Source organism: Hyaena hyaena, unplaced genomic scaffold (assembly GCF_003009895.1).
Source record: "Hyaena hyaena isolate Hyena2069 unplaced genomic scaffold, ASM300989v1 scaffold_450, whole genome shotgun sequence".
Lineage (NCBI taxonomy): Eukaryota > Metazoa > Chordata > Mammalia > Carnivora > Hyaenidae > Hyaena > Hyaena hyaena.
The window spans coordinates 1,503,622-1,575,710 of record NW_024081084.1 but is presented as its reverse complement, the minus strand read 5'-3'; positions in this window follow the sequence as shown (position 1 = coordinate 1,575,710).

The following is a 72,089-nucleotide window of genomic DNA, read 5'->3' as shown; positions in this document are numbered from 1 at the left end:
GGTTTCCTTGGCAATTTGAAGTTTGGGACTATTTATAATGCATTTACTAAGGTAGACCTTTATGGCATTTTAAATCCTCTGTGCTTTGGAATAGGAGTAGTCAGATGCATTGGTTAATTTTTTAATAACCTGACAAATGGTTATATTTCTAAAGATGATTTCTTTTCTATTTCTTTATTGATTGCTCTACCTCCCTAATAACTTCTGGACTGTCAACATTGGGGGGATAAAATAAGCCCAAGAATTATGTGGAATTCAAAATAGAAAAAGAGTTCTCCTTGTGTCTGTAATATCTTGAAACAAATCACTTTCACAAGAACTTAAATGAATGTGAGGTTTATTATATAATTTTATGGCAGAGGATCATCCTTTTTTTTTAAAAAAGTGTTCATTTATTTTTGAGAGAGAGAAACAGAGTGCAAGTGGGGACAGGGGGCAGAGAAAGAAGGAGACACAGAGTCCAAAGCAGGCTCCAGGCTCTGAGCTGTCAGCTCCGAGCAAGATGCAGGGCTCAAACTCATGAACCGCGAGATCATGACTTGCGTGGAAGTTGGACACTTAACTGACTGAACCACCCAGGTGCCCCAAGGATCATCCTTTTTGCACACTAGAGCAATATGTGAAGTAATGTTATAAACTATGTATAAACTATGTTATTCCCCTTTAGATGATATGTGTATTAATTGTTGTTCTGTGATTACCATTTGTATGAATGACCCAAGGTCTGGCATTCTAGAATAGCATAGTGTAGATTCCAAAAACTTCAGTCTCTCTTATTTTTATTTTTGTTGTCATTATTATCAATTTACTCGAGACTACTGAAATTTTGGCCCCTAGCAATGCCTATTGGCAGCAGAGTATTGCATACTTTTAATTTAATACTAGAGAGTCTAGTATTCAAGTCATTGAGCTTGAATACTGATTCCTGTTCTTAACCAAGTTTTACTTATGTTAGTAAGTTATTGTTGTATCATTTTCTTACTTTTTTTTTTCTAACATATTCCATTATGTGGTATTATTTTGATTTGGAAATTAGTCTCCAGTCTGTTTTCCTTTTTAAATCTTCAATATATTGATTTTTTATTCATCTTTTTCTTTTTTATTCCCTCCTTTTTTCTCTGAGAATGTTATGATTAAGAATGGCTCTCTATGGAGCTTCTTTTACATGATTAATTTACTAGTTCTTAAAAATAAATACACAATATATAAAATTCAAAATATTAAGACCAGTATTCATAAAGGCTCTCATCGCTGGCTGGTCCCTGGCCATCCAGTTTCACTTCCCAGAAGCTATCACCTGTAAACAGTTAACAGAGAGAGATGCAGAAGATAGACTCTCTCATATAAAGCAATGTAGTAACTAACAGAGAGAGAGAGAGAGAGACATAAATCATGTTGACAAGAGCAATCAATGAAACAGGAAGATGTAGGGACTAATGTGAGGATCACAGAAGGAAAACTTGGACCCCAAATAGGCAACCAACTAGACTTTCTGCTGGGCCATCAGAGCCTGTCATGGATCACCGTTAAGTGAAGAGTAACATTCCAGTTTTTATGAGGAACACAACAGAGATTATGAGAGTTGAGATTTTCATACTTGAAACTTAAGAGCTGAAATCAATTTTGACCATTAAGTAACATGGAATTACAATTATTTATGAGCATGTTGGTAAAACAGGGGTTATAGATCGATAAAATACATAATATATAACATCTAATATATAACAGAGCTTATGTTACATAATATTACATAATTATAATATTACATCTAATAATATAAAATGTATATAACAACCCTATTTAATATATAATAATTTAAAATATATAAGAACTTATTATCAAAATGTGTTTGCTTTTTAAATTTTTAAAATTTAACCTAAAAATGATTTATGCTCATATATATAAAGCTAGCATACCAGTATGCTGTTGTCTAATGCCAAATACCCCTCCTTTGAAACACTGCTTGGATTTTCCCTTGAGAAGGCAAAGTTAACTTGTGTTTAGATACACATAACTTATCAGTCAATCATCAAATATTTCTGAAGTCTATATTATGTGCAAAATTTTGAACTAAGATTCAGAGAGAATTCCAAAGAAATAATAACAAAAAATCACATGCCCTTAAGATAGTCACAACCCAGCATGTATGGCAAACTAACAATCCTAGATAGTCCAGAAAAGTGCTTTAAAGATACACACGGACCATAATAACTATGGCATTTGTGATAAGTAGGCAGTGTTGGGAAGCTAACAGAACAAAGAAAGGAAATTGCAGATGAGGGTCCAGAGTAAAGTCATGGAGGCAGAAACAGCAGAAATTCTGACCGGCTGTAATAGATGTCATAATGCAGAACTGAAATGTCTCTGCTAAAAATATGGCCAGGAATTAAAAAGGCTAGAATCCTGGGATCTGCCATACAATTGACACACTGGTGATACCAGTTTAAAGATCCAAATATGATCCCTAGTTAGGCCTCATTGAACAAGTCATTGAACAGTGGTGTGACTGTAATAATATTTCCTGTATCCTGTGCCTTTCTCTTTAATTTGGATATGCCTTTGAATTTTACCTGCAAACCCAAATTCACTTCCCTCTGGTCTGGGAGAAAGGTCAACATTTCATTTCTTTCCATCTGGTGTTGATTGGAGTCTAGCTATGCTACCAACCTTGTCAAGTGCTATATATGCTTGGAAGAAATCCTGGGATCTTTTGACCTTTCAATCACAATAGTTTCTAAATCTTGTTTGTCTGCTCTGTTAGCTGCCCCAGACCTCATGTTTACTTAAGACTAGGACATTGCTCCAGACCCATTTTCTAGTAAGTCTTTGCCTCTTCTGAGTATTTGGCTCCATCTTTCTTCTTATTTCTCTCCCTCAACTCACATACATTTGCTGTCCAGCTCCTGGCTGGGGTTGGGACACAAATGGATAGATCTCTCTAAGCAATGATGATTTAACATTACCATTTGCCATTGAATCATCATTGCTTTTGTGTACCATCCCCTGAACTGGAATCACCCACCATTTACCCCAGGTACTGACATGCTAAAACTTGGTGAGCTGCTCCTGAGATAGTGGCCCCTTGGGATATTGGGCCATCAACTGCTTGGCTCCCCTTCTCTAGACTAGTGTTTTGTTTTGTTGTTTTTTTTTCTGTCAAGTTAACCCTCTTTATGTGTAGTGCTTTAATGATTAGGTTCTTCTGGGACTCAACTCAATCCCAGCCTTCTTCACCCATGAACTACCACCCTCATATGTCAAACCTCATAGCTGTGTCTTTTCTCATTATGTCTGAGTGATCACATCTTTAGGTGTGACGACTGATCTTACACTACTTGTGGTAAAATGGTCAGGAAGGAATAGACTGGGGTCTGGCATCTTCACTCCTTGAAGCCAAACCAAACAGTATGGAAAATAGTCCAGGAGATGCTGTCAATGACCAGGCTTCACACAGGACCATGGTTAGATCTGGAGTGCCCTCAGTGCCATTCCCAGCTTCCAGTGGGAGAGTTAGAAAAGCTTTAGGGATGCTCACGTGATGACAGGGCCTCAAGAAGAGGACTCTGTCTCCTGAAATAGCCCAGGATCGTCTCTGCTGGTAAAGTGGCATAACCAGTTGGGAGAAATTTAAATTATCCGCTAGAAAAACAACATGGTGCCTCAGGAAGTAAGGGAATCTTATTTCCTGTGAAGTAACAGATGTAGAGAACATCAGGTGCATGTGGGTGGCAATCAGGAAGTTCAGAACAAAATAAAATTGTGTCAGAACATGGTGATGAGACATCTAAAGATCTATGGTGACCACACTCAGAAACTGTGGGAGACAGGTAGCATGGGGATGAATCAGCTATGAAGTGGACCTTAGCCATTTAACAGGAATTTGAAGCATGGGTCATAGCTTTTTAGACAGGAAGTCAGGGTGAGTGCAGTTGAGAAGAAAGGAGAGGCAAGAGCAGGGCAGGTGTGCATAGGGTTTTGAGGAGAGGACTTGAAATTAGGCATCTTAGAAGTGTGCTTAGAAGAACTGGAACCACAGGGGCTAAGGGTGTCGGAAGCTCCCAAAGAAGGCAGGCATCTGTATTTCAGAAGGTCCTGAATACCAGAAGGCATGGGTAGCGTGGAGAGACTTGAGGTCAAGTGCTAGTGTAGGTTCGTGTCCGGAAGCAGAGGCAAAGCTATATCTCTCATAATGGCATCTAATGGGAAGGGATTATGGACTAGGAATTAGGCTGAACCTGATGTAGACCCAATGGAAGTGGTGTTCTTCTTTACCAAATTTATGTTGTGATGAAGTTCAGAATCATCAGGGTGAAGGCAGACCGCTTGGTTGTCTAAGTCTCAACAAGAGGGGGATGACAATTAAGATGCATTAAATGCTACTTTATATTTACTATTTTTTAAATCCTCCTAGGAGGCCACGTGGGGAAGATGTTACCTTGATTTTATGGATTAGTCTCAGTAAGGATAAAAAAAATTGCTTAACAGCCAGACAAATATCAGAAAACAGGGCACACAGGGCTCTGAGCTTTGTTTTTGAATATTTGTGCAATGTGCTCTGTTGGCATTGACTCAGTTCTAGTGCTTCCTTTAGGAGTCTTGTTCACGGGGAAGAACTGGGTCAGATTAGGCAGCATTCAGCAGGAAGCTGTGGAGTTCAGAGACCTCCTGACTGACTCAGAAAGCCTTTGTCAGCAAGTTCCGCAGAACCCTGATTAAATGAAACCAGCAAGGCGAACTCATCCTTTGAAAAATTTCAAATTAGGGCACTGATCATTTTAATGTATAAGGGTTGTGCTTCTCTGTGCTGAAGAATACTGAGAGGGCAGACCACTTGATCATCAACAAGGAGGGTCATCACTCACCCTCTCTCTACTAGTAGTTATAAACAAGAAGGAGTAGAGTCTTTGGAAATAAGGACTAACAGCAAATATCTGTATATATGTTTATATAGATGAACATACATAGAAATAGACCCACTTCACCAGAACTGATCAATGGCTTGGCTACTAGAATTTAAGGTTAGAATTTTTTAAAAGGAACTTATCATAGAAATAGTCTGTCTCAGTGTAGCAAGAACAAAATAGTGCTGTTCTCTTTTTGCAACTATTTTCAAAAGCCAAGCAATATTATCTAGTGTTCGACCCTCTTGCCCTTATAGGAAGAGAATGAAGTTAGTGACAAAGGGAGCAAAATATTTTAGATTCAGTCAGTAAAATTCCAAAGTGTGTTTGTGATTAATTTTGAGTATTATTATTATCTTTGATGTTGTAGTTTCTAGCAGTCATTAATATTTTTTCAATGTAGAATGTGATTATTTTCAAATAAAACTTTTTTTAGCCCATGCATGTTTTTCCCAGAAGAGTTCTTATATAATTTAATATGTGTAGCCCAAATGTCTGTATTTTATCTCTCACTTGAAAGACGGTAGAACCTTGATACCTTTCTTAAATATTTCTGAGAATCCTTAGAATACTCACATTTTCACAATGTCCTTGGGTCTATGTCTCATTTTCTCCTTTTTTTCTCGGTGATCTCACCTTGCCTTGTGCTAGTCACAAGGCTGCATTCCCACTGTTCTGATCCATGAGCGTGAACAGGGTCCTTTCCAAATCTATTAGCAGTTCTTCCTCTTGGGAATCACAAGCCCTCACCTACTGCTTTGGGTCCTCCTGTCACTTAGGCAGAGGATCCAACTCTTACTGTAGATAATCTCTAATCAAACAAAATTTAGGACTGATTACCCTTTCCATCCCAGATGCCTTTGATGGACTCGCAGAAGACATAGGGTCCAGTCTGAAGTATTTGCCCTTGGCTCACTTCACCAAACACCACATGCTCACAAATAATGTGGGGATATTAGTTGCTTAACTTATGGTGGTCCCAAACAAAAACGATGTTCTCCGAAACGCTATATTTTGCCTGGTAGAAAATGTAAAGACAATTTTCTTTCAAAAGAGTTCAAAGTTTCATCTCCCTGGGTATTCCATAAATCTGCAGGAATGCAGAAATGTACTTCATCCTTCACTGGGAAGTTGTACACATGATCATGTTACTGTTAGGCAGAAAATCAAATCTAGGTCCACAGCTTGTTTTCTGTGAGGCTTTCTGCCAAGCTACAGAGTTTGCCACACCTTCTTTCCAGAACTATAGTACTGTTTTGTTTTGTTTTGATTTTAATGTCTAGATCTGTGAAAATAATTGGGTTGTGAAAAGGCTATATCTCCATAGGAAAGATGCTTTAGTTGCTGAAATCTAGAATAAAAGCATGAGTCTTTTTTTTTAAGTGTGTAATTGCCAATCACTGTGAGGAAATACAATAAAAATAATTAAGACACAAGGAAATAATAGAATTCCTACAAAGTCTTCTAGCAGTGGGCTTTATTCTGGCCCTTTTTTCTAGGAAGGCCCAGTGCCTCTTTCTGTCATCTTTGGATTCTGAGGGTACTTCTTGATGGTTCCTACCTTTCTTTGATTAATGACCACTGTCCAATATATCCATTTCTTCTTCTGTGTCTTTGATTACCTTAGAAATGACAGGAGCTTCTGTCTATTGGAGAACAGCACATCATCTGTGATGGGTGATCTGTTTCAGTGTCCCTTAGCTATAAATGGATCATTTACCTTCTGAGTAACTTAGGCAGTTCCCTTCTCAATCTATAGCCTCACCATTACTTTATAAGGACAAATCACCTTGGCAGAACCTTAATAGAACCTTGATAGAAAACGATTCTTTTAAAGCTTCTATTTTGATGTAAATCATGACTGGTAGAGATCACAAAGACACAGGCATTACAGGTCATAAATCCCAAATTTGAGGTGTTTATGCAAAATGGGTAAAATTTTTAGATTTCTTAAAATGATATACACAAAAGTTAACTTTATTTTTCTTTAATTGAAATTAATTTTGATGATAGGCCTCCATTCTTCTCAATTAGCAACTCACTGTATTCAAACTTTTCTTGGTCCAATCAGGATCTTTACTCAGTGTGAGACTCCTCTTCTCCTGGGGCTATGCCAGTGGATTCAGTGGAGGAAACCTGGTCCTGAGTCCTCATCCCCTGCGCAAGCTGGAGTCCATTAACAGATAGCGTTTATACTGTTTTTGTTTTTATCAGCACCAACTACAGCATATATATGCTCAAAACATCCATTCCTTCTATGGTTAAGTCATTGGTCCACACAAGTCATTCAGCATCCTCCTTATCCGGACCATGAGGCCCTTCAAATTTACTGGTTTCCTCTCAACTAAGTCCATGCCCTTCTCAAGGAAGGTTCTGTAGGCAATGAAATGATTGGTGGGGTGCTCTACCAAGTCTTGCTTCTCTAGGCATGACTTCATCATTTCTTAATGCTTCATACCCTGTGAGATTGATCATAAAACTTGCCATCTCCCAGAAATAGACGTACAAGTTCTGTTAACCTTAAGATCCCCAAAATAGTTTGTTGGCTTTTAAATCCTCAAATACAAGGGTTGGAGACAAGGCAGTAAATATAAGGGGTTAAAGCTTCTTTTTAACGACTTTCCTCAGCATTTAAATTTGTTGTTTCTATTGGGACTCCTTTCCTCCAACACTACTCTCTTCTGTCCCTTTTTTTGTTATTTTTTTCTTTTTTTACTTTTTACATTTCTTTATTTTTGAGAGACAGAGTGAGACAGAGAACAGATGGAAGAGGGACAGAGAGAGAAGGAGACACTGAATCTGAGGCAGGCTCCAGGCTCTGAGCAAATGTTCAGCGCAGAGCCCTATGCAGGGCTCAAACCCACGAACTGTAAGATCATGACCCAAGCCACAGTAGGAAGCTTAACTGACAAAGCCACCCAGGCAGCCCTTTTTTTTAAGTTTATTTATTTTGAGAGAGAGAGCGAGCAGGGGAAGAACAGAGTGAGAGTAAGAGAGCTAGCAGGCTCCACAGTGTTAGCATAGAGCCCAACATGGGGCTCAGTCTCATGAACTGTGAGATCATGACCTGAGCTGAAATCAAGAGTCAGATGCTTAATCAACTGAGCCACCCAGGTGCCCTATCTCCTGTCCCTATTTTTACTTGTTGATTTAAGAAAGATTAGTATGAATAATTGATCTCAATCAATCATAGGTTTTTCTATAGCCATGCCTTATGAATATGATAAAAGCCTTATGTCTTGAGTTCTGCTGAGCTCAAAAGCAAGCCATGATTTTGAAAATTTCTCTTAAACTGTCTATGACAATTTTGTGATGCCTGGGTGGCTCAGTTGGTTAAGTGTCCGACTTCGGCCAAGGTCATGATCTCACAGTTCATGTTGTTCAAGCCCTATGTAGGGCTCTGTGCTGACAGCTCAGAGCCTGGAGCCTATTTCAGATTCTGTATCTCCCTCACTGTCTCTGTCCCTCCCCCACTCATGCTCTGTGTGTCTCTCTCTCAAAAATAAATAAACATTAAACATTTTTTAGAATGCTGTCAATTTTGAGGCTCTTGGGTGGCTCAGTAGGTTAGGTGTCCGAAACTTGATTAGGCTTAAGTCACGATCTCCAGGCTTGTGTGATAGAGTGCTGCATTGGGCTCTGTACTGATAGCACAGGGCCTACTTGAGATTCTGTCTCTCCCTTTCTCTCTGCTCTTCACCTGCTCTCAGTCTCTCTCTCTCTAAATGGATAAAGATATTTAAAATTAACCAAAGTAAATAAATAAATAAATAAATAAATAAATAAATAAATAAATAGATGCTGCCATATTTCTGAATAGAGCTTTTTGAATAAGACTTCCTAGAAACTACGCTTTGAAGAAGGGAGTAGGCTTAGAAAAGAAGACATAACTTTAGGACTAAAAACTACATATTCAAATACAGACACAATCTAAATTTCTGAGCTGCAATTTACTTGTTTAAGAACTGGGAGGAACAGTGACTATACATTTAAGCAATGTTGATCACTTAAAATGAGGTAAAGTATGCAAAACACCCAGCACATGGTGGGGTTTTTAGTTAATTTATATCCATTCCATCCTAAGCTGTAAAACTAAAAAGGAAACATGTATACCATTTTGTACAAAACTAGACACTTCTATCATGCTCTATACATTCTCCTTTCTCAAAAAAAAAAAATAGATTTAGTTCACTGGATCAAATGCCTCTTCTTTTTAAGCAGGCATGATATTGTTGCTGATGTTTGGCAGAATAAAATGGCTGGTGGAGCTTGAAAGATGCATGGGCTAGCTTAGGCTAAGATCTACTGTGATAGAAAATGACACTGAAATCTCAGAGGCTCATGAAAATAATCACTTATTTTTGCTCATGCCCCATGTGCCTCATGAGCCTGCTTCAGCTCTGCTCTTTATCATCTTAATTCTGGGATTAGACTAGAGGAGCAGCTCTCATCTGGGGAAATCCTGATGTCTTGGCTGAGGGAAAATTGCAGAAGGCAGAGCCACATGAGGTCTCTTAAAGCTTCTGCTTGGAACTGGCATATGTCCCAAATTTATCGGCCAGAGTAAGATATTTGGCCAAGCTTGATGTTACTGGGTTAAGGAAAGAGTGATCTAGTCATAGAAAAAAATAACAAATATTTTTAACAATAATACAATTTAACAACACAGGTAAAAGTAAGAGTATAAAGAAGATAAAACATAAACAATAGAGAATAGTGGATACTATTGGCAGTTAACTACTTAGCTCTAGTCAGTTTGCTGCCATGTAGGATTGTGGCCCCAGTGTTGATAGATCTGTATTTTCAAGAGATGAGGAGGATTGGTGACTCTGTCCATGTATAGCTCATAACTGGCTCTGAGCCAGGTCCAGCCCCTGGACAGATCCTGGCTCCCTAAAGCTCTAATACCAGGTATAGCATAAGATTATACCAGGGCTGGAAGGAATGGACACCCCTATGGCTACACATGCTAGATTTTCAAGAAAAGATGGGACTCTGGAATTTTATGTAAAATATTTATATTTCCTAATGTCATCAATGAATTCAGGTATTTTAATATCACAATGACGTACTAGCAAAACATGATTTGAGGACAGTATGGCTCACTGACCAGTTTCTGAATGACAAAAATGGTGTGGCTGGAAATTCTTCCACGTTTCCAATTTGGCAGCTTCTAAGAGGGAATCATCAAACAAGTTGTCAGATTTCTACATAGTAAATAAGTGGAAGATTTTTTTCTTCCATTTCTGGGGAATGGCCAGCTTCGAGGGACTTCATTTTTGTGTGGCTAACATATCTAGAATATTTAGTTGGAAAGTGAAGGATTTGCTCTATCACACAAAACATTTACAGTGATAGAATTAGATATTCTATAATAAAAGTGAACGATGACCAAATGGTATTTTAAGTCCTTTCTAAATTTGTAAATCCTCATAAAACTATAATGCAATGGAAGTCTTTAAATTTTTGAAATTAAAAAGACAGCTGGGATCAGGGCTTCTAGGTGGCTCAGTCAGTTAAGCCTCCAACTCTTGATTTCGGCTCAGGTCACCATCTCATGGTTCCTGAGATCAAGCTTCATGTCGGGCTCTAAGCATGGAGCCTGTTCGGGATTCTCTCTCTCCGTCACTCTCTGCCCCTGCCCTGCATGTGCTCTCTCTCTCTCTCTCTCTGTCTGTCTCTCAACTTACTGTTTAACTTACTTTTGGTTTCCTTTTTTCTATATAGAACCTATTAGTTTTACATGCTTTGGATCATTGATGGTATTCCCTGCTACAGTTTGCATCAGAAGGCTGTCAGATAATCAATCACATGTCGCTTTAACTTCCAATATCAACTCAAGAGCAGAGCTTGCTACAGAAACAGAAAAGCAAAATCTTCATTCCCCTCACACACAGTCCCGTTCAATGGCCTTAGAATCTTCCCACCCCAAGGCATCTTATCTGCAACATCGCCCTGGTGGCGGTGATGTTCCTACAGGTGCAGAGGAGAGCTGGGATGTCTGGTCACACTCCTCGCAGTTACCATTATCTGCAGTTTGCTCTGTGATTTAGCAGGAATGCAACCACCTTAATTCTGCCAACTTTATCTGCCAGCTGTCAGCAGTTCATGTTTTTTTTTATTATTATTATTCATTTCTGAGGGGGGGGGGCAGTGTGAGCAGGGGAGGGTCAGAGAGAGAGGGAGATACAGAATCCAAAGCAGGCCCTAGGCTCTTAGCTAGCTGTCAGCACAGAGCTCAATGTAGGGCTCAAACCCACAAACCATGAGATCATGACATGAGCCGAAGTTGGATGCTCAACCCACTGAGCCACCCAGTCGCCCCAGCAGTTCAAGTTTCTAATCCAACAGGCTTCTTTTTATATTTGTGTTTTTTTAAATTATGAAATATTTCAAATATAATCAAATAAAAATAATATACCTGACATCCCTATTCCCACAACCCAGCTTTACAAATTTAACTTTTGCCACAATTATTTCTGTAAAAAAAAAGAGGAAACCCCTAAATTTTATTTTCCTTCTCTTCAGAATTTTCCCCAAAGTAATCTGCTATCCTAAGTTTGGTATTGATCATTTCCATATATATTTGTGTATTTTTATTCATAACAGATATTCATAAAAATAGGAAGACATTGTTTTGAATGTTTTCTAAATTATTATAAAATGTTTTTACCTTCTGCATTCTGCACTTTTTGTTAAATATTATGTTTGTTTATCCATATTGGTATATATAGCACAAGTTCATTTATTTTAATCACTGAGATTTAATAGACTGAATATATAAGAATGTTTTGGTCAGTGCTCTGTTTATGAACATTTGGATGTTCCCTTTCCTCCCCTCCCCTCTCCTCTTTTCCCTTTCCTTTCCTTCTCCTTTCCCTCTCCTTTCCTTTCCTTTCTTTTCTCCTTTTCTTTTCTTTTTTGTTTTCTTTCTTTCAGATTATTATTCCAAAAGAAGTTACAGGAGCAGCTTTTTATAAAAAAGTGTAAATATTTTATAATGTATATAAATTAGACATATAATTATATTAAAAATATACACTACAACTTTACTGAATATTGCCAAATACTTCTCTAGATAGGTACAACAAATTTACCTTTCTTTCAACAGTGTAGGAAATAACATGTTGCTTCACAGCCTCAGCAATATTTGATATTATGAATCTTTATTTTTTTCAAGATCTTGAATGTGCAATTATATCTCATTAGTGAATGTGACCATCACTTTGTGTTTCTTATTTAGGTTTTCTCTTTTGTGAATTGTTTATTCATATCTTTGCCCAGTTTGAGGGAAGATTATCTGTTTTATTGATTTCTTTCTTTAAAATTATTTAATGTTTATTTATTTTTGAGAGAGGGAGAAACAGAGATTGAGTGGGGAAAGGGAAGAGAAAGCGAGAGACACAGAATCTGAAGCAGGCTCCAGGCTCTGAACTGTCAGCACAGAGCCTGATGCAGAGCTGATACAACCAGGAACCTTCAGATCATGAACTAAGCTGAAATCAGACATTTAACCAAATGAGCCACCCAGGAGCCCCAGGAGCATGGCCTTTAAACAAATGGTGCTATAATGATTAGATCTCCATATGAAAACAAAAGAAAACAAAGTAAATCTTTGATCCCTACTTCAGAGCATATAAAACTAAATGTAAAATAGGTAATTGACCTAAATATATATGAGATGAAATTAGAAAATTTTGAAAGAAACCTTAGGAGAAAATTGTCATGATGTTGGATGAAACAAAAATTTTTAAAACTGAACCCCCCCAAAATCATAAACTATAAAAATGTGATAAATTGGGGTTCACCAAAATTGTAAACTTTTACTCTTTGAAAAACACTGTTAAGAAAATTTTCAAAAAGCAAACCAGTCACTGAGAGAAAATATTTAGGGAAATATTTTTCTAATAAAATATTTAAAAAAAAATTCTTTTTTCTTTTTTCTTTATTTCTGAGAGAGAGAGACAGTGTGAGCAGGGGAGGGTCAGAGAGAGAGGGAGACACAGACTCTGAAATAGGCTCCAGGCTCTGAGCTGGCAGTCAGCACAGAGCCCGACGCTGGGCTCGAACCCATGAACCGCGAGATCATGACCTAAGCGAAAGTCGGACGCTCAACCGACTAAGCCACCCAGGCGCCCCTCTAATAAAATATTTCAACCCTAAAAATATAAAGAACACTGTAATCCTTTTTTAAAAAAATATTTTTATTTATTTCTGAGAGAGAGAGAGAGAGACAGCGTGAGTAGAAGAGGGTCAAAGAGAGAGGGAGACACAGAATCCAAAGCAAGCTCCAGGCTCTGAGCTAGCTGTCAGCACAGAGCCCGACGTGGGGTTTGAATCCACCAACTGAGAGATCACGACCTGAGCCAAAGTCAGACTCTTAACCGACTGAGCCACCCAGGTGCCCCAAGAACACTGTAATTCAACAAATTCATTTGAAAATACTCAAAAACTCTATACAGACATTTCACTATATGTATACACACACACACAAATGGAAAAACAGTACATGGGGGCACCTTGGTGGCTCAGTAGATTAAATGCTTGACTCTTGATTTTGGCTCAGATCATGAACTCATGGTTCTTGAGTTCAAGCCTCATGTCCAGCTCTTCACTGACAGTGCAGAGCCTGCTTGGGATTCTCTTTCTCTTCCTTGCTCTCTGCCCCTCCCCATTCATGCTGTGTCTCTCCCTCTCTCAAAATAAATAAATTAACTTAATAATAATAAAAAAAAGAAAAACAGCACATGAAAAATTTATCAAGGTCATTAGTTGTTAAGGAAATGCAATGTAAAACCACAATGAGATACCCAAGAAATGTTCTAAAATATCTTTTAAAAAACCTGAAAAACAAAACTTCGTAAGTCTAAGTGTTGGAAAGTGTATCAACTAGACCTCTCATGTATTGCTGATGTGAATAAAAAACAACTTTAACAGTTTTTTAAATAAAATTAAACATTCATTTACCACATCATCCAGAAACAGCCCTCTAGGGTATTTTCCAAGAGATATGAAAGCACAGGAACACACAAAAATTTGTACATGAATGCTCATAGTAAATTTATTAATAATAACCAAAAAACCTGAAAATAGCCTAGGTCTCCATCACCAAGATGGTGGATAAACAAAAAGTGCTTATATCCATGTAACTGAATAATATATTCACTTACTAAAAGAAGTCAATAACAACATGGATGAATCTCAAAAACATTACACTGAGAACAAGAGTCCAGACAAAAAGAATACATGCAATATTATTTCATGGCTATGACATTCTTACAATGGTAAAATTGTAGGAGTGCCTGGGTGGCTCAGTCGGTTAAGCATTTGACTTTGGCTCAGGTCATGATTTCACAGTTTGTGAGTTCAAACCCCATGTCCAGCTGTGTGCTGGCAGCTCAGAGCCTGGAGCCTGCTTCAGATTCTGTGCCTCCCTCTCATTCTGCCGCTTCCTTACTCATGCTCTGTCTCTCTCTGTCTCTCAAAATGAATAAAGGTTAAAAAAATCAAAAAAACTTGTAGTAACAGAAACTGTATCAGTGGATATGTGAGGCCATAAATAGGCAAGGTGGAGACTGACAGTAAAGGGATAGATGAGAAATTTTGTGGTGTGGAATTATTCTTTATCTTAATTATAGTTGAGCCTTTACCAAAAATTTACACTTAAAATTGCAAGACAATTATACATCAGTAAAGAAGATTTTAAAAACACAAATAATTTGCTATTCTTCCCTACTAGACTGTTCCCTAAGACAAAAGAAAAACTTAAATAAGGAATATTAAACTTTCTAAAGCATTACATTTTTGTTGGTAATATGAATATTGTCATTCTAAGAATTTTACAGATGTGCTGTCAAGTATCCAGGTAATTATGTTGTTATCTTTGGAAACCAGGATTCTTGGTGCAGGTAAAGAAAAAAACAGACAAGACAGATAAATTTAAGTAAATTTGAAATGAAGATATCTGTATGAATTCGTGGTGTTTTTGTCTTAAAAAAATCTAGCCCTGCCTCTAAAAAGCAAATACTAAAAGTACAGACTGACCCAGTAGCAATGATAAGCTTCTTCCCCAATATTTACATTATAATTCCTACCATTTTCCACTAAAGTGAAATGAACAAGCATTCCTTGGGGAAATGGGTGATTTCACTCAGGTTTAAGGTAGGAAATGTACATATGAGCCCAGAATGTCATATCAAAAACTAAGGAAACTATTAAAGCCTTTATGAACATACCAAGAACCCACTGGTGTCAATTAAAGACATTTTTACTAACCATAGATGGGGCAATTAGAACTTGAAAAGTAATAATAACCTCTATAGACTGAAACATGTTTAAAAAAAGTTTAAAAAAAAAAACTTCGTTGGTCACTATTCAAGGTAACCAACTCATCATTTTGAAGATTAGAAAATACAAAACACTTGAGCACTTATTTTGTTTTGTATATACATTATTCTTGGTAACAAGTAATTGATGAGAGGATTTTTAAAAAGATACTCCAGTTAATACATAAAGAATGAATGATAGAAATAAAATCAAACTTTTTGCAACTTCCACTGAAACAACAATCAATAATTATCAAGTGTTATTTAGATTGTCACAAAAAGATAATGACCATATATTATTTATCTCCTGAAAAATATACACACCACCATCTATGTGGTAGCAGTACAAAAAACTGAACCTGAAACCAGTCCAACTTTGAACTTCAAGATCTACTCATCATGTGGCAAAAGAACGTAAAAAACAGCATCATGAGGATACAATCAATAAAACCCAAACTGTGCAAAACTACAGAACAAATGACCCAGTTTGTTTTAAGTTCTAAAACAAGATATAAATAGAGTGAGGCTAAGTATGTAGATTAAAATTTGTAGGTTAAAATCTATAAATCAAAAGAGATGAGATACATACTTATTAAATGCAATGAGTGGATTTTGTTGTATCCCAGTTCAAACAGATTTTTAAAGGTCAGGAAAGTATAGTGATTGGATACTTAATAATAGTAAGATATAGTACTACTTAAAAAATATCATAGCATTATGGTTGTGTATTTTTTAAAGGAAATATTCTTTTAGAACTAGTTGTTGAATTATGTGCAGGCGATATGATGTCTGATGTATAGGGGATATGATAGTGTTGGTATAAGTGAGTTGATAATTATGTAACCTGAGTATTGAGAGTATCAGATATTTCTACTCTGTTATCTTTAATCGTGAATGCATTAGGAGTTTTCCATAATAATAAAACATTTTTTGAAATGTCCACCTGAGCAAAAATAATTTATGCTCTATATACACAGTATAAAAGAAACCAGGCAAGAACAAAAAGTAAAACTTGCCTTCTTCCTTTTGGTGGTCTTCTTCCTGTATGATTTATCAGTGCTTTGATTATTCTAGTATGGTGACATGAGATGAAATAGGACAAGTTAATTAAGCTTCCAATAATATTGGGTTCCTTTTGTAAAACGACTGCATGAAAGTTGCATGAATATATTCTGAATATATCTTCTGCAGTTCTTGTGGTTCCCATATGATTAAAGATTTTTATTTATAATTATTTTTCTAAAGAGAGATCCTGCCATAGCAAATATTCATTTTAATAATGTAAGGAAAGATGGTAATAAATGTTTCTTCTCTAAATTTTAAACAAAATTTGGAAAAAAGTGCTAAGGATGACTTTTATATCAATATGACCTCACTTATACTATATTAAATTAAGCTATTGTATTGGGAAGCAATAATCAGTGTGAAAGTAATATATATAAGTGAATATTACCAATAACAAAATTGCATTTGCATTAGCATTGTAAGTAAATTGTACCATCATACCAAAAACATTTGAAATGATCTCATTTAAATACAGTTGAATTGAGAAACCACAGTATGGCTAAAATTAGATTTATGAGCTTTCTATTTCATATTGTAGAAATGCTCATCAGCAAGCTGTTGGCTGATGTGACCTTAGCTTTTCAGAAGACATTCCAAAAATAAAACACACTTTCAGTGAGTCATTAAAGTAAAAGTATTTTCCAGGGCTGTTGTATGGAATTTAATCTTTTCCTTTGATTCAGTCAATTGCCATTATATCTATTTGACTATATTCATTTTTAATACTATGTAGTACACACATACACACACACACACACGCACAAGTATAGTTAAGTATGTTAACAGGTCTAGCACTTTTTCAGCTGAATCTTTATCAAACACAGCACATTTCAAGTAAAACCTGGTAAGAACCTGTATTTAAAACTGTGTGATTTGGTTCCTAGTTATCATTGTAGCCCCAGAACTAAGGTATTAAAGTTCTTTATGAGCTCTATAGTTCTTTAAAGAAGTCTTTCTCCACCCCTGGATCACAAGTTACACTCTTATCTTTTCATAAGTATACTTTTAGGTTTTACATTTGAGTTTTTAAATCTACATGTCTGTAGCCTGTTCTGCATATGTAGTAAGCAGGGAATTTTGTTTTTTCCATAGTCAGCTGATTTTAAGGAGACCGGTAGATCATCTACCAAGCACTTTGATTTTCCCTCGTTGATTTGTGAAGACATTACAAATTAAGTTCTCCTTTATACATGTGTCCATCTCTAAAATCTCTGTTGTTTTCATTGGTCTATTTCTTTAGTTATATGTCATCACCACACCATTTTTCTTATTATGGTTTTGGAGTATTTACAATCTAGTAAAGCAAGTCTCCTTTTGAATGCTTTTTCAAGTTAATATAGCTATTCATGGACTTCTATTATTCCCCATACATTTTAAAATCTGTTTCTCACATTCTTTCAAAAATCCACTCAGAATTTTAGATTGGAATTTGGGGTTGTAGTGAGTGTAGAGGTAGTGATGATAGTACTTATCATCTTTTATTAGAGGTGCCCAATAAAAAGTATGGAATGTTTCTCCATCTTCATCTTTCAGAATTTCCTTTTCTAGTTTTAGCATTCTCTCTAAATGGGTCTTGAGTACTCTTTGTTAAACAAGTTCCTACACACGTTCTAGAATTTTTTAAACCAATTTTGAATGCCATCTTTTTTAGTACATACATTGGGTAAAATAAATTAGTTTTGTTCTATTTAACTTAATCTGGGAACTTTGCTAACCTTTCTTAAAAACTGGAGTTGTTAATAATGCGGATCTTTCTACATTAGCACACTATTTATAAATTCTAATTTTCAATCTTGGTACCTCCATTTTCTTTTTCTTTTCTTAAAACATTGGCGCTTACCGTACCTTACGGATTTGGGGTGTGTGTGTGTGTGTGTGTGTGTGTGTGTGTGTGTGTTTAAGTCAAACTAAGGAGGTTCACTTCTAGTTTAATGGTCTTCATGTCTATTTCAGTTTGCTTAGTCACTTTCTTTAATTCTTTGATTTGAATACTTAACTTTTAATTTTAAGTATACTTAAATACTGAATACTTTTTTCTCTGATATTTTTTTCCTGATAAGTATACTTAGAACTTTACTTAAATACCGTGCACTCTCTCTTCCCATCTCTGTTTTTTGATGAAGTGTTCTTTATTTATCTAGTAATACTAATTGTATTACTCAGGTTACTTACATTACAAATACATACTTACATTTTGTGTTTGTTATTAAAGAAATTATTAAAATTTTAAACTATGATATCAGTAGCTTATTTTTCTTGCAGTATTCTTATGGCATTATAAATTTTAATTTTACACACATGTGTAACAGTTATATATTCTGCTCTGTTGTTCTCTTTTTTGTTCATTTCTTTTTGTCCTTTATTATGTCATTTTCCTTTAGATTCTACTTTAAATTTGCTTTAAATTTGTCAGATACCCAAATTACTACTTCAGCTTCATTTTGACTCATTTTGGCCTGCTTTATCTTCTTCTATTATTTTAACTTTCTATGTCCCAGTATTTTAAGTGTGTCTCTTTTACCTGTCATACTATTAAATATTTCTTATCCAGTCTGAAAATATCTTTTAATTGGCGAGTTAAACCCATTTACATTTATTTTAATGACTCTCATTTCTGTCACTTCTTTTACATATGTTTCATTTACTTCACTTCTTTTTGTTACCTATTTCTCTGTTCTGTTTTCAACTGCTAGTCAGTTTTCTTTAACTTGTATAAAAAGTTCATCGTTTTGCTTTTGTTCATAAGGTAGGCACCTTAAGACCCACACTGGTATTTAGCCCTGTAGATCTTTAAAAATTTATCAGAATCCACATCCTCCTCTAATAAACACATACTTTTCATATGTCATCACATCTCTCTTGTCCCTCCTCTCAATGTCTGTATCACTTTGAATTAAAGTTTTGAGATTTTATTAATGTACTTTTATATGTCACTTCGTTGGTTTTCTGTTTTAGAAAATAATAAACTACAGGTCATGATCTCAGCTGGTGAGTTTGAGCCCCACTTCCGGCTCTGTGCTGACAGCTCAGAGCTTGGGGCCTGCTTCTGATTCAGTGTCTCTCTCTCTCTCTCTGCCCCTCTCCCTCTCACACTTTGTATCTCTCTGTTTCTTAAAAATACGTAAGCATTCCAAAAAAAAATAACGTTTATATAAAAAAGAAAATAATAAACTTTATTTACTCTATTATTAGTTATATATATTTATTTATTCTCATTAGATTCTTAATTCAAGAGAGTTTCAGAACTAATGTTCATGCGACAAGCTTTCTGAAATTCTTTAATATGAGAATCACTGTGTTATGCTTTCTCATTTAAATAGAAACTTGGGGCACCTGGATGACTCAGTTGGTTGAGCAACCGACTTCAGCTCAGGTCATGATCACAGGGTTCGTGGGTTCGAGCCCTGCGTCGGGCTTGTGCTGACAGGTAGCTCAGAGTCTGGAGCCTGTTTCATATTTAGTATCTTCCTCTCTCTCTGACTTTCCCCTGCTCATGCTGTCTCTCTCTCTCTCTCTCTCTCTCTCTCTCTCTCCCCCTGTCTCTCAGAAATAAATAAAACATTAAAAAAATTAAATGGAAACTTGACTGGATATATAACCAGGTTGACTTTTATTTTTCCACTTTGAATCCATAAAATTATTATCCCATTTTTTTCTTGTATGTGATATTGCTGTTAAAAAAGATCTGATCAGTCTGATTCCTGGCTTTTGTAGTTAATGTGTTCTTTTATTGTAAATATTTTTAAATTTTGAAATTTTTTCTTTCATATATGAAAAAGTATGATTGTTTCAGTTAGATGGCTACTCTGTAAATGTTTTCAATCAAAAACAATTTATCTGCTTTTAATTCTTAGAAATTTATTATTATTTTTAATATTCTTTGGGATTTTTATTATCTGGATACATTTCCCATCCTGTTATACCCAGATCGCAGTATCCTCACCAACCAGAGACCACCAGGAAGACCGAGTCATGCATGCAAAGGCAAAGGGCTTTATTACGGGCTTGAGCTTGGGCTCACAGACTTCACCAGCACATGGATCTGTGCTGAGAGCCCCGAACAAGGGCAGAGTAGGGTTTTTATGGGTTTGAGACAGGGGAGTTACAGAAGTTGTGACATGGGAACAGTGATCCAGTCATAATTATTCAACATCATTGACCGCGGGTTTGACCATACACATTGTCTAGAGTATTCATTACTTTTGACGGGATCCAATTACAACATTTAGAGTACCTTTAAATTCAACCAATCACAGAGTGAGCCTAGGGTCTTGTTCGGCGACTAACAGGTGAACTTTAACATTAGGTAACAGGGTCCTATCTATAATTTCTATCTCCAGGCCTCTCCCTTAACAGTGTGGAGGGTGGTCGCTGGCCTTTCTTGATTGGGTGTTGCAAGGGTGGTTACTCTTGCCTTGAGCGATGTGTAACTACCTGATAGTTTCGGGAAAGCTGAAACTCAGGCCTTCTAGTTTAGAGGGGAAACTCAAAGCCTGTCATGGAGTCAGTTTGGTTTAGACGTTTAGACTTGTGGCCTTACAATCCTATCCTTCATTTCTCTTAGCTTTTCTTTTAATCTATTTCCTTATTATCTCTTCTGTCTTCTGTTACAGCATCTCAAGTTGATCTTTCAGCTCACTAATTTATTCTTTGGCTTTATGTGTCCTGCACTTTTCTGGTCCACTTTAGTATGCTTTTAAACTATTATACATTTTTTATTCCTAAAATTAAACTTTAAAATGACTTTTGTTCTTGCTTCATCAGTTTATCTTCTTTAAAATATTTAAATTTATTTACTGTGATTATTTTAAATTCTTAGTTTCTCCTTTCTAATAATTCTCCTTCATCTAGTAAATAGAATTTATGTGCTTATTTTGGCCTATGTGTTCATGTTCCCCTGGGCATCAGCTATTACAACAACAATATGTACCAGTAAGAGGTTGAATGCTGACTTTCAGAGTCATCACAGAGAAGAAATGTCATGGGTAGGAATAGGTACATGGCAAAAATAAAACAGTGTTAAATATTGCTATTTATTTTTTTCTGAAAAGCTTTTAATGCCATCAGCTTCACTTTTTCTTAGATTTTAATTATGTAGAATTACTTGGTAGGATATAAAATCATCCAGCTATTAATTTCCTTTCATGGAAACATTAAACATTGGTTTCATTTTGTTTTCTAAATTAAAGTAATCAAATACTCAAAAATCCTTAATTATTGTTCTTTATAATACTTGAGTTTGAAAAAAATGATGCTCTAGGCCTTCAGATTCAGTGTGAAAATTTTTACTTCTTTGAGCATGTGAAGTGCAAAAAATTAAAGCATTTTAGTTATATATTATGAAATTTAACCATGAGAAAGATTTGCGATAGCAACCACAAGGCTAATCCAGTCATAATTGGGCATGATTCCATTATATTTTTCTCACCTTCCCCTCTGGGTTGTGAGATCAAATAGAACAGATCATCTAGTAAAAGAGAGTGACATCAGAGAAAGGAAATACTGCAATGTGACTAAGGAAAAATTCTAGTGTTTGTGTCTCTTAATGTCTTTAGCTTATGTAGATATTGATGTAGACAGAAGAAGGTGGTGTCTTGGTTTTTGGATTTCAGATCTCTTTTCCTACATGTAGGGGTACACTGGCACCAGCTTTACCCACTCACAAGAACTGATTTCTAAATTTTCAGGAATTCTGTGTACCAGTTATTAAAAGTCATTTTAAAAATGTACTCAAAGTAGGGATGCCTGGGTGGCTCAATCGGTTAAGCATCCAAATCTTTGGTTTCAGTAAATAATCTTATAGTTGGCAAGATCCAGCCCTGCGTTGGTGTCCATCCTGACAGCTCAGAGCCTGCTTGGGATTCTCTCACTCTCCCTCTTTCTCTGCCCCTTCTCCACATGTACATGCTCTCTCTCTCTGTCTCAAAATAAATGAAGAAACTTTCTAAAAAATTTATTAAAAGTAAAGTCATTTTTAAATTCCAGCAATTATTAAAAATTAACTCATGCAAACTTACAATTTAAAAATATATTGGGGCATCTGGGTAGCTCAGTCACTTAAGTGTCTGACTTTGTGGTTTGTGAGTTTGAGCCCCACGTCAGGCTCTGTGCTGACAGTTCAGACCCTGGAGCCTGCTTCAGATTCTGTGTCTCCCTCTCTCCCTGCTCCTCTCCTACTCTTGCTGTCTCTTTCTTTTCTCAAAAATAAATAAACATTAACAAAATTTTGCATAAAAATACATAAAAGTATATTAAAAGCAAAGATAATAAATCCTCAAAACTCATCATTTCCTAATTATTTATTTCATCTTACTATTATCTATGCCTTTGAGGTTATTTTACTGGGTTGTCTGAATGGTGGAAATACTACATGCTGGTGTGCCTCTGTGCGTTTCTTCCCCATTTCACACTTCCTGACATCACACTGGTAGCTTGAAATAGGTCATGGTGTCAGAATTTACACCTCTATTCAGCAAATGTTACAAATTTGCACCTACTGTTTTATTGATTGTTTGAATTTTACAAAAATGGTAGAGAAAATGCTAATAATGCAGATTATAGGTAAAATTGCTTGTGCCTTTAGCCATTATATTGTGATTAGTCCATAAAAACAAACAAATAAACAAAAATCAAGGAGTTTTTTGAAATTCTTCCAGCATTCACAAATTTACTCCAATGAGGTGGAGCCACATCAAGACCAACAAGTGAAGTTCCTACACGTATCATAGATGATTTGCTTTCATCTTACTCATTCACTTAAATGAAAATGTCAACCAACATTCAAGTCGGAACCAAACTCATTTATCAACTGCATGCATATTTTGGCTATGGATACCAGGATTCAGCAAAATTCAGCTAAGGTATTATGTGAGAATAAATGGGCTATATGGAATTTATAATAGAGTATTGCTTATTTTGTTATTATGTTAAAATTATGTGTATCAGTAAACTTTGGTATCAGTAAAAACTATAGTCAACTTATGTATGTATACATAACCTTTGTATCAGTAAAAACTATAGTCAACTTATGTATGTATACCAATGCACACTTTTTATTTTTTATTCTTTTATTTATTTATTTATTTGGCATCTAGGAGAGGGAAATCTAGTAGTTAATTGCCTAGAACCCAAGTCTGCCCACATAGATTAAGGCTCAGATAACTCCATAAGACTTGATTTCTTCACAGCATGGTTCACTCTTTCTTTTTTTTTTTCTTCTTTTCTAATCAAACATCACCATTTTTTTAAGTAAAGTGAAAGAAGGAAGGAAGGCTTGTAGAGAATTTGTGATTTAGTTGATCCTCTGTACTTGATGGGAAAAAAAAAACAAAAAAACATTCTGTCTCACAAATCTTCCCTGGGGCTTTATGAAGGCTGACATTTCACCAAACAGTTCTCCTTATAGATGCAGGGGTTTTGCTTTTGTTTGTTTCTTTGTTTTTTGAGATGCAAATCTATCTCCGCAAATGTGCAAGGAAAATACTTGATTCCTGGGCTTCCTGATAAAACAGTCTAAAGGTAGCTGTGAAAGCCATACATTTGTGACCATTATCTTGTAGTTGCAAGTCAACTTGCTAATTTGGATTGACAGGATTTGGGTGTTTTTTGTTTTCTGCCTCTTGGTAATAGCTAACAACTTCTAGTATTTTAAACATATCCAGGGATAAAGGCTTTGTTATAAATAAACCTGCAGGGAACCATTTAAACAAAGATTGTTAAAAGGCTGGCTGGGGGGAGCTGTGGTGAAGTCCACGTGGTAAATTCAGGTAAACTTTATCTGTCCTGGGAGTTTTCTTGTTTGTTTGTTTTTTCTTGAACCTGAGGATGTTGATTGAAAATAGCAGGCAATTTGGGATAGTGAGTAGGTTGAAGTCATAGTTTTGTATTTAGTAACTAGCCCACATATTCCTATTTAAAAACGAGGTTGCAAAAATTAGGGTTTTCACTCCATCTGTTTAAATCTGTTATTTGCATAGTCAGGGTGTTCTTTTTGAATATAATAAAATCTTCTTGCTAAACCATGAGGACACCTTTATTCCTAACAAAATGGAAATATTTTGTGGATATTAGAAAAGAATGCAAGTCAGTTCACTTTAGAACAAATCTCACAGGTACAGTTTGTTACTTAGCAGTTTGACATTTCAACCTTTTAGAACACAAGTTTAGATTTACAATATGTCATTCATTAAGAACAAAGGGAAAAACCCTGCAGCTTACATATTTAACATGTCTGTACTAAAAATAAACTATGTTATTTTACTGTGTTTCATGCACTTAATGCATTTCCTAAAAAGGATTATAAGTAAAGATAAATATTAGTTTTACAAGATATTTCATAATAAAGTCCTTTGAAATAGCAAGCACCTACTAATGCACTGAATAAAAGAATAGGTAGGACTGGAAGAGATTGCAATGATTAGTCTCAAATTCACAACCACATCTTAGAAACTGGAGGCTAGAACAGTTACGTATCTTGCCTGAGGTCTATAGCTAAAATATTACCAATATAGGATAATAATTCATGTCTCCAAACATGCCTTCTTTCAAAGAGAGTGACATTATCACTCAATTGGAAGACAGGTGGGAGATCATGGACCAAATTCTTTTATTATTTTTTTTAATTTTTGAATTTATATTTATTCTAAATGTGTGGGTAAAATAACGTTCAAGTTAATTGAGTGTTTCTAGCCATTACAGATATATGTTACTAGCCATCAATCATCATAATATATATATTCATATTTATATATATTTTTATATATTTATATATATATACTGAACTAATTCAATCTTTAATGATTTAGAAAGCACTTAAGTAACTTGCGATTCTTCTAAAGCATCATTATAACTGTAATTTAAAGTTTTAAAATTTTCCTATGCAAATTTATAGGAAATTAGAGTGAACCTCACCAAATGTGTGGCATCCCATAGGAATCTTCTATAAGAGAAAAACATGAACATACAATGGGGATAATGAGGAAAAGAGTATAGTAAAATAATCACCATTCCCCACCATAATGGCACATTTGCTACAATTGTAGATCTTACAGTGACACATCATAATCCCTCAAAGTTCATGGTTTACATTAGGGCTCACTCTTGATGTTGGACATTCTGGGAGTTTGGACAAATGCCTAGTGCCATGTACTGACATGACCGTATGATAAAGAGTAGTCTCACTGCCCTAAAAACTCCTCTGCTGAAGCTGTTCATCCCACCCCCTCCCCCAATGCCTGGCAACTACAAATCATCCTTGACTAATGATAAGGTTATATCCTGATAAAACCAATGCATTTAAAACATCTATCCTTCCAAATGAACTTGATAGCTTAGCTGCAAATATTCCCAGAACACTTATATTAGCCTACAGTTGGGCAAAGTCATCTAACACAAAACTTACTTTATAAATAAACTGTTGAGTATTCCATGTAATTTATTGTTGGATGGGAACAGGATGTCTGTAAGCAATGTGTATTGGTCGTTTACCCTGGTGGTTGCTGACTGGGCGCTGTGGTTGTCTCTGCCCTGCACCATGAGAGAGTATCATACCATATATCCGGAGCCTTGAAAAGATCCAAATTCAAAAGTTGAAACATGGTTTCTATTGAATGCATATTGCTTTCACACCGTCATAAAGTCAAAAAAATGTTAGTCGAACCATCGTAAATCAGGAACCATTTGTACCGCTCTGTCTACTATCTCCATAGATTTGCCTTTTCCAGAACCAATTTCTTTTGTGCATTAAAAATTTTATACCTTTCTGCCTCTTAAAATTAGGTTGTTACACAGCATGTCAGAAATATATCCACTGGGCAAAATGAAATTTATCCACTTACCTAGTTAATATGATTTTATAAAGTGCAACTAAAAAGGTATCTATATGCAGGTTCAGAGTCATGCAAATTAAAGTAAACATGAAGACTGGAGAGAAAATGTTTTATTACAAGCTCTCTATATATTAATTATAAGATGGATTGGCATTTTAAAAACAGAAAAGTCAAGCATATCATAATTTAAACATCAAAACGAGTGTTGTTCCATCCAAAGTAGTGGTTTGATGGGTGTCAATACTAACATTCCTGTTATACAATGACATTCAAAATGAGTCTCACTATCCCAGTTTAAAAGTTTTTCCACAGCCACTTTACGAGCAAACAGTGAAAAGGAGAGTCTCATTATGTTCTAATCACATCACTTTTTTGATGAAAAATTCATGAGTTCTGCTTTGTTCATACCTTGTTCCCCACAGTGGGCTTTAAATGGCTTCTGGCTATTTCCAAGGCCAAGTCTACTCTTAATAGATAAAAATAGTCACTATTTAATATATTAAAGTTAAATTTTCACAAGCTCTGAAGGCACTGATAAAGAGTTGTTGAAAGAAACATATTTGAACAACTCTGGAGTCATTGCAGTCAGTTCACTGCCTGCCAAGTGGTTGATTTTGAGGTGAAAGCACTACTTATAATTTGACACCCTGGTATGGTTCATTTAACAAGTCACATTGCTTCTAGGCACATAGTTGATTTCCTTTAATGTGTCCTGGGATTTTAAAATCAAATATTGGTGTCCTGAGTTTCTAGAGTCTTTTCTAGATGTGATCTAATGAATTTCACTCTTTAGGAATAATTTTTGTAATTGTTGTCTTTTTCAGTACTACTCAATTTATAAAGAGCTAGTATGTTGATCATCTGTTCATTCAAGTTTCGGGAATACTTGTTGTGAAAAAAATAGGCACTTACCTTCTAGTGGAGGAAACTGAGAATAAACACCTGAATGAATAACACAAGATCAGGTGGTGACAATAGCTGGGGCTGGTGGGGCATGTGGTGGTGGTGCTGAAAGTCACCATTTTAGTCAGTGTGATCAAAAAGGTCTCTTCGACATGCTCGCTTCGGCATCACATACACAAAAAGGCCTCTTCGAGAGGTTGACAGATGATCACATCTGAATGCATATAGTTGGAATATTTTTCTACCAGAAGACATAGTGCAGACACTCTGGGACCTGTGAGGAACAATAAGGTGCCACTGAGGCAGGGGAGTAGACAGGGGCTGGTGGTAAGAAAAGTAGACACTTTCTCTGAAAGGTATATAGGAAAGCAGTTAAGGTCCTGGGCCTACATACTAGCTGCATCATTATCTCTTTTCTTAACCTCTTCCCGTTTTGTTTTGTTTTGTTTTTAATTTTTTACAATGTTTTTAATGTTTATTAATTTTTGAGAGAGAGAGCACATGTGTATGCTGGCCAGGGAGGGGCAGAGAGACAGGGAATCTCAAGCAGACTCTGGGCTGTTGGCATAGAGCCTGATATGGGGCTGGAACTCAACGAACCGTGAGATCATGACCTGAGCCAAAATTAAGACTCGGATGCTCTTGATGGACTAAGCCACCCAGGGACTCCAACCTCTCCCTGTTTTAGATCCTCACAGCCAAATGGGAATAACAGAAGCACCATCTCATACATGTGGCAATTAAACAAGATAGCACATTGGCATCTTGTGACAGAGTGCTATCAGCAGTCAAGAATTCGTTGAAGGAAAAGAGGATGGAGGCATGAAGTTGGTTCTTACAAAAAAAGAAAGTTAAATATCTGTTCACATATTAAAAGGGAAATCCTCAAAAAAAAAAGTTTAACTTTCTAGCTCCAGCTAAAAATTAAGGGTTTCCATGCAGTTGTTTATTTCTCCTGGTAACAGCCGCCATTTATTTACTTTAAGGATCAGCTCTTTCAAAGCAGCACCCACTCTGTTCAAGATCTTTATAAAAACACAACTGATATTATGTATTTATGCCCTTTTTCATAATCACAGATGTATTACATAGTTATTAAAGGAAAAAAATAAAGCACAGTAGTATAAATATAAGAAAATTATATGCATCATGGCTGTAATCAGAGGATATTTTTTCCATGTGATTACACGTTAGTACCTTGAACCAATTCTAGTGACTCGATATTGTAGCAAAGATTTAACCATATTTTATGACTTTATTTTTACCTTAGATTTTCTAATTTATCTCAATTTTGCTATATAGTTCAATGGAGACCTAACTTTAATATTTCTCCTAAAGATGAAACTCATCTCTTTACTAAATTGAACTCTCAAATGCTAAATGTATAAAAATTACTTGGGTCTGTTTTTGGACTTTCATTTTGTTTCCATCAACAGTCTTTTCTTGAGCTGATATAACATTATTTTAATAATTTTACAGTAAGATTATTATATTAAGTTTGTAATGATATTATAAACATTAAGTATCTTGTAGCAAATTTATTATACATCACTGATTTTAAATATAATTCTTGTCTATTCTTAGCCTATTTTACTTCAGATAAAGTTTATATTATTTTATTAAGGTATAATATTTTGAGGTTATTGCTGCAATTGTGTTAAATTTATAGATGTATTTGGAAGATCTGATGTCTTTACATGATAATTCTTCTCACCTGGGAATATGTCATGTCACTCTATAAGTGTGTGTGTGTCTGTCTGTGTATGTTCCTTCACCCAAAGATTTAAAGGACATTCTTTTTTTAAATTCTTTCACATTTATTTATTTTTGACAGACAGAGAGAGACAGATCATGAGCAGAGGAGGGGCAGAGAGAGAGAGACATACACAGAATCTGAAGCAGGCTCTAGGCTCTGAGCTGTCAGCATAGAGTCTGATGCGGGGATTGAACCCAGGAACCATGAGGTCATGACCTGACCAAAGTCAGATGCCTAACTGACTGAGCCACTCAGGCACCCCCTGAAGGAAATTCTTTATTCCTCACCTTTTCCCCCTCCACTTTAACATCATTTGCTGTTAGAGAAATGCAAATTAAAACCACAATGAGTTGTCAGGATACCCATACCAGAAAGGCTAATTGAAAGAAAGAAAGAAAGAAAGAAAGAAAGAAAGAAAGAAAGAAAGAAGAAAGAAATAGAGAGAGACAGAGGAAGGAAGGGAGGAAGGAAGGAAGGAAGGAAAGGAAGGAAGGAAGGAAGGAAGGAAGGAAGGAAGGAAGGAAGGAAGGAAGGAGGGAGGGAAGGAAGGAAAAGAAAGGAAAAGAAAGAAAGAAACACCTTGTAACGTTGGCAAGGATGCAGAGAACACTCATCCACTGTTGGTGTGAATGTAAAATAGTACAGGCACTCTGGAAAACAGTTTACTAGTTTCTTTAAAAAAACTAAACATGAAACCAACATATGACCTAGTAGCTGCATTCCTGGGCATTTATTCCAGAGAAGTGAAAATTCATGTTTACACAAAAACTTGTACAGGAATTTTACAGCAGCTTTATTCATAATAGCTAAAATCTGGAAATAGTTGTTTGTTAGCAGCTGAGTGGTTAAACAGATAGAGGTTTATCTAGAACATGGAATACTACTCAGGAGTAAAAAGGAATGAAGTATTTATTGATACATGTAACAGCTTGGATGAAGCTTCAGGGAATTATGTTAGGTAAAAAAAAGTCACTCCCAAAAGGCTACACACCACATCATTCAATTTATATAACATCCTTGACATGATAAAATTATAGGAATATATTCTGGGGATTCAGAACAGGGTATGAATGGGAGCAAGTAGACGTCACTAAAAAGGACAACATGACAAATTCTATGGTGTTGGAATTGTTCTGTGTCTTGACTGTATCATTATCAATACCTTGACTGTGATAGTGTACTATTGCTTTGCAAGTTGTGACCTTTGAGGGAAATTAGTTAATTAGGCCACACAAGATCTCTCCATATTATTTTATACAACTGCATTTGAAATTATAATCATTTCAAAAAGTTTAATTGAAGTTAAAAATGTATTCTTAATATTAATTTCTACTGGAACTCTGTTAAAGTTATAAATAAATTTGGAGTTATCTAACAGTTTTACAGTATATTTTGTCATGTAGGAACATCTCTGTCTCTTTCTGTCTCTTTCTACTGTCTCTGTCTCTCGCTCTCAACGTGTGTGTGTTCCTTTAACAAATATTGACAATTTTTAAAACATTTTAAACAATTTATTATTATTTAACTCTTTTTTCTCCACTTCTGTCTTTCTTATCCTAAAAGTTTCAAACTAGGATATTGACCTAGATAAAATTGGTCTAAAAAAGGCTGAAAATTCTCAAGCTCAGTCCTTTTTTCATGACATTATCCCCTCTAGTGTCAAAAATAAGTCGTCTCCTTAAAGTGCTGATTGACCACAGTCTTATAGAAACAAGTATTGGTAATCCACAACTGCTGGTCAGCACTTAAAGTAAATATCAGCCCCAAATTAAGGGCCTGTGTTAAGTCCAAGCAAGTGATTATTATCTACTTTTTATTAAACAGGGTATTTTCCTGGAAACATAGAAAAGGCACTGGATTGGGTTTCAGATTTTAAAATTTTGTTTGTGATCTAGGACTTTTTAACAGATGACATCTTCTCTTATTCCAGTTTTCTTGTGTGTAAAATGGAAGATAATTTCTATGTGTTCTTTTATCTCTGGGGTTCCTAGATTGTTGGATGTTTTACATTTTTATAGTCTTATAATAAAACTCTAACCATCTAATGTAGTACTATAACTATGTGTTACACTGAAATACCTTCAATAAGTAAGAAAATATTGGCTATTAAACCTCTTCAAAAGCTCTTTGACATTCTAATGTCCAAGCATTTTATGCTGTAACCTCATATAGAAGAAAGGGCACAAGTTTGGGAAGAGACCAGTATGATTGAAATTATAACTCCCCCATTCACTAGTAGGTACCACTCTTTAAAAGTCAGTGAACTTGTTTCAGCTCAGGTTCCTCATCTGAAAATAAGCATTCAGAGGTTGCAGATCTGTCTGTCTGTCTGACAAATGACAGGTCTTCACAAAATTTTAATTCTATTTGTTAATGATGACATTTATTCTGCATGGTAAATTAGTTATTGTCCCAAAAGAAAGAAAAGTCACTTCTTTGTAATCTAATAAAGTCTGTGCTCTTGCTGCTCTCTAAAATACCTATGTGATCTCAAGGGGAGTTGTAACAGTTTCTAACTTTGTATTCAAAATTAGTCCACATTAGGCTTTGATATTTATTATTTTCACATAGAAGTAATCTGATTTGTTTCAGATAACCTTTTATACCTTAGACTACTTGAAAAGCTATTATGAATCCTTTGGTGAGAGACAGTGTTTAATCTAAAAAGGTAGATGTACAGACTTTGTTCAATGCTATTTATAGGCTCTGATTCTTTACACAATGTGATTTGCAAAAAGTGTTTACTTAAAACAATATTTGAGGTAGCATTTTCTAATAAATCACTTTTGGGCATAGAGGATATAACAGAGCTGATTATAAAGTTGAGATTTTTGCAGTCTTAGCCTAATTTATTTGAAAAGCCAAAAGGCTTGAATAAATAAGATCTGATTCCACAATATTTAAGATCAAGACTCATTTCTGAGTCTCTTAATACATTTCCATTTACTCCTGAGAGGAATAATTGAATTAGATTTTTATCCTTAAAGTATGTAAAGCTAAAGCTAAATAAGTCTATATAGTTTTTTTGAAAAAATTTTATAAATCCATTAAATACAAACATAGATCTTTGTGAAATAATCTTAGATCTTTTAAAATGCCTCATTATACATTTTTTAAACAGCATGTTGGTTTCTTGCATCATATTAAGTTTTTATTTCTTTGAATTTAGATGTCATTGAAGAACAAGAGCATAAGCTCTAGTTCCAGCTGTGCCAATTACTAACGGCATGCCTCTGGGAAATTTAGAATTTTAGGTTCTGACACAATTCTCAAAGATTATTCCAAATTTCAGAGTTTTAGCATTTTTCATAAATCCTACTTAGAACCTAGCTAAATTTTATGCTTTGTAAAAAATTACCACCCCCTACATAAGTTATGTATTGTCACAGTAATGTCACTTGATACACTGCCACAAAATTTAAACTGCATACAAATATAAACATTTATTAGTTCCCAAATAAGCAAGGATCAGCTGATCTTAGCTGAGCTTACTCATGCATCTAAGATGAGTTATGCATTGGCAAAGTGATTCTGCTGACCTTGGCTGGGTGTCCTCACATATCTAGTGCTGCCTGGCTGTTGACCGATTTGGAGGGCCTTGGGTAGGGCTATGGGAGTGTTAACTCTGCTGTGTGTGTGTGTGTGTATGTGTGTGTGTGTGTGTGAGAAAGAGAGAGAGTGTATGTTTTAGAACTTTATATCTTTAGAACAGTTTTAGGTTCACAGCAAAGTTAAAAGGAAAGTACAGAGATTTCCCATATATCTTTTTATCCCCCACACATGCACAGCCTTCCCATTATCAACACCACTCACCAGAATAGTACATTTTGTACCTATATTGGCTCATCGTAGTGACCCATAGACCATAGTTTACTAAGAGTTCACCCTTGGTGTTATACATTCTATAAGCTTGGACACATGTATAATAACATATATCCATTATTATAATATCATATGAGTATTGCCATGCCCTAAACATCCTATGTGGTCTGCCAATTCATCTTTCCGACCATCCTTACCCCTCATATTTTTATTGTCCTTATAGTTTTGCCTTTATCAGAATGCCATATAGTTGGGATCATACAGTTGTAACTTTTTGGATTCACTTAGTAATATACATTTAAGTTTCCTCCATGTCTTTTCATGGCTTGAGAGGTTATTTCTTTTTGGTGCTGAATAATCTTTCATTGTTTAGGTATATCAACATTTATTTCTTCATTCATGTACTGAAAAAACACTTTGATTGCTTCCAAGCTTTGGCAATTAAGAATAAAATATCTGTAAACATCTATGTAGAGATAAGTTTAAGTTTCAACTCCTTTGGGTAAATGCCAAGAAGCACAGTTGTCAGATCATATGTAAGAGTATGTTTAGTTCTCTATGAAACCGCTGAGCTGCCTTCCCGAGTGGCTGTACGTTTTACATTCCCACCAACAATGCATGCGAGTTCCTGGTGCTCCACACCCTTCCCAGATCTGTCCGTAGTCCAGATTGTGGCCTTTCTGATAGATATGTGGTGGTATCTCGTTGTTGTTTTAATTTGTGTTTCCCTTATGACATCTGATGTGGGACATCTTTTCATATACTTATTTGCCATCCGTATACCTTCTTTGGCGAGGTATCTGTTAAGGTCTCTGGCCCACTTTTCTAATTTGATCATTTGTTTTCTTTTGTTGACTTTTCAGAATTCCAACTCTTGTTCTCAAGGTAGTGAGTTCAAGTCCTACATTGGGTGTAGAGATTACTTAAGTAAAGAAATGAATAAACTTTAAGAGTTCTTTGTATATTTTGGATAACAATCCTTTATCATATGTGTCTTTTGCAAGTATTTTCTTCCAATCTGTGGCTTCTCATTTCATTCTCTTAAGATTGCCTTGCACAGAGCAGAATTTTTTTGTTTAAATAAAGTCAGCTATTTCACAGATAGTCACTTAGGTTTTCTCTATATTATCTTCTAGGAGTGTTATAGTTTTGCATTTATATTAGGTCTGTGATCAATTTTGAGTTAATCTTTGTGAAGAATGTAAAGTCTGTGTCTAGATTTTTTCATTTATTTATTTATTTTTTTGCATGTGTATGTCCAGTTGTTCCAGCATCATTTGTTGAAAAGACTATCTTTGCTCTGTTGCATTGTCTTTACTCTTCTATCAAAGAGCATTTGACCATATTTATGGGGACCTATTTCTGGGCTCTCTATTCTGTTCCATTGATCTGTTCATTCTTTTTTTTTTTCTTTTTCCACCAATATACACTGGTTTGAATTACTGTAGCTTTATAGTAGATCTTGAGGTCAGATAGTGTCAGTCCTTCAGCTTTGTTCTTCTCCTATAATATTGTGTTGGCTATTCTGGGTCTTTATCAGTTACCTAAGTCTACAAAATTAATCTGCTGGTATTTTGATTAGGAATGCATTTAATTTATAGATCAGTTTTAACAGAACTGATGTCTTAACAGCATTGAGTCCTTCTATCCCTCAACATGGACTGTCTATTTATTTAGTCCTTTTTTGATTTATCAGCTTTATTTTTATTTTTTTTTCAACAAGCTACCTCCAGCATGTTCTCATGGTAACACTGAAGGATAAACACTAAGTATAAACATTCAAGTATTTTTCAAGTTTCTGCTTGTATCACAATTGCCAACATATCATTGGCCAAAGTAAATCAAATGGCTGAACTCAGAATAAGGGTCAGTGGGATGAACTTCAAATTCTTGTTGTAAAGAGTTTCAAAGTCATGGCAGTGGGCATGGGTACAGGGGGATCTGAAGAACTCTCATTAGGTGATCTGTATGGGGCCATATGTAATCAGTCTACCACACCAGCTTATTACATAGGACCTTTGTAAAGGTGAAGTGATGTAAATGAAAGAACTCTGTAAAAATTATAATGTATTTGTACATCCTGTTAGAGAGATTCTGATTATCATCATGGCATTCGTCATAAAGCTGCCTTGACTGACAAAACTTTAGAACGAGGGTCAGCAAACTTTGGCTCTTGGGCCACTTTTGTCATATGGTGTCTCTTTATATAACTCACAGACTAAATATATGTTTATATTTTTAAATGGCTGAAAAAAGATAGAATTTTAAAAATAATATTTTATGTAATGTTAAAATTATGTAACATTCAAATTTCAATGTCTCTAAAGAAAGTTTTATTGGAATACTGCATTTGCACTACAATGGCAGCGTTGAGCGGCTGAAACAGAAACCATGTGGACCCCAGTACCTAAAATATTTAGTATCCAGCTCCTTACAGAGATCCGTTCTCTGACCCCCTGTTGTAGAATACTCAAATGGATCTTAAGTTTTTCAACAGACATTTCTAAAGAAGTCTAGCCTGGCGATGTGGGTCACTCCTCTAAGATTCTTCAGTGAAAATTTGGAAGCATGAGGAGTGGTATTATATGACTTTGATTGGCAGTATTAATGTACCTTTCTTGTCATCTTATCTCTCTTTTTATTTTTCTTCCCTCACTGCTCTTTTGCTTGATTTAGTCTTTCAACTTCACACTAGCTGGCTCTCCCTCTGCAGTGTCCTTGCCGCTCAGGTTTGGGCAATTAACCGATGTGAGTCTCAGTGACCGGTTGTTCCCTGCAAAGTTCACCTCAAGGAGAAGTCCAGTTCTGGAAGCACCCTGCCACTACTCCCATCTGTCAGAAGTAGCAAGAACTAGAACTCCCCCCCCCCCCCGCCCCAGCTGGAGCCTGCTGGCTCTGACCTCACGTTAGGCTCCAACAAGGCAGAACCCCTCAGCCTACATAGATACTTAGTAAAAAAAAAAATCGCCTGGTACAGAATTCAGATATTCTGATTCTCAATATTAGAATAGTGCTAAATCATGCTATAGTCATGGTTCATTAGATGTTTAGCTCACATTTACATTTTCTACTTTATCTTTATTTAACAAGTTAAATATATAATGTCACTGTTAAATAATTACATGTTAAATAATTAAAACCCCGCTTTTCAACATAACACCATGCTTGTATATATTCTTTCCATTTTTAACTGTGTTCACTTACCTATGTACTTGATTTTATGAATAGTCATTAAACTAGTATGAATAATTTTATATAATTGTTTTTATCCTCATGTTGGATTTTAAAGTTCCTTTCTAACTCCCCTCCATTTCTTACTTTGGGATTAGCTCATTTTCAATGCTAGTATAAGGTTCTAAGTGTTTAACACATTTGGGGATCAAAATGCCATCAATTTTGCCCAGAGCTACCAGCCACAAGGCATGCCCTCTGCCTCAGAGATTTCCTGGCTCAGGCAGCAGTTGTCTTAGTGCTTCTTTGTTTCAGAATTTGCCTTCCCAGTCATTCTCTCTCAACTGATAAAATAAGAAATCTCTATCTTATTTCTTCTCTTGACATTGAATGCCTTATCTATGACTACTGTCTCCAGTCATAAGGAATTGTCATTCCAACACCCTGAATCAGTTACTTGAGTTCTATACACATCTTTCCTTCCCAAGACAGAAAAAGAGAGTTTATAGCCAGGTAGCTACATCTTGCAACAACAGCATTCAACTAGCATTTCGCAATCACATGTGATTGAATATTTTCCCCTTTACTTTAAATAACGTAGGAGATGTCTTCCTTCTGCCTAGTACAGTTCAGTGAATTGTTCGGAGAAGTGAAGCTTGAAATGTAAAAACCTAAGTCAGCTTCTAATACTTTTTTAAGTGGTCATTTGAATCCTGTGTGAGATTCAATACGGAGAACTGATAGCAAGCCAATTGGTAGAACAATATTAAGACATCGGTGCCGTAGAAAGAACTGATATGGATGTTTCGGAAAGTATAAATTAGTCTGCTTCATAAAACCTCTTGAGAATGGTTTGTTCATCTGATCCTCATTCTCTTTTGCTTCAAAATCACTCTGATAGTTGTTTGTGTCAAGTTTTTATTATTTTAATCCATTCTGAGTATAGTTGAGTAATATTATCACAACCGCTTTCCCCTCGTGCAGCACAGTCTCTTGTTCATCAAGAGCAAGAGGAGAGCAAGTGGAGGGCACTGAAGAGCACTCCACCGAGCCCTGTGCCAGTGCCAGAGAACCGCTTTCCTGAGCCATTTGGAGATGGCTAATGATGTCTGATAGGAGGCATTGTCTCAAAGAACTCCAACGCATACACGTAAGATGGCGGGGGAAAGAGAGTGTGGCACAGAAGCACTTTTCTGTGATTGTCCGAACCCACGCTTCACTCTTGTTCAGCGGCATTAAAGTTATCCACTTTTTTTTTTTTTTAATTATAAAGATGCCAAAGAATCCGAAGGGTAAAAATAGCTCAGGAAAAGGGCTCTTAGCCAATTAAAGTGGTGAGTGATAAGCCTGGTACAGGAGGACAAAATACCCTTTGATCAAAGTCCTGAGGTCCTGTTGTGAAACTTTGAAGAGAAACCACACTCTCCTAAATGCACAACAATGATAAAGAGACAAAGGCAGGTGGGAGAAGAGGGCGAGGGGACTGCTCTCCTTTTGTCATCGCCAGACTCTTTACACTTACATGTTTATTCCTTTAGTGTGTGTTTGTGTATTTGTTTTGGTCCCTTCCTTCCTATTGAAGGTAAGAGCTATTGTAAACCTGCTTCCCTGCAGGAACTGAGGCTTCCGCTGTGTCCTTCTTTATGGGAACTAAACAAACAAACTTTGATGGTATGAAACCTTCAGAACTTACGCTGGCCGATTGACTTCTAAGCTAAGAGCATGTTTTACCCTTTCTAATAATTTTGAGTCATGTTAGCTGCTGAAAAGAAACAGGAATTTTGTCATTAGGAAAAGTTCCCGCAAGGTTGCATGGCCATAAAGCTTCAAAGTCATTTTTTTTTTTTCTGTGCTCCAGTGAATATCCTTGTTGCTCGATCTTTGCTCTTTATATATATATATATATATTTCTAGGAGAGAGAGAGAGAGAGGGAGACACAGACTCCGAAATTGGCTCCAGGCTCCGAGCTGGCAGTCAGCACAGAGCCCGACGCAGGGCTCGAACCCACGAACCGCGAGATCCTGACCTAAGCGAAAGTCGGACGCTTAACCGACTAAGCCACCCAGGCGCCCCCAAAGTCATTCTTTTAATGAAAATAATATGGGTTGGATTCCCTTTGAAATCTGTTATTGAAAATGCAGGATGGAGGTGGAGATGGGGAAATAGTGTGCGACTTTCACTGAGCAACACCTGTTGCAAAAGTCTTTGACACGTATATCGTTTCCCTGCTTCTCCCATTTATACCCTATCAAGGTATTTCTGTTCAGAGACTATTTTCATAGTATCTTCCTAGCAAAGGTAGAGACTAATAGATTAATAGTGGCAATAGCAGCTCTAGTGCAGGAGTTCTAAAAATATAGTACCTTTCAAAATCTCTGCTGATACGGAAGAGCCAGAGATGACATCTGGATTATTGCTTTAGGAAAATATTCAGCCCAAAAGGCATACAGTTAATGAAATCGGGGCAAGAATATCACATGATCTACATTTCTCCTTAAAAACCCCTGTTCCTTGCCTCTTGGTTTTCAAGCTTTGCCTGTTATTTTTAGATGTGTTTTTTTTTTCAGCCATGGGGAAATAATAATTAAAAATATAATCATTATTATTTTTTATTTTTATTTTTATTTATTTTTTTTACAAATAGTTTATTATCATATTAGTTTCCACATAACACCCAGTGCTCATCCCCACAAGTGTCCTCCTCCATGCCCATCCCCCCTCCCCCCCACATCCATCAGTCTTCAGTTTTTGTCAGCATTCAAGAGTCTCTCATGGTTTGCCTCTCTCCCTTTCCCCCACCATTTCCCCCCTTCTTCTCTCCCTTGTCCCTCAGTTAAGTTCCTCCTATACGTGCAAACATATGATATTTGTCCTTCTCTGCCTGACTTATTTCGCTCAGCATAACCCCCTCAAGGTCCATCCATGTTGCTACACATGGCCAGATTTCATTGTTTCTCATTGCCATGTAGTATTCCATGGTATAGATAAACCACATCTTCTTGATCCATTCATCTGTTGATGGACACTTAGGCTCTTTCCATGTTTTAGCTATTGTGGAGAGTGCTGCTATGAACATTGGTATACATGTGCTCCTATGCCTCAGCATTTCTGTATCCCTTGGGTAAATTCCTAGCAGTGCTATTGCTGGGTCATAAGGGAGTTCTATTGTTAGTTTCCTGAGGAACCTCCACACTGTTTTCCAGAGGGGCTGTACCAGTTTACATTCCCACCATCAGTGTAGGAGGGTGCCCGTTTCTCCACATCCTCGCCAGCATCTAGAGTTCTCTGATTTGCTCATTTTAGCCACTCTGACTGGCGTGAGGTGGTATCTCAGCGTGGTTTTGATTTGTAGTTCCCTGATGAGGAGGGATGCTGAGCATCGTTTCATGTGTCTGTTGGCCATCTGGATGTCCTCTTTGGAGAAGTGTCTGTTCATGTCTTCTGCCCATTTCTTCACTGGGTTGTTTGTTTTTCGGACGTGTAGTTTGGTGAGTTCCTTATAGATTCTGGATATTAACCCTTTATCTGAGATGTCATTTGCAACTATCTTTTCCCATTCCGTTGGTTGCTTATTAGTTTTGTGGGTTGTTTCCTTTGCTGTGCAGAAGCTTTTAATCTTGATGAGGTCCCAATCGTTTATTTTTGCTCTTCATTCCCTTGCTTTTGGGGATGTGTCAAGTAAGAAGTTGCTGCGGTGGAGGTCAAGGAGGTTGTTTCCTGCTTTCTCCTCTAGGGTGTTGAAAGTTTCCTGTCTCACGTTCAGGTCCTTTATCCATTTGGAGTTTATTTTTGTGCATGGTGTGAGAAAATGATCTAGTTTCATTCTTCTGCATGTTGCTGTCCAGTTCTCCCAACACCATCTGTTAAAAAGGCTGTCTTTTTTCCATTGGATATTCTTTCCTGCTTTATCAAAGATTAGTTGGCTGTATACTTCGGGTCCACTTCTGAGTTCTCAGTTCTGTTCTTTGGTCTGTGTGTCTGTGTTTGTGCCAATACCATACTGTCTTGATGATGACAGCTTTGTAGTAGAGGCTAAAGTCTGGGATGGTGATACCTCCCGTTTTGGTTTTATTTTTCAGTATTACTTTGTCTATTCGGGGTCTTTTGTGGTTCTTTACAAATTTTAGGATAGTTTGTTCTAGCTTTGAGAATTATGTTGGTGCAATTTTGTTTTGAATTGCATTGAATGTGTAGATAGCTTTGGGTAGTAATGACATTTTAACTATATTTATTCTTCCTATCCATGAGCATCGAATGTTTTTCTATTTCTTTGTGTCTTCTTCAATTTCCTTCATAAGTTTTCTATAGTTTTCATCATACAGATCTCTTGTATCTTTGGGCCATGTTGCAGGGTACAAAATCAATGTACAGAAATCGGTTGCATTTTTATACACCAGCAATGAAGCTACAGAAAGAGAAATCAAGAAACTGATCCCATTCACAACTGCATATAATCATTATTTTTAACATCTTATAGCTAAGTATCGTATATTGTTGTTGAATTGAAATGACAATGAAGAAAATCATCACAGGAACCAAAAGCAGAACTTGCAAAATGATGGTGCACAGGCCATATCAAGACCACAGATACATTTGGTTTGATCTACGGTATTCTAGAAGAATTTGGATGAACTTTTTAAATCTTTGCATTTCACATGAAAAAGTCAAGGTCTCAACTTCTCCCTAAACCCTGGGAGATGTTGCTATACTAGGCTTACACTCTCAAATGGCAAAATTGGCTGGGGCTATGTAACAGCAGCTCCAAAAAGGGCAGCTCTGACCAGTTTTTCCAGAATCCCTGACAGGGGTCCTCATCCTTACACGATGTATGTGCTACAGACCTGTGCTCCCTACGTAGCACTCGTGTGCTTCTGGACTGAAGGCTTCTGAGTGTGTGATCTTCATTCTAATATTTTTAAGTTTATTTATTTATTTTGAGAGAGAGAGAGAGAGAGAGAGAGAGAACACACGCATGAACAAGGGAGAAGCAGAGAGAGAAATCCAAGCAGACTCCACACTGCCTCTGCAGAGTCTGATGCGGGCTTCTGACCCACAAACTGTGAGATCGTCACCTGAACTGAAGTCAGGAATCAGACGCTTAACTGCCTGAGTCACCAGACACCTATGATCTACATTCTAAAAAAAAAAAAAAAAAAAAATAGAAATCAAAGTGTGAATCAAAATATTTCCCAAATATTAATGGACACCAGTGCTAACATGCTTGTACTTCCTGAGTTATGTATGTGTAAATACTGGGTTTTGATGACACTTCGTGCAGTTCTAGCACACACTTCTCTGTAGTATCAGTACTGAAGGATTGACAGTAGGCATGGGTCATCAACAAATCAAAAGGAAGAAAAATAGAAAGTTCTGAACTTACCAGAATTTTGGTCAAAAAATATAGAAATAAACGAGTCTAATTTTATCATACATGCGTATGTTGTATTTTACAGGTTAACATTATTTTTGTTTCACATTACTATGGTGGTTGCCATAGTCATTTTAGTGCTACGGTCCATAAAGGATTTCTTAAGCTAATTCTGAGCAATTGGCTTTCAAAATTTCTTTTGAGTCCTGGAGAGTAATCTTGGATGTCAGATTTATGTCATGTGGCTATGGAGAGAAGCTATTTTAACATTTGGCCAATACTGGTCACCTGATTGGCCACTATTGGGTTGCCACATTTACCACCTATTTATTCTTTTCTACTTTTTATCTCATTATCTTTTTTGCTTGATAATCATGCCTGTGCAAAAGGGTGAGTATTATCCAAAATTCACTCTCAAATGATGCAGTTTTTTTTTTTTAGTTAGTTTGTGTATTTATTTATTTATTTATTTATGAGAGAGAAATGGAATATGTGAGTGGGGGAGGGCCATAAAGAGAGGGAGAGAGAGAGAATCCCAAGAAGGTTCCACCTTGTCAGTGCAGTGCAGAGCCTGACACGGGGCTCTATCTCAGGGACTGTGAGTTCATGACCTGAGCCAAAATCAAGAGTCAGATGCTTAACTGACTGATCCACCCAGGTGCCCCTCAGATGACCCAGTTTTATCCCATCAACATCTACTATTGAATAATCAAACTATCTGCTTTCATAATTTTAGTAACAATGTGCACTTTAGAGCACAGTTTATGTATTGGGCTGTCAATGAGGATCTGATTCTAGGTTCAGTAAACATTCAGAGGGAAGAAATTTAAGGGTTGGAGAAGGTAGAGAAGTACTTAGGAGGGACTTGAATAGATCATTAGCAGTATGTAAACTAGGCAAAAGGTATTCTAAACACAGACAATGAGAAAAACAAAGGCTCACAGATAAGGTGTGCTTTGTGACAAGTAAGGTATAAACAGGTCGGTTGGCTGGACTAAAGTCTGCAAGAGAAGTTAGGGGCAGAATGTGGTGGCCCTTGAATTCCAAGGTTAAGAGCTCAAAGTTTATTCTGTATAGATAAGAAAAACCACACCATGAAATGACATGATAGCTTTTAGGCAGCTAATTGGGAAGTGGTGTTTATTCATGTAACATTTTATTTGGTGTATGTTATGTACTTAAATGTGCACACACACACACAGACATATATATATATACACAGTATTAAAATATATAAACAAGAACAGATTAAAATATAGAATTGATCTTAGAAGAAACAAGATAAACACAGGAAAATTAATTAGTATATTACTGTAATATACAAAGCTGCTACTTATGCAGACAAACCCCAACTTACGATGGTTCGACTTTATGATGGTGCAAAAGCAATACCTATTCAGCAGAAACCATACTTCCATATTTGGACTGTGAGCTTTTCCCAGGCTAGCCATATGTTTGCCATATTCTCATGATGCTGGGCGGTGGCAGCACAGGGAGCTGGGGAACCCAGCCAACCCTGTGATCACAGAGGTAGACAACCCATTCTGTACCCATACAACTATTCTGCTTCTCATTTTGAGTATAGTATTCAACAAATTACATGAGCTTTTCAACACTTTACTATAAAATAGGCTTTGTGTTAGCTGGTTTTGCCCAACTGTAGGCTAATGGAAGTGTTCTGAGCACATTGAAGGTAGGCTAGGCTAAGCTATGCTGTTTGGTGGGTTAGGTGTATTAGATGCATGTTCAGCTTACAATATTTTCAACTTATGATGACTTTATTGAGACATAACCCTATTGTGAGTTGAAGAAAATGTCTACCTCTGTTTCAGAAACACACACACACACATACTTGTCTTCAATCATACTGAAATGTTCTCACATCCCCACTTCATCTTCTACACAAGCAGTCAAGGATATCTGTTTTAGTGAACCACTGTTACAGATGGTTACCATCTTATCCATCAGTTGTTGTAGGAGATGGATAACATGCTAATAACCACTGAATCAGGAGCTTTGGTTTTCAGGAATTTACTCAGACAGTCACCACCACGAAGGAACCAGTACCTGGATCTCGAGATTGTCTACACTTCACTGTCACATTATTATGCCTTAAAGCCAACAATTACACTGTGCTTATTCTAAGCAAGACATTATTTTAGATGCTTTATCTGAGACTTATATCAGTTTTTAATCCCTCTTCATATATTTTTTTGTCTCCAGGATCAAAATGAATTGTATTTAATCATCACAGTAGATAATAGGAGACAGGTACTAGTATCATCTTTATTTTTAAAAATAGTTTATCTTATTTATTTTATAGATGATAAAATTAAGGTGTATCTGGAACCTTGCAAATTATTAGGGCTACACACCACTTTAATGACGAGTTTCAGCATATTACTGCCCCACTACTCTCTATCACTGAATCTAGCCTTGATTCTTTCATCTGCATTATTACTTAAATAGTAACAGCAGGAACATAATAACACTCATATATCAGGTGCCTACCATGCATTTCCATATTATGTGTTGAATATTGGGTGATTTTAAACATTACTCACTTTTTCTACTTCATGGCTATCCCACGTGTCATTCTGCCACTCTGATCTTCCCTGTCCCTAGACCTGGCTTACAGCCACAGTATTCTTTGTCTTGTTTTTCTCAAGGATGATAGGGACTGTACATAAGGTGGCTGATTGACTGTTCTACAGGTACATATTATATACTTGTAAATTCTCACTACTTCTAAAAGACATTCTATGCATCTCCAGGATTTCTCTTTTGCATTCTACTGAACAGCTGTTCTCACATTTTACCCTCCCCAAAGCACCTGGTCTTTGGCCCTACATGCTTCATTCTCAGCTGACAGCCATGGAAAAGGAGAGTTTCCTCAGCTTTACTTTTCTCATGCTGACAAGTCCCTTTTTTATTCTCACCTAGCTCTCTCCTTTCCTTTGATCTTGTCTTAAAAGATGAGGTGTTCCCCCTAGAGGAAGCTAATTGGTCTGCTTTTGCTTCTAAGCCTGTGTCCTGCAATTCTTTCAGGACTTTGATCCTCAATGTTTTTTTTTTTTTCCTTAATTCTTTTTTTTTTCTTTCTCTCATCCCTGTCTCATATTTCTTGGCTTTCAAATATGTTTAAAACATATCTTGGATTTTAGTAAACCAATACTTTCTCTAGACCCTGATAACACTCTAGCCACTATCGTAAATTTTTAACTTATTCTGTATTACTGACCTCCACCCTACACTAGTCAATGCTTCATTTATTTACTCAACAAATTACTGTTGAGTGCCTACTGTATGCTAAGTACTATTCCAAGCTGTAATAAATTAACAACAAACACAATAAAACGTCTGTGGATCATAGATGGTAGGAAGGAGACAGGTAATGTGTAAGTAAGAAAATTACTGTGTTTGCAAATAAGAGCTAAGAAGAGTTGGTGCCTGGGTGGCTCAGTCAGTGAAGTGTCTGACTCCTGATTTCAGCTCATATCTTACTGTTTGTGGGCTTGAGCCCTGCGTCAGTCTCCACACAGAGCCTGGTTGGTATTCTCTCTTTCTCCCTCTCTCTGCCCCCCACTGACTGATGCTCACTTTCTCTCAAAATAAATAAATAAATGTAAAAATAAAAGAGCTAAGTACAATAAGTAGACAAGGACAATGGGAAGTGGATAGGAATTTTGTCATTTTTAAATAGGGCAATAAGGGAAGGTGTCACTGAGAAACATTTGAGGAAAGTTTAGATGAAAATGAGGGAGCAAGATTTATGGGTAGATCTTGGCAGAGAAGAAAGCAAGTGCAAAGACCCCAAGACTGAAGAGTATCTGGTGTTTCAGCAGATCTGGAAATTCAAGATTATTCTGGCTAGAACAGAGAGAGAGGGGGACAGTACTAGGAGATGAAGTCAGGTGACAGATGATGTCACTTATCTGCTTCTACTATAGTCTCTACTACCTTTTGCCTCTTTTGAGCACTCATTGCGTATTTCTTTTATGTCAAGTGTGTCTATACATATGTCCTATCTCTTATTTGAACATTACCTTCTTTAAACAGAATTTAACCTTGTTTGCTGTTGGATCCCTCACAGACCCTAGTTGTTTTTGTTTTTTTTTTAATTTTTTAATTTATTTCTGAGAGAGAGAGGAAGAGAGAGAGCAAGCATGAACAGAGGAGGGTCAGAGAGAGTGGGAGATACAGAATATGAAGCAGGCTCCAGGCTCTAAGGTAGCTGCCAGCACAGAGCCCAACGTGGGGCTAGAACCCACGAACCGTGAGATCATGACCTGAGCCAAAGTCGGACATTTAACTGACTGAGCCACCCAAGTGCCCCATCACAGACCCTAGTTTTGTTCCTTTGATACAATATATGTACTTGATCAATATTTCTTTAATGGAATTAAATGAAATAAGTGATGACTTTTAAAATGAGGCCTTTCTTTACAATCATATTTTAAATTGTTTAAATTACTTTTTAGATGATGGTTGGTGTAAGCCACATAGTTTATGGTAAAGACCATCTAATTCATACCTTTCTGTTTTAGGCAGAATGACATCTAAATTTGGCTGTTACCGACTGATCTCAGAGCCTTCTCCCTTAAAGGTTAATAAATCCCAGTTCTGTTTACCTTTTTTGAATTTATGAATCCTGTGCTTGCTTTTTTAAATCTAAAGGAGTACCAAATGTAACTTCAAACTCATGGCCAAGATTAAAAATCCTTAAACAAAAATAAAATCAATTAGATGTTTTATAGTCACACAGATTTAGATCCTCGTCCTTTGAGTTCCAAATGCAAGGAGGAGAAATAATGTTCTGGAACTGCAAAACCTCTTAGGGGAAAAATATGGACTGTCAAGAGATGTGTTAATAAGTTGTGTCCTTGAGCTTAAGCGAATGCACATTCTAGTGTACTGTGAGGGAACACCATGAAACTGGAGATGTTCCTTGGCTTTCAGAAATAGAAAGCTTCCCCACTCCAACTGTGCTCATTAAAGGTCTCAGTAACACACATTGTAAAAAATAAAATGCTGGTTTAAATGACCAGAACAACCTCTAACTGTGGTTATTACCTTCTTAAGTACGAGAGGTGGTTTTAAGCAGTTTTTATTTCCTGTGTGGACAAGCATTATTTCCAGCCTCTTCCCTCCTACAGGCAGCTGCATTTCGATGGTGGCTGACATGACTTCTCTGTGGGTGAAAGCAATTACAGGCAACTTGTTTATCAAGGACTCTGCAAGCTGTAGAAATAAAAATATTTTACAGGGATACCAGATAGTATATTTTTTTGGAGGCATTTGAACATCTTTCATTATATAAGATGGATGATCAAGGGTAAAAACTGTAATAAGGCATGCCTGAGCTCCTAATTGGGCTCAGTCATATGCCTGCTATGACCTTGTCAGTTTATCCAACACCTCTGAACCTCAGTCTCCTCTTCTGTAAAAGGGTGCTAACAAGGGTGCCTACCGTATGAGGACTGAGTAATGCATGTGAAGTACATAACAGACATTCATTTAATATATAAGAACTGCTCCTATCATCATCAACAACAATATCATCGTTATTCATATTAGCATCATGATCATCCCCACTGAAACCATTTTTATTGGAGATTGAAGGTTCTTCCCCCACAATTTCATTTTTGAAAATGTTTTTGGTTCCTTATGTTCTTGTAGATTAAAAGGTGGACTTTAAATCATCTCCAAGGCAGGGTACCTGGGTGGCTCAGTTAGTTAAGTGTCCGACTTCGGCTCAGGTCATGATCTCACAGTTAGTGGGTTTGAGCCCTACATCGGGTTCTGTGCTGGCAGCTCAGAGCCTGGAGCCTGTTTCAGATTCTGTGTCTCCTTCTCTCCCTGCCCCTCCTCCGCTCATGCTCTGTCTCAAAACTAAACTATAAAAAATTTTTAAAAAAATCATCTCCAAGATTTGTTAATGTTGGCTAAGTCATCCTCAGCGCATCAAAGCACTCCCTGAGCCCTCTTGTCTTGGGGTGATGGAGTCCAAAGATCTTACATTTAGCAAAACATTTTTCTGTGACTCAAAAGTGTACCTCTTTGGGCATACACAGCAGAAGCTTAACTGAAATATCAAAAGCTTTGAAATGTAAAGTCTGTCTTTCAAATCAAGTACATTTGTGTAGAACATGTTTTCTTTCCAATGTTCTAATTTTATGGCATCATGAATGCTCCAGCTAGAAGCACTGGTTGGCAGTTGGTTTAGAGTGTGTTAACTTAATTTTTAATGCATTTTTAGGACTTTCCCAGTTTGGTACCCAGAATTCATTGATAAGAAAAAGTTTTCACTGACTTCAACCCTAAACACCCACTTTTTGCTAGATGCTCTTAGCAAGGTTTTAGCTGTGTGGAGACTAATGCAAAATCTAAAATGACCTGAGTTACATTTTGCTAGTCACTCATAATACAGCACAGTCCATTTTATCAGCCCAAGAATAATAATGGGTATTTTTCATTGGACAAATCTCTGCACACCAGTTTAGGGGCATTTCACAATATATACTATAACAACTTTACACCAGATGAGACACAAAAGAGTTGTATCCAGGTATAATTTCCCTTTGAGACACGAGGCAAACATCTTGAACCCACTTCATCATTTCAGTGATCTGAAAAGGCAAATGTTATGTAATTCTACAGTCTTCCCACAAGCGAGAGGATAGCTCAAGATTTAGAAATCTCTTCTGTTTGAGCAGGACCTTAATAATAATAAAATTCCCACTACACCCTTTAGTTATTCAAATTTGCTCTTTTAAAAGTACTTTTAAAATATGCCAGCTCCCACCTGTTTTCATTTAAACAAATAATTACCTTTAGTTTCTGAATAAGAAACAAGCATAGTGTGCCCATCATTCCAGTACAACCTTGTTCTTGAATAAGCTGTGTGATCTACATGCAAATTCCGTAATACATACATCAATTTTTTGGTATTAGATTGCTTTGAGATAAATTTCCTAAATGTTATGAAATGTTCACATCAATTTTTCTCTTGATTCTAGCATTATTTAATTATTTGCATATAGCTTCAATTTGTAAGTAGAATGTATAATAAAAATGACACTCTATTTAAAAGTCTAAGAAATTTAACTCATTTAATTTAGTTTTTTTCTATTTTAATTTTGTCAAAGCGCAGATTGACAAAAATATGAGAACTTTTCTTGTTATGAGATTTTTTTTCCTCTGAATTTACTTTTCTTTATCTCCAACTCCACTTCAGATCAGACTGATTAACAGGTCAGAGAAAATAAAAAAAGATATTTGCGTAGGTTTTTGGTGTTTTTGTATACTCTGTCTTGCCAGAAAGCCATTTTGTCTTCAGTCATCTATAAAGGCTAATTGGAGGTCATGATTTTCTAAAATCAGTTGACTAATTCTCAGGCTCAAAACAGCAGAGAATCTGGGGAGGGGAGCTGAAAAGCAGTATTTATCCCATTGCGCAGTTTCTCTTCCTGTCTCATGGAGCTAGAAAGAGAAACTCTAACTGCATAAGGCTTGGGATTTGCGGGTTTTTGTTTGTTTGTTTTAATCAAATATTTAAAAGTAATAATTCTTCCAAAAGATACCTCTTCTGAAATTTTGATGCTTACTTTCAATCAGAATCAAGGCATACAGTTCATAAAGAACAGGTTATAATTTCTTTACAACCAAATGTTGCATTTCAATTCAGTTTAAACTCATGGGAGAAAAAAATAATGTTCATAATGTCTTTCCCCGATATTTCAAACTTAATTGCTCTTCTAATTGACTTTTTTTCTTTGTTTGACCATATTAAAGTAAGAATAATGCTTTGTCATTATTTTTTATCTTTTAATTATGAAATCCATAAACATCTGACTACCCTAGAAACAAATACATTTCTCTATTGGAACAAAAATAGAGTAAATAGTCTATGATTTAGTCAAGGTCAAACATGATTTCAGTGGTTAGGGAGGCATAACAGAATATCCAAAACTATATTTTTACTCTGGAAAATATTATCCTAATAGTTTTTAGAAAGCTCACCTATATTGTTATTTGCTATTGTTAGAGTTTTCACTGCAACCCTTTAAAATACATTTGAATAGCAGAAGTCACAGTGTTTTCATAAATCGATATTTCACATCTTTGCATTTTCCCATGTTAATAAAAAGCTTTCTAATATTCTTTTTTTATGCTTCTCTAAGAAACTCATATATAATTTTGAACATTTGGCAAGTTGCTTACTTAATCAAAGCACTTTCTACCATTCTTGTCATTTTCTTAAAATTATATAGGGAGTCTCAGAAATGTTAGAAGTTCTAGCCACAAGACAGTTGAGTCACCATTTCAGATGACTTCTGTTATCCTTCCAGTACCGCAAGGATTACGGTAACAGGCGATTCCTGTCTAGTACAAGTCAGTGTTAGTCTTGGGCCAGATGGTGAAGTAGTTGAATTTAAATTTTATGCTTCCTTATTTCTTATATGTGTTTTAAAATTCCTACTGGCTCCTGGGTAGTTCAGTCAGATCTCATGGTTATGAGATCGAGCCCTCCATTAGAGCTCCGTGCTGGGCATGCAGCCTGCCTCAGACTGTCCCTCTCCCTCTACCCTTTCCCTTCTCTCTCATTCACCCACTCTCTCAATATGAATAAATAAATAAATAAATACATTCATACACACACACACACACACACATACATAAATAACCTATTTCTTAAAAAGAGATTGCTATCATGTAGACTTTATGCATAAAGGTTTAACATCATCTGTGTTTAAATATAGGTGTGTCATTTGAAGTTGGTTGTTTTAATGTCAAAACTTGCTATAAAATAGTAAAACAGATTAAATAGTGATCCAAACTATCTGTTGCTCTGATATGTCATATTTCTGCGAGTTTTTTTTTTCCTCTCAAGTATACATGCTTAAATGCTTGAAGTTTGCTTACATTCTCTGTGATTTAGGTGTCCCGTATATAGTGATAATAATGGCAACCATTTTGTGGGTTGTTGTGGAGATCAAATGAAATATTACATAATACATCGTGTATAGTAAAAGCTATTACCAGCTATGATTAGCTAGTGTGATTATTTACCTTCAACGACTGCACATATTTCGCTATCAAAACTGTTCTTTCTTTGAATATCTATCATATGCAAAACTTTTGTTTCATCATTCATACCACCTCACCGATGGTTCAAGTACTTGCAGCTTCCTGAATTAGTGCTACATAACTCTTTTCTCACGAGCATTATTAAGTTCTTACATAGATCTAGTGTATTGTGGGAGCCCTAGATTTCCAAAGATGAATGAAACACTACCTCAATAAACATTTGGGCTAATTAGGAAGGAAGAAAATAGGCAGAGATTTACAATTAATATGACTAAAGAAGATCAAAAGAAAAAAAGGAAGAAAAAATAAACTAACCTGGTAAGACTAACAGGTAGGAATGTTTAAGGACCAGCATTCTAAGACAAAAAGAAGAATTAGAGATATCTTTCTTTAAATGCATTAATAATAATTTAACTGGGAATTTGACTTTTTTTACCCTTCAAATATTGGAACACATGTCTTGAATTCTTTCTTATCACATCTACAGTGCACTATCTGACACATTATCATGGGATAATCGTTGCAATTATTTTTAGACTATTTTAAAGCAATCCAAGCAAATGATGAGTCATATCATTTAAGCCACAGCATTTCAGTTGATTGCACTAAAGTGATAACACATTATATTCAAGTTGTGAACCAGATGTTTCTACCTGATGGTGTGTCATTTATTTGACAAAACAAATTGATATCATACAACTTATTTTACTACTGTGACTAAACTAGGCATAATATAGTGTAATAGATTCAGAATTTCAGCACTCTGGCAGGAAGAAGGGAGATACTGAATAGAGATCTAGATTTGTCTGATCTCCAAAGAGATTACTGTGTTTATCACAATCAGTAATAACAGTGATGGTGGTAATAATATACTGAATTTGTTTATGATTTATGCAGGCTGATATTTCTCAGTTCTTGCTTTAAAAGGACTTAACATTTGTAACACAATGTTTTATCACTTTGTAATGCCTTTTAAGAAATTGAAATTGGTTGAACTATAAAATGTTGATGAGCACCAGGATGAAATCTTTAATTTGATCTTAAATGTTTAGGAGGTTAACCTCTAACTCTTAAGTCTAATTTTAGATTGTGTAGTTACAGGATTTTAGAGGTGTTTGGGGGAGTTATGAGATTATACTTTAAAGACAACATTTTGTATGTGAAAAATAGCTGCATATGCATTCTAGCATCATCTATCTGGACCCGCCTGTCAATATCATTTTTTTCTAGACACTTTTGTGCTGAAAACAGCAATAGATAAAATAACTTTTCAAAGATGAAAATATTGTGTTAATGGATTTCAACCAGGATTTTGTAAAATCATCGGTAAGCACTTTTTGAGCATTTCAAAGTAGATTAAATATTTATTATATATAATATTTAGAATATATATGAAATATAATAATTTTCAGATAACTCATCAGTGATATTCAACTATCAAAATTCTTATTATACATATCTTACAGAAAAATTCAGACGTTTGCACTAGATAGACTATAATCTAAATGACAGAAATGAGAATGTCCTGATTATTTATATTTGACAATATTCAAAATAACCTTCTTTTGGGGCGCCTGGGTGGCTCAGTCTGTTAAGTGTCCGACTTGGGCTCAGATCATGATCTCGTAGTTTGTGGGTTCGAGCCCCGCGTCGGGCTCTGTGCTGACAGCTCAGAGCCTGGAGCCTGCTTCAGATTCTGTGTCTCCCTCTCTCTCTGACCCTCCCCTGCTTGTGCTGCCTCTCTCTCTCTCTCTCTCAGAAATAAATAAGACGTTAAAAACAATTTTTTTAAATAACCTTCTTTTTCTCATTCCCCAAAGCCTCCTTTAAAACCATTCCCTTTGTCAGTGTCCTTAGTAACAATTCTTTGACTGTATTATAATAGCTCTGAAGTTCCAAGAGTGCAATGTACTTGTCTTTCCTTATTAACGGAGCACCTGATTGTGTGAAACTCTACTGGTCCAGTTGGTTATGAAACCATTGCTCTGGTACATGGACCAAACACAAGAATTATTTTATTATGAAAGCACAACCCCTAAGCCTTAAAGAGAGCAACCAATATTTAACTATTTTAATAAGCCAAAACTCTGATTTCGAAGACACCAAAACAGATTTGTTGTATCGTGTTCATCCAGGAAAAAAAAAATCTAACCGAATGAGCAACAATCTTCCGATTTGTTAAAAGCCTTTGACAGACTCAAAAAAGGAACAGATTCTTAAATGTTAAGGAAAAAACTGAGAGTAACAGCTTTTAAACCTCTGACACAATCACTAAAAAACAGATTCTGTTAGCTTCAAAGAAATTGGAAAGGATCTTTATTTTTCAAATATGCTGACAGTCATAAAGTAATGGATTTTTAAAAAGAAGAGCCTCCTTGCAAACATTTACATTTTTTACATGTAGAATTCTGGAGTAGTTGTCTACGAGAGCAGGGATGGAAGTTTTGTCTTATTTAATTCAGCCCTCTTTCCTTTCTCATGCACACCAAAAATAAGTATTTCAAATCATGATTGTTATAAAGTAGAAACTCCCACTGAAAGGAAAGCAGAGAAACTGGCCAACAGGATCTCTCTGACGTCTGCACAAGGTCATCAGCTTGTGGAATGAACGGGGATTCAGAATAGCACCTCACGGCTTCACAGCAAAATTGTAAATGGATGAAAACTGCTTGCTTTTGGTATTTTCTTTACAGAAATATTTGAAATGTCTTCCTCTTCCTATTGGCTGGGACCTTGGAGATGGTGTACCCCATCATGACCCTGCTTCCCAAACTCTCTACTCACTTCCCATTTACAACATCACAACACTTGCTCTGGTGGCAAGGGGGTGGGGTGGGGAGAGAGTCAGTTTCAATTTTGGCTATAATTGCATTTTCATTTGGAACTCTCAAAAAATTTTTTTGTAAGGAAAAGAAATATGTGATGATTTATTGAGCTTAGGGTTCTTTCTACCACCCCTGGAATCATACTACAGAGGCAAATGTCAAGTTGAAAATGTGGTCATAGCTACAAGGTACCACTGTTGATTTTACTGGGGGAAAAATCTATCTTTTCTTAGTTTCCTAGGCCATGTTGTTTGCCTTCCTTTCTTTCCTCTCACTTACATACTTAAGAAAAATGGGCAGTGGAAGGCAGTGTGTGTGTGTGTGGGAGGGGTGGGCATGCACTCTTAGAGATGTAGAACTTGAATGGTTCTTTCTCTGCTATTCAAAGTGAAGACTCACTTTATTTTCAACATTATGAGAGGAAGTTGTGATCATCAGGAACAGAAAAGACCGTTTTTTAGAGGTGATTATTGGCTATCCATTTGTCAGTTACTAAGTTAAAAGCAAATAAAAAAGAGAATATCAGATCTCAAGCAGATCACAAATGTAACAGATTAAAAAATATATAAATGTTTGAAAAATGATAGAATATGAAGTAAAGACAAGAATCCATCCCTTAGGAATATTACTGAATAGGAAATAGGAATAGTAAATTACTAAATGCATATTTGATACAGTTTGACCATGTCTTTGATCAAAATATTACTGAATAGTAAAATACAATAGTAAATTACTAAATGCATATTTGATATAGTTCTACCATGCTTTTGATCAAAATAAATTTGGGAGGAAATAAGGATAAGAAGATGTTTAAAGTTGTTTAAAACTGCAATTATGGCAACCATCAGTTTATTCTCTGGATTTATAGCCAAAAGAAAGGGAGGTGGGGAGATGGGCAAATGGGTAAAGGAGAGAGGGAGATACAGTTTCCAGTTATGGAATGAATAAGTCATAGCGCAGCACAAGAATTTTAGCCAGTGGTACTGTAACAGCATTGTATTGTGACAGATGGTGGCTACACTCTCGGTAAAGATAGCATGGGCATATAGAGATGTTAAATCACTATGTAGTACACCTGAAATTGATGTAACATTGTGTGTCAGTGCTACTCAAACCCAAAAAACAAAAACTGTAAATATGCCTGGCCAAAGAAAATGTATTCCTGCCCAGTAACTATTTCAGAATTAAATTCAGTCTAGTGTAAAACACGGACTTGAGGATATAATATTTAACCGGCAAGGAAGAGTAATTATCATTTAAAGGGTATCTGAAATGTACCAGATATTTGAGAATTATTTTCTCCCTTAACCTTTACAACAACCCTGAGAATTGTGTCTTATGTTTTCCATTTTATAGATGAAGAAATTGAAGCTTCTGGAGATAAAGTAGGTTCTCTCTAAGTGAATACAAACCCTGGAAATGAAATACAAGTCTGCCTGACTTGAAGCAAGTGCTTATTCTAATATCCAATTCTTTGAGTTTTGCCCAAATGCAACTGATTTTTAAGGCTCTCTAATTTTGAGCTATTATTATAAGAAATGAGAGTCATATTAAGTATGAAGTTTTTTTGAGGAAATATGGCATATTAATAATAAGCTTTGGAAAGATAAAATAATGCAATAGTAGTAAAAAAGAGGTAGATTATAGTTATCCTTTGAAAACTTACACTCACTGACCCAGAGAAAAGGCTGAACAAATAATTATAAAGGAGATTTAGTGGTCACAAGTTGTCATGGCTTTCTATCCATAATCCTAAATGCTAGAGTACATACTGTTTTCAGACAGAGGCATTAATTTAACAGGACAAAATACTCTCTCACTGATATCCATTCATATGTGTAAAATGTCATCTTGTAGCAGTTAAATGTTTTTTTTTTTAATGTTTTATTTATTTCTAGGAGAGAGAGAGAGAGACAGCGTGAGCAGGGGAGGGTCAGAGAGAGAGAGGGAGTCACAGACTGAAACAGGCTCCAGGCTCCGAGCTGGCAGTCAGCACAGAGCCAGACGCGGGACTCAAACCCACTAACCGTGAGATCATGACCTAAGCGAAAGTCGGACGCTTAACTGACTAAGCCACCCAGGCGCCCCAGCAGTTACATGTTTTATGGGTCTGATGTAAAAACAGAAGAGTAACGGTCTCAAGAGTTGAGAACATGGAATTAGGGAAAAACTGAATGAAAGGCTGTGGTTTTCAGTTCACCTGTCCCAAGTGTGTGAGCTGTGCATCTCAGTTGTAAGTGCTGTGAACACTGTGAGTAATGAAGTGGCATTAATTTTAAGAAACTTAAAATCTTAAACTGCTGACAACATATCTTGGGAAAAGTAATATTCTTATTTTTCATGTCCAGAGATTGAGATACAAATAATATGATGCCGTTTTTCATAGATAGAAAGTAAGAGATAAGAGATTAAAAGTGTAAAAGATAGGAATATAAGATGAGGCACAGTGAGGTGCACCAAAGATAGTTTTCCACTCATTAAATCTCTTGGGAAATAGATTGACAATTGGTTATTATTATTTTAATGTTTATTTATGAATTTTGAGAGAGAGAGAGAGTCCCAAGCAGACTTTGCACTGTCAGCATGAATGCCAACACAGGGCTCGAACTCGGGAATCATAAGATCATGATCTGAGCCGAAACCAAGAGTCCAATGCTTAACCAACTGAGCCACTCAGGTGCCCCTAGTTACTATTATGTTTATTTTTTTAACCTTATTATAAAATAAAGCACAGATGCAGAAAATCACACAAATGAATAGCATTATGAGTTGTTATAAGAAAGATAATCTTCTCTCCCACCTACAACAAGAAATATATCTTCTACCCCAGAAGTCCTTTCCGTGTCTTGTACCAATATCACCTCTCTCCCTTCCCTGACCACTAAACAACCATTACCCTGATCTTAATTCCTAGAATTTTTAGATTTATCATCCAAGTGTGTATCTATAGAACACATAGACTTTTAGCCTTGCCCATCTCTTTTCAATTTAAAGTGTGTTTCAATCTATAGGTTTTTCCTCTGGCTCTCACATTTTCTTATATTTATTGATATTAGTTCCCAGGATATTTGACCTATAGTATTCTTGCCGTCTGCATTTTGCTGATTGCATGTTCGTAACATCGTGCAACATGATTCTCTGACCTTTGTATTTCCTGTAAGTTGGCAGATAGATTCAGAGACTGAATTAGACTCTGCTCCTCCCTTTGGCAAGACTATCAGTGGTGATATATTCTTTCCTCAGGAGGCACATAAAGTCTTGTTGCCTCTCTTTTTGGGATATTAACAGCCATCGATGCTCAGTGCCTAGATCCATTAATTCATTGGCAATTACAAACGTCTGGCATTTCTTTTTCATTTATTAATTGAAATAGTTTTCTATTAAATGAAATAGACATTTCCCCTGTGTTCTATTTAGTTAGCCAGTGGTACAGTTCATATAGAAAAGATTAGCTGAATGGAAAGAACCAAGACTAAAGTTTGATTTCTTCCATTTATTTACCAGTTTTCAACATAAAATCCATTGGTTTCCTATCATCTTCCAAAAGCCAGTTAGATTGGGGCCCTAGTAGGCTCACTCGGTTAAGCGTCCAACTTCGGCTCAGGTCATGATCTCACAGTTCATGAGTTTGAGCTCCGCGTCCATGCTGACAGCTCAGAGCCTGGAGCCTGCTTCAGATTCTGTGTCTTCCTCTCTCTCTTGGCCCATCCCCTACTTGTCCTGTCTCTAACTCTCTCTTTCTCTCCCTCTCTCTCTCTATCAAAAATAAACATTAGAAAAATTTAAAAAGCCAATTAGATTTGTAAAATATAGTTATTAACATAAATTTGAACATTTGAAGAGTTTCAATCAATTGCAATTATTATTCTTTTTGAAGCTCAAATATTCCCATTTTTGGGAAAGGAGTGCTTTTACCTTGGTTCCTGTGTCCTTCTGACATGACGCTAGTAGTAGCTACTTGCTTCTTCAATATCTGATGTGCCAAGGGTTTTAAGGCTCATTTGTACCATTTCTGCCCAGACTTGAAATCAGACTTTTCTTAAGGAAGTCATGGTTTCTTTTTGGATTTTCTTGTGGGAAAGAGGATGTTAAAGCCACATCTTGGTCAAAGAATGCTCACTTTTGGTGCATTAATCATTGTTTTCCAGACCTCTTCAGTAGACAGCATTAGAAAAAATATTTTTAAAAGTAAAATGCCATATAAACTTCTATGAATACTTTCCATTAATATTAGGACTCTTGGACTTATTGTAATTGTTTATTCTTTAACCTTTTCTGTATATTTCACATGAAAATTCTAGTAGTAAAGATTTAAGGGATAATAGAATTAAAAAAAACCTATAATTATTTAGTGAATGCCATATTATACATATAATAGACTCAGAATAATAATATTTCATATATAATGTCTGAATATATATTACTGTAATTTTAAAATTATAAATATTTAGGGCAACCAGATGGCTCAGTTAGTTAAGCATCCGCCTCTTGATTTTAGCTCGCTTCATGATCTCACAGTTCATGGGTTTGAGCCCTGCTTCAGGTTCTGTGTCAACATTGTGGAATTTGCTTGGGATATTCTCTCTCCCTTTCTCTCTGCCCCTCTCCACTCACTTCCTGTCTCTCAAAATACATAACTAAGCTATTTAAAAAATAATAAAATAAAATTATAACTATTTATAAAATATTTTTAACATATTACTTTTCCCCTCTTCTTTTCGGTAATATTATTATATTTATACTACATACATATGTAGCTCTTGCTCCCCATTTTAACTCTTATTTAATCTTACTTCCACAAGTAACTGTATGCTTAATTATCTCTTCAGTCCTCATCTCTTTGCCTCCTTTGGTCATTTGACTTGTTTCAAGATCATTCTCCTGTAGATTCCTCAAGAGAAGCTTATGTGAACAATATTCCTTTATATGAAATTTGTCGTTCTAAATTTTTAGGAAGACGTGGGGTCAAGATATCTTTTCTAAATACACGTAGCCCCTTTTTGTTGTTTTCTCATAGTAACACGAAAATTTTTATGGCTTGTTTTCCAATATCTCCTGGTGCTGTTTCCCTTACCTGCTTATATAGGGATCTTCTTTCTGCTTAATTTCTTTTTGCCAATGGCCTGTCTAGTTATGACTCTTCTCCCATAGTTTTCTCCCTAGAGTGGGGCTCTGGGAGGTCAGTGTTCAGAGATAGAGAGTCTTGACTGTGGTGGTCCCTTGTGCTGTGGAGATATACCCAGCTTAGATCTCTCACTGACTGTTGGGCTAAGCAAAACCACTTTGATGTTTCGACTGCTGTTTTCAAGGTGGCCCACTGTACTTTACAATAAAAACCTCCTGACTATTTTGGGGTTCTCAAGATCATCAGGTGTCCTATTAATTCCCTCTGCTTATTCCATAAAGATTCAAGAAACCCACAGCTAGTGTCTGGTAGTGGTTTGTCCTCAAGAAGCTTGTAGTTTGAGGTTCATGGGAAGATTTTATCAGCTAATTTTGTTATAAATGTCGTCCATAGGTTCTTAGTTTTGCTATTTTGTGAGTCTGTTTTTTAATATTTATTTGTTTTTGAGACAGCAGAAAGAGGGGAGGGGCAGAGAGAGGGAGACAGAGGATCCAAAATGGGCTTTTCATTGACAGCAGCCAACCCGATATAGGGCTTGAACCATGGAGCTTGCGAGATCATGACCTGAGCCAAAGTCAGACATTCAACCGACTGAGCCACCCATGTGCTCCTGTAAGTCTTTTTTTTTTTGTTGACATTCAGACAATTGATGCCATCACCATCTTCCCAAGTCCAATAACTGGTTATTATTTAACACACATAATAGTACTGCAGTTAATAGCCAAAGAAAATTATCAGAGTTACATAAACACAGGCAATAGGATCACAAGATTTTCATTAGAAAAACATGAAACTTTATTCCTTCAAATATCATTAGTATCCAAAACACTGCAAAGTAAGGGTGTCTAGATTTAGTAAAAATCTCCACTCTTTAAGGTGTGTATATGTGTGTGTGTGTACACATACATACATACATACATACATACATACATATATACGTATATTTTACTCTAAGCAGTCTGGGAGCTGTACTCCAGGAATCTCTTGGCTGCAAAGAATGTTTCTACTTCCTGAACTCCTCTTAGTTGTTTTGCTCTCCATTCCTGGAAACGAAATTTTAGGTAAGAGCAAGAACCTGTAACATAACCTCTGATTATACATCTCACTCCCAAAGTATAACATCAGATTCCCAAGTGAAAGGCTTAAGAATCATAAGAACTCTGTCTTCTCATATTTGTACTAAGTACACACACACAAACACACACACACACACACACACACAGATACGCACACCCCATGTAGTTCTCTGAGTGGTCAGAACTCCAAAGATCTATACATTCCCACTGCCTCTCTGCCAGAATGAAAATAACTGTAGAAAACTTAACTGACAGTATGGAAAAAAATATGATATATCAATTACTTATCATAGATACTTTTCTCAGTGACATCAGATATCTTTCTTTTTGGCGTCATTTTTTAAAGCCCAGACTCCAATTCACTATTTCCCAAGTTCTGACATGCTAATGAGAATTTTCTATAATGCACTATGTAAATTACTGAAAGATAAGAGGATTACAATGGAAGTGATTAATTATAGTTCCTCAAATATGTTTTCGAAGTCAGAGTATATATCATTAAAATATGTAGATAATTGTTAATGGCTTGCATTGTATAGCACTTTCCTCTAAGGGACCTTGAAAACATTATCTTATTAATCCTCACAGGCTTTTTAAAATTAAATTATGAAATTGCTGTACCATTGAAAATTAGAACTAATGGAAGAGTGTTTCTTCTACCCATAATATCTTAATTGACTCCTTATTATCTGTAATATCCTCTGAGATAGCAACCAGCCTTTCTTTTTCTATATTTATTAACATGAAAAAGGTTTAGTATTTGTGTTCAGTTTATATTGCCATGTATACTTAAGCAATTTGGAAATTGACCTTTTTTTTTTCTTTTTACTCATTACGTCAGAAATGTCATCTTCCTTTATATGGCCTTTGTGTCATTTTTCTCACCCACATGCTCAACAGACTCTTACCCCTCAGCCAACCTTTCTACTAAGAGGTGTATTGCGGGTGCCCCCAAACACCATGTAGCTTTCTACTTCCTGTGGTCAGTGATGCTTCTTGTCCATAAGTGTTCTGATTGGCAGTTGGATATATGTGTTCATGACATACCACATTGCACATTGAAATGACCTTCCGGTGACCTGATGCTGTTTAAACATGGAATAATTCTTCAGTGTTACCTTACTTATGTTTAATACTTCCCAATATATGACATTCTTCTGATGTATGATTAGCACTGATTCAAAGGAAAGGAAACACAAATTGCATGTTATAGTTGAAAATTACTGGAGCACCTGGATGACTCGGTAGCTTATACATCTGACTTTTGATTTCAGTTCAGGTTATGATTTCACAATTCATGGGATCAAGCCCTGAATTGGGCTCTACACTGGTAACATGGAGGCTGTTTGGGATTCTCTTTCTCCTTCTCTGCCCCTCCCTCCAAAAGTAAATAAATAAACCTTAAAAAAAAAAAAAGAAAGAAAAATACTGATTTAACCTTACTCACCATATTCCCATTCAAAATTAAGCCACTTCCTTTCTTTTCTAATTTTTTTTTTTAATCTTTAAGCTCTTTTTAGGTGTTACAGAAGAATGTGTGTTGAATGTGGTCACATTTGATAGTCAGTTTACTCAGGAGCTCCTTTAAAATGAAGAATCAGTGTTAATTAAGTTAAAGTGCCCTGGGATGTGTTTTTCAATGAACAACTTTAACAAGTAAATGATCAAATGGTCCATGTAAACTGTTGAGAGTCCCTTTCTCCAAAACATCTTTTTCTTATTTATTTAGCATACATGTATATGGACAATATGGCATTTGTACCTATGGAGATAAAATCTAAATTCAGTCATTTACAATTTAAATGAGCAATCATGGAAATTCTTTTTTATTTATTTCATTTTTTTTACTCTGAATTAGTTAAAAATTTTATTTGGATGTCTGGTACATTCTTAATATGTGTATCATTCCCACTTTCTTTTGCTAGACTACTTGCACTGTGGTGGCTATTTTACAATGTTATTTTTACTGAACAACCAGTTTTGTGGGTTTTTTGGATTTTTTTTTTTTTTTTTTTTTTTTTTTTTAGCCATCTAAGTCTCATTAGAATTTGGAGCTGGAATGACCCCAGTGGAAACCATAGGGACCAATACAGACTGAGGGTTTAAACTGGATTACAATTATTTTGGAAGTGGCTTCCGAATTCTCCTGTATAGGCCCTAATTCTTCAACAACAACCTTGTTTTCTTTGCCAATGGTTGAAAATGAAGCTCAAATATGAACTTTTCTCAACCCTTACACCTGACCTCAGGTACTGCTTTTTTCCTTAATGGTATTATACCAGCATACACTCTAAAATATCAAGAGATAAAATCTAATTATAAAGAGACTTCTTGTACGCTGGATCTGTCAATAAAAAAAAAAAAAAATGAAGCAGGAAACAATCTGCTCTCGCCCTCACATAATCTTTTCAAAATTTGGTTTGCCATATTTTTATTAAAGTACTCAAACCTGGGGCACCTAGATGGCTCATTTGGTTGAGTGCCCGACTCTTGATTTTGACACAGGTCATGATCCCAGGGTCATGGTATCGAGACCCACGTTGGGCTCCACACTGAGCATGCAGCCTGCTTCAGATTCTCTCTCTCGCCCTCTGCTCACACTCATTCTCTAATATGGCACTCAAACCCATTAACTGACATTTCATATGCAAAACTGTGTGCATGTGTGTGTAGGATGGGTGTGCATATGAATTGAGTATGTGTACATTAGGGGATTTTGTTTAAAAAAGTTTGACATAGATTCTAAGACTCAAAATTTAATGTAGCTATAGTTTCATTATGAAATCTAATGCTGTTCACATCAACATTAATTTCTCTCAGATAATGCCAGTGTCATGGTTTTAATGCTAAGTAGATGTGAGCTATCATATTTGTAGAGCTAAACATAATTGGTCATGTCATGATTCCAATAGATCGGCAGTAGTAGAAATCATAGGAGGGAAATGTGAGGTTTTTCTTTCAAGCTTTAAAGAATATTATTCAGTCTTTAAAAAAAATAGTGTTTGTTTATTTTTGAGAAAGAGAGAGACAGAGTGTGAACAGGTGAGGGGCAGAGAGAGAGGGAGACACAGAATCTGAAGCAGGCTCTAGGCTCCAAGCTGTCAGCACAGAGCCTGATGGATGAAACTCAAGATCATGACCTGAGCTGAAGTTGGATGCTCAACTGACTGAGCCACCCAGGGGCCCCAAAAGTATTATGCAGTCTTAATAACCTCAGGGGCATTGGTATTTAACATCATCCTCAAAGGCCAGAGTTGTTTCATATACTTTAAATGGCGGATATTGTATTTTAATTAATTAATTTAAAAAGTCACAGAATAGTGGCATTTGACTTGAAAAACATGTAAAATTTTCTGTTAAAATAAAAGATACTTTTCAAGGCAGTTGTCAAATTATACTAGTAGTCTCAGTTTGCACTTCAGTTGAAGAATGGCTGAAGGAAATGTAAGACCAAAGAATAGTTTTTAGCCTTATTGCAAAGGAATTTTAAAACAGATCTCACACACATGTGGAAAATACAACCTTCTAGTCTGTTGTTTTCCCATGTAGCTATGTCTACTGATTATATTACTCCTGAATTGGTAGGCTGGACTGACTCTAGTATCAAGAGTTTCACTTAAAATATTTAATACTTTCTGCATAATTCGTCATTTGTAAGAGTTTGCTATAGTAAAACGTTCTACAGGAAAATAAGTTGAGTTAGTGAGAATCATGCTTTTAAACCTCACAGAGGTGAGGCCAGCATTCTTACTTTACCTGCTGACCAGTGTGCCTCTTGATTCCCTTCAAGTTGATCTTAGAGATAAAAATTCACTCAAAGTATGGTTTCCACAAGTTAGAGAAGAAGTGCCTACTGGCCTAGAGTGTCAACAAAAGCATATACAACTTAAAAATAAATAGCAATGGTCTAGGAAGTAAATTACTAACAATGGTCTTAGAAAAATCAAATAATTTAAAATAATTCAGAGGAGATGTTCATTTCATCTTTTCTATGAATTTGGGCATATCAACCTGCTTTTTATGATAATTAAAAGGCATTTGAATTTATTCTCAAATCTGATCTTTAAAGAGATTATAAATTTGTTGTAGTTTTGTTGTTGTTTGATTTAGAAATCCATCTTTATCATTCATGGGTGGAAATGATACTACTGAGTGAGTTTTGTGGCCAGAAAGCAGGCAAATCTCTATCTCCATTAACAATCAGAAGCAGGAGCAACAATAATTGAAACTGACCTGATATCCACCTAACTGAAGAGTGCAGAAAACCAACTAGGAAATTCTACCAAATGGGTAATGCTAAAGATGGAATAAGCAATAGGCTTCCTTAGTGGAAATGGAAAGTGAACTTGCCTATGAAATTTCCCTCTCCTTAAAGGAAAGTGTGGTTAAAATGCCAATTATTTGAGAAGACAATATTGATAGAATTCTACCATTGAAAGACAGGCATTGTTTCCTTCTTCTCTCCTCTTGCTGGATTGTGTAAAAAAAGTACTAGAAGGTAGAGTATTCATTGAGCAACTCATCTTTCTCATACTTCTTATCTTCCTTATCCTTCTCAGATATTTGGACCTGAAATGTATGTTGAAATATTTATACATTTCCTCTGTAAAACAAGAACTCTAGAAACGATTTAGTTTTAGATTAAAAAGTGCATGCCACAATCCTGATGGGTAAACACCATTGTTTCCTTTACTTGAGTTGATAAGTCCCAAAAAGGCACTAAGTACATTTTAATAAGAAACAATACAAGCGGCGGCGCCTGGGTGGCTTGGTCGGTTGAGCGTCCGACTTTCGCTTGGGTCATGATCTCGCGGTTCGTGGGTTCGAGCCCCGCGTCGGGCTCTGTGCTGACTGCCAGCTCAGAGCCTGGAGCCTGTTTCAGTCTGTGACTCCCTCGCTCTCTGACCCTCCCCTGCTCGCGCTGTCTCTCTCTCCTAGAAATAAAAAAAAAAAAAAAAAAGAAAGAAAGAAACAATACAAGCAGATTTAAGTGAACCTTACATATCATAGCTCTCAAATTTAATTTTCTTATACTAGGTAACATGTTTCTCTTTTCAGGGAAAAAATGTTTTTTATGATTCCTGTGTTACTAAATAAAATAGAGGCCTAAATAACCATAATAATTAAATCTAATAGAATAATTATTAGTATCTTATTTAGTATCACAAGAGTATCATCATAGCTACTGTTTATGTAAAATGAACTATGTGCTAGACACTTACGTGGGAAGGTGAGAACATTATTGCATATTGGATTATTCAGGTTTACACCATATCTGGAAAAATGATAGGTGATATACCCATTTTATAGGTAAGAAAACAGAGTCTCAAAAGTTATACAGCTAATAAGTGGCAGAGAAGGGATTCACTTCAGATCTTTCTGACATCATCTCCGGGCTTTTCACATTATAGCAGCTTATAAAACTCTGGGACCGAAGACACCTACACCCTCTGTGAATAACAGTGAACACAGCATGCCATTAGATACCAGTGTAGACAGTAGACACCCAAAAAGGAACAAGAGAAAAAAAATACGCAGACCATGATTAAAATTCCTAACAACAAAAGTATGTGTTGCACTGGATTGCTCTGTAAACCATAACTCCATCAGTGGAAAACTGTAAATTCACTTCAAATGAAATGTCCCAAATAGAGTTAACCTTATGTTCCTATCTAATGTGATGTAGTAGCTTGGTAGGAAGTATAAATCCCCTAATTACTTAGTCATTTTTTTATTCTGAAAACTTGAATATTAGACCTATATACTATAAATTATCACTAGCAGTTTTTAAAAAAATTGTTCCCCTATACAGCAAAGTATGATTTAGTTTAAAACTTCTTGATGAAATTCTTGATAAAACTTGGATTGTGCACATGTGTAGTTTTTCATTTACTAGAAAGTTTCTTGGGCCATTTTCCTTAGAAACCCATTTTTTGAGGTACTCTTCTAATAAAAAATCAGTCTGGTGATAATCATGCACAAAATAACCTGAATTTTAAGTTAACATACTCTTTGTTCTGCTCCATGGTTCAACCTTCAAATTGGTGGCCCTTTCTAGGGGTCTGCTAGTAAGTGTTTAACAGGTGACCTGCTGCAGGGGGAAGAGAGCTCTGATTTGTACTCTTTTTGACAATTTTTCTGGTGAATACTTCTATGTGGTCCGATCTAAAGCCACCAGTGTGACATCTCTGAGTGTGGAGTTGTGAAGAAATGTGCACTAATACACCTTGTAAAGTGTTTTTACCATTCAGTAGATACAACAGCATAAATAACTTCAAGAGTACCGATAGTAATAAAATGTTATAAAATAGAGGGTAAGAGTTTTGTATATTTGTTAACTTTGTTATTTTTTATTAAAACTTTTTTTAATGTTTATTTATTTTTGAGGGAGAGAGAGAGACAGAGTACAAGTGGGGAACGGGCAGAGGGAGAGAGAGACACAGAATCTGAAGTGGGCTTCAGGCTCTGAGGTGTCAGCAGAGAGCCCGATGCGGGGCTCAAACTCACAAACCATGAGATCATGACTTCAGCCAAAGTCAGATGTTTAACCAACTGAGCTACCCAGGTGCCCCTGGGGGAATCTTATCTTAACCTCTGGGCCATATCTTTACCAAATGGAAATTTTTTTAAGTTTATTTATTTGTTCTGAGAGAGAGAGAAAGCACGAGTGGGGGATGGTCAGTGATAGAGGATAGAGAATCCCAAGCAGGCCAGTGCAGAGCCTAATATGGGCCAAAGTTGGACACTCAACTGACAGAGCCACCAAGGTGCCCCTGTTAACTTCATTTTTAAAATGATTTAATTGTTAATTGATGCAACTTAATTTTTTTACCATATTATTTTTTTTTCTTTCATAGTTTATTGTCAAGTTGGTTTCCATATAACACCCAGTGCTCATCCCAACAAGTGCCCTCCTCCATGCCCATCACTCCCCTTCACCTCTCCCACACCCCATCAGCCCTCAGTTTGTTCTCAGTATTCAAGAGTCTCTCATGGTTTGCCTCTCTCCCTCTCCCCAACAACTTTTTCTCCCTCTACTCCCCCATGGTCCTCTGTTAAGTTTCTCCTGTTCCATTTATAAGTGAAAACATATAGAATCTGTCATTCTCTGCCTGACTTCTTTTGCTCAGCATAACACCCTCAAGTTCCATCCACATTGCTACAAATGGCCAGATTTCATTCTTTCTCATTGCCATGTAGTATTCCATTGTATAGATAAACCACATCTTCTTGATCCATTCGTCAGTTGATGGACACTTAGGCTTTTTCCATGTTTTGGCTATTGAGACTGCTGCTATGAACACTGGAGGACATGTGCTCCTATGCATCAGCACTCCTGTATCCCTTGAGTAAATTCCTAGCAGCACTTTTGCTGGGTCATAGGGGAGTTCTATTGTTAAAATTTGAGGAACCTCCACACTGTTTTACAGAAGGGTTGCACCAGTTTACATCCCCACCAACAGTGTAGGAGGGTGCCCGTTTCTCCACATCCTTGCCAGCATCCAGAGTCTCCTGATTTGTTCATTTTAGCCACTCTGACTGGTGTGCCATTAGGTGGTATCTCAGTGTGGTTTTGATTTGTATTTCCCTGATGGTGAGGGACACTGAACATCGTTTCATGTGTCTGTTGGCCATCTGGATGTCCTCTTTAGAGAAGTGTCTGTTCATAACTTCTGCCCATTTCTTCACTGGATTGTTTGTTTTTTGGGTGTGGAGTTTGGTGAGCTCCATATAGTTTTGAATACTATCCCTTTATCTGATATGTCATTTGCAACCATCTTTTCCCATTCCGTCGGCTGCTTATTAGTTTTATTGATTGTTTCCTTTGCCATGCAGAAGCTTTTTATCTTGATTAGGTCCCAGTAGTTCATTTTTGCTCTTGATTCCCTTGTCTTTGGGGATGTGTCAAGTAAGAAATTGCTGTGGTTGAGGTCAAAGAAATTGTTTCCTGCTCTCTCCTCTAGGGCTTTGATAATTACCTGTCTCACATTCAGGTCCTTCATCATTTTGAGTTTATTTTTGTGTATGGTATAAGAAAGTGATCTAGTTTTATTCTTCTGCATGTTGCTGTCCAGTTCTCCCAGCACCATCTGTTAAAGAGGCTGTCTTTTTTCCATTGGATACTCTTTTCTGCTTTGTCAGAGATTAATTAGCCATACATTTGTGGGTCCAATTCTGAGTTCTCTATTTGATTCCATTGGTCTATGGGTCTGTTTTTGTGCCAATACCATACTGTCTTAATGGTTATAGCTTTGTAGTAGAGGCTAAAGTCTGGGATTGTGATGGCTCCTCTTTTGGTTTTCTTTTTCAATATTTGGCTATTCAGGGTTTTTTGTGATTCCATACAAATCTTAGGATAGTTTGTTCTAGCCTTGAGAAGAATGCTGATGCTATTTTGATTGGGATTGCATGATACAATTTAATTTTTAATAATAGCTGTGTTTAACTGTTGTGTCACAAAAGTCCTGAAAATGTAGATTATTTCTTGGGAGTCATTATGAACAGTGAGGCAGTATCATTCAGCTCCAGCAGGTCAGCAGTACTAGGCACATAATTTCCTCCATAACTACATAGCAATGCAAAGCATGGAGGTTTTTTTTTGTTGTTTTTTTTTTTTTTTAATATTTTTATTTATTTCTAGGAGAGAGAGAGACAGCGTGAGCAGGGGAGGGTCNTTTTTTTAATATTTTTATTTATTTCTAGGAGAGAGAGAGACAGCGTGAGCAGGGGAGGGTCAGAGAGAGAGGGAGTCACAGACTGAAACAGGCTCCAGGCTCTGAGCTGGCCATCAGCACAGAGCCCGACGCGGGGCTCCAACCCACGATCCGTGAGATCATGACCTAAGTGAAAGTCGGACGCTTAACCGACTAAGCCACTCAGGCGCCCCTGGAGGTTTTGAAAATGAGAAAATGAATGATGAAGATAGCACTGTCTAGAAAATGGTCCAAAGTTAATCAAGGTCAGTTTCAAGGCTGAGGTTGTTACCAGCCATATTCTTCCTAATGGACTTTTTCATTGTTGGATAAAGATAACTGGACACTTCCTTTTTGGCTTCTTCCTGCTCAGGATGACCCTGATAGGTCTAGACAAGGAATCTTGGGGACAGCTAATAACCACAACTACTTTGTTAGAAATACTTTCTTCTGGAAAAACAAACTAGTACAAACAAACAAAGATAACTTTCCCATCCTGAACATGGGCTTTTCATGGGATCTGGAGGATTGGAACAAATAGAAAATTATTCATTTCTGATTAAGCAACTGTTGAAACTTCATCTAAGACTGCTTGTATGCCAGGCAGAGTGGGCACCCTCAAGAATTTGTACTGGCCTAGGCAGGTTTGTAAAATTGATTTGGACCTATAAGGCCAAGGCACTTTTTTGAAAGGGAGGGATATGGAAGAAAATATGATATTACAGAAGGGACTTCAGGAAACATTTCAAAGGAGAAAAATAGATTGCTCTTTTATGGCATGCAACTTTCTTCTGATGTGTAGATAAACTCCTTCCAGACCTTTTAAGGCCTGAACTGATTTTGATCTCTTATAGAGTGAGATCTGCAGAATATGACTCACATTGTCTCCCTGGGTACCTTTTAAGACAAAACTATGACAAACATTTACAGCATAACTAGCCAAGGTTGATATTATTTCTGGCAATGAAATAGTTTGCACTCAGTGATCATGGCTAGTACAAATTATGGTTTTATTTAAGAGATTATATTAGCAAAACTCAGGATTAAAAACTAACTGCTGTATTCATTCCTTTGGTTGACAGAGAGGTTAACTATCTTGGGTAATTTATTTGTTTAACCCCGGCTAAAGAAAGAAGCAAACATGTCTTTACGTTTGGGTTTTGAAATTAGGATACTGCTTTTAATGTTTAAGTGCTTAACTTCTTTGCTATAGAAGAGGAGTATATAGAACGACAGAAAAATCCTATAAGACTGTTTTTATGTCCATCAGAAAGTCAAGTCTTTGCCTCACCATACACTAAACTGTTTTCAATATTCCAATGAATGCACTTTCCCACTTTATGTCTCATTCTTCTTGACCTGGTTGGCTTCTTCCATTAAAAGTAGCTTAAGGTCTGAGCAGTAATGTCAGAAAACCACTGTTAAACTGAGGTGTTTATGCTCACTGGAGTCAAATTATCAATCAGCAGATTAGGAAACGAAAGGGCTAAAAATTCAGTAAGCTATCTTCTCATTTTAGGACATCTGTTGTATCGTTTTGTTCTGCTTTGTTTTTTATTCTCTGACTGGATGAGTACAATGAGTCATTATTAAGGTTTGAGTAAAATGCTCTGTTTGCTTGCCCTCTTTCCCTTTCCCTTGATGTTTTGTTTGTTCCTTTCTTTCTGTGTTGTGGGCCACAATTCCCCCTGAGTGACTCCATTAGCCTCTCCTGGGCACCTCTAACTTTCCACTCTGACCCTACCTTACTTGTCCCAATACCTGTAATAGCCCCTCCCACCAGGCACTTCTAGCACTGTCCCACGACATTTATTTCTATTTTCTTGCCACATAATGTTTCAACCTTGGATCTCTACCAGTCTCCGAGTACCAGCTCAGTTTTAGATGCATCACAGAGCCATTCTCTATAATTTCAGCATTTCCTTCCGGCCACCCATACCCACCCACCCCTTACTATACATTCTACCACCAGAATATATTCCACTGGCCTTCTGTTATATGCTATTTTATATTATGCCAGTTTTCTAATTGGGCATGTGTCTCTTAAATGAGCCACTAACATTCCTGAAGGTATGATCCTCAAATATTTTTTTATCCTGATTTTAGTACTTATGAATTTTCTAGGTATGCAGCAAGTGCTAAAAACTTTCTTGTTGACCAGAAAGCACAATGATTAAATTAGAGAAATACTATGTCTAAATGAATTTAGACATGCAGGAAAGGTCCTTTTATTCTAAGGAATTAGACTTCTGTTTCTTAGTGTCACTTCATGTCTCTTATTAGAAATGTCTGGTGCATTTGAAAGCTTGGGATGTTCTCAGTGAGCCATAGGAGGTCAAATTAAGGATGAATTTAGGTGTTCAAATAAAAAATAAAATCTAAGGGGAAAATACTTGTAAAGGGTAAATTGTCAAAATTATACATTAGAATATATTGATTGAATGTTTAAAAATCATTTTTGACAAGATTAACAGAAAAGATACCAGGCTAGGAATAGAGGAACAAAGCACAGAATGAACTTTGCCTTTTACAATTGAGGCTACTTTGAATAAGCCACCTAATACTCCCTTACCAATAACTTCATTTGAAAAGTAAGGAGGTTATAGTTGATGAATCCAAGGGCTATTTTGGGCTCTACAATACCATAATTTATACATGACAGACTTTTCTAAATGAGGAATTTTGACTTGGAAATCTAAAATATCAAATTATTTTTTTAAATATCTACACTATCAGAATAGAAAATTGTATGCTTTGTTTGAATATCAAATGATATACATACATTTAAGAAACTAATGTTCTGATTTGCTTTCCAGAGATGGATGTAAATCTCTACATGCTAAAATTCAGTTTGTCTCTCAGTACATGAATAAACATCATCACCTTGCTGTGCCCTGCAATCAAGAGTTCTGGTGCATTCAGCCAAAACAAACAAACAAAAAAAACATTTCTGGGGGCTCCTGGGTGGCTTAGTCGGTTAAGTGTCTGACTTTTGCTTAGGTCATGATCTCGAGGTTCGTGGGTTCGAGGCCCACGTCGGGCTCTGTGCTGACAGCCAGCTCTGAGCCTGGAGCCTATTTCAGAGTCTGTATCTCCCTCTCTCTCTGACCCTCCCCTACTCACGCTGTCTCTCTCTCTCCTAGAAATAAATAAATAAATAAAAACATTTCTGTGTTACACTTTTCTCTTACCACAATGCTTAAAGATTTACCCGAGTACTTCAACACTTTCTATTTCAATATCATCTTTCTTCTATGACTACTTTTTGATCCATGCCCTTGAGAAGAGGAAGGTGAAAAAAATCTATACTTTCATATATTAAGTGAACCCAATTCAGTGCAAGACACAATGTAAGACAGTCTTGTTTAAGCTGAAATGTGTTGATGGGCAAATCATTTATTGTCTGGGTTTCTTCTAAATGAACATTCAAGGCAGTGATGGTTCAATGTGGTTTTATCTTAACTTTGCAGTATTGGTTATTGCAGAGCCAAGCAGGTCTATTAGTAGAGTTTTAAATTTAGTTTCAACGTCTATAAGTGACAATTCAATGTCTCCTCCTCGTTGCAAAAGCAATTAATGTCTCTTCATTTAAAATTATACACTTTGGAAAGCTCAAAGAAGAAAGTAAAAGCATATATAACCCTACCACACAGAAGTAACTATGGACAGAGAACATTTTGTCAAACATTCCTTAAGTATTTTTTCTAATAATATCTATATCACTTGAAAAATAAATAAATGTCACTTCATCAACCCACAGCTGCTGCCACAAACCATGAAGTACAGATTCACTAAACCGTGACTGTGGTATATTAGACCTAAATATTTTATAACAAAAAATTTTCAAATGCTTATATCTCTTCTCTCCCTCTCAAGACTATGAGGCTTATTAATAAATCAGATCTCAAAATTGTCAGGAAATGGATAATAGTAACGGCAAGTGTTTATGCTTCTAAAAATGGCCCTTGCATAATGGATTTCCATGCAATGTACATTACATGCATATATTATCATTTCCAACTCTCCATACTTAATACAGTACTTGGCACCTTGTGGCACCTATATCAATATTTCCTCAATGAATGGGTACATAATGTACTGAGAAATGCTCGTCTGGCTCTTCCCTTCTGGCTGTAGGGGA